This window comes from Drosophila busckii, unplaced genomic scaffold (assembly GCF_011750605.1).
Source record: "Drosophila busckii strain San Diego stock center, stock number 13000-0081.31 unplaced genomic scaffold, ASM1175060v1 hic_scaffold_40, whole genome shotgun sequence".
NCBI classification, from domain to species: Eukaryota; Metazoa; Arthropoda; class Insecta; order Diptera; family Drosophilidae; genus Drosophila; species Drosophila busckii.
Genome location: NW_022872750.1, coordinates 46984 through 104664, shown reverse-complemented (window position 1 = coordinate 104664; position 57681 = coordinate 46984). Strand labels below are relative to the sequence as shown.

Genomic DNA, 57681 nt, shown 5'->3' with positions numbered 1-57681 from the left:
GTGAGAAAAAGGTGAGATTTAAATTCAGGCTTACGCCTGAATTGTTAAATTTTGAATACATTCTATTGGTTTTACATGCGAAAAAAATTCAATTGCACCAGCACATTGCCACTGCTGATCACAAGAGAGCAAAAGCATTGAACAACAAAAACAACGAAGCAACTGCATATACTTAAAAAAAAAGCAAGCAATTCCAATAATGATTTTAAAATGGATTTATGTGAAGCTTTGGTTGCAAGAAACATACCCTGGAATTTCTTAAAAACATGCTTGTCAAACTTTAGCTTACTATCAAGGAGAACACCTAAGTCATTTACTTCTGCATAATCTATTGAGAGGTAATCTGATCAAGTGTGGTAGGTTGACTATGTGAGGCGAGTGTCTATGGAAGAACATACTTTTAGAAGAGTTAAGTTTTAATAAGTTGTCTTCACCCAAATTGAACAAAGTGGTCAAATATATATGAATGTTCAAACGATAGGATAGCATACATTAAGGTTGAAATTCACAATGACTGAGGCAGATCATTGATAATAGATTAAAAAGCATATGGTCCAAGGTAACTACCCTGAGGAACTCCAGACGTTACAGACACTGGCATGAAAACTATACAACTATGCTATACCGTTAGTTAGTTAGGTAATTAGATACCCACTTCAAACAATTCTTTGGAAATCAAATAATATTTAATTTATTTATTAAAAGACGATGATTACCAGAATCGAATGCTGTACTAAAATCAGTATAAATAACATCAGTCTGCATTTTGTTTTAAAAAGCTTTAGCCACCCTTGAAGAAAACTCAAGTAAGTTGGTGGTGGTAGACTTTGTTTAACAAAAACCGTGCTATAGGTGATATAATGAACTACAGAAAATGCATAAGTGGGATGATAATTTTTTCAAAGAGTTTAGGTGTAGCAGACAATATTGAAATACCTCTATAGTTGTTTACGTGACTTTTAGGGCCATTCTTATGCAACGGAATAATGAATGATTCCTTCCAGACTGAAGGCAATGAGCAAGATTTAAAATTAAGTATATGGAACCGGCGCAATATCTAAGTACGCAACCTGGTATGCCATCTGGTCCTGGAGTGAACACAGGTTTCAGTAAATTTAGTTCACGCAATATCGATTCTTCGGTAATCACAGGCTCTGGAATAAAATTAGCTTTTTGTACGTTATAAGGATAGGGCGTAATTGATGAGTCGCTATTAACAGAATAAGTTGTTTGAAAAAAGTCTGCAAATAGATCGGCTGATGCCTGATCGTTATTTGACGTCGTATTTTCATATGTAACTGAATTGGGTATTAAAAAAGATTTTCGTTTGGAATTTACAAAATTATAGAACAGTTTAGGATCGTAAGCAAACTGAAGCCGGCAACGACATAAGTAATCGTTTTAAAGTTGTAAGTTTAATAAATTAAAATTAGACTTGGCAGTAGAATAGCGTGAAAAATCAACACTGTTCCCTGTACGCTTCTATTTTTTAAAGTATCTCGATTTTATATTTTTTAAACGAGCTAACTCATGGGTAAACTATAGAAGCTTTTTAGATCTACTAGGCTGCCTTCGAGGGACGCATTGATCAAAAAAGTTATTAAAGGCGTCATAAAAAATAAATAAAGAAATTCTAAGATTATACTGGCAAAAAAGTGAGACCAGTCATGATTTATAATAAGTTTATTTAATTTATTAAAGTCGGCTTTTTTAAAACAAAGGGGCTTAAATGCTACTGTACTGTGTACAGTTTAGTCCCGAACCGGCAGTTCTATAAGCAGTTCCAAAGTTGGGTGATAGGCATCTTCGGGGGGACTACACAATCGGATCAATTCTGCTAACAGTGCTAGCTGAAGGATCTGATACAAATATTAAATCAAGAAAACGGATGTTACACTTACGAACTTTATTTATTTCATTAAGTGAAAGATCAAATATGCTATTTACAAACTCATGAGAGCTAGTAGGAACAACTAAATTATCCACTGTGGACCAATATACTTCTGGTAAATTAAAGTCTCCCAGTACACATAAATAATCCCTATCAGAGAGCATAGAGGATATTTATTGTATATTGGATAAATGTTCATTATAAATTAAAACCTCCGATAGAAGTGGAATATAAGAGCATGTTATATAGAAGGAAATTTGACAGTCACTCTAACTGCAGTAAACTCAATATTAGATAAGCAACAAATTAATTCCGATAAAAGATCGGCTTCAACGGCAATTATAACGCCACCACTATGTGACATACGGTCACATCTATAAGTGGTATATTATAATCAAAAGAAATACAATGAACTAGAAGCTTCAGGCTTTAACCAGGTTTCAGTGAAGGCAAGAACATTACGAGTATAATCAAAAGAAATACTATCCATATCAGAGAACGGCATGAATGTGGCTGTTGCTGTCCGACAATTCTTCATAAGCCTTTACAAGCCTTTTGCGTGGGTAAACCAAAAGGCTTGAAAATGAATGGGAGGAAACACAAAAAAGAGGTCATGCCATTTTTTGCTCGGCTAATGTGCGCGTCTCTTTCGCTACCTGCTGTTGCGTCGGCGCGGCTGCCAGTGTATTTGAGTAAAGGCTTATGCCTCTGTTTTGCTTGCGCGCGTATTTACCCACACCTATGATTTGTGAATGCCACCATGGTGTCAAAAAAGGCCACCCTGCCGTTCTCTGATCCATATATAGTTTAGCTAATTTAGACTTAATACTTATGATATGCTAAAACAAACGAAGTAATTAGTTTTTTGAATCATTAGTAGGTTTAATTAGTAGGAAAATTTAATTTTGGCAGCGATTCACTTGGTCTGGTTTTATTTTTAAACTAACTCTTTAATAAGCAAGTCCGAAAGAAGTATAACAAATAGAGTCGAATAATTCTGGTGGCACGTTTAATTTAAATGAAGATATTTGTCTGGAATATTAAATAAAATTTATTCATAGCAGTATAAAAGGGCTAGGAGTCTTTGTTTGAATGTAAGCAGTTACATCTTCAACCAAAGTAACCGGGTTACATCTTCAACCAAAGATGTTTCCTTATAGGAACAGCTAATAAGAGGGTTTAGAAGCTGGTCGGGGAGTATGGAAACTATCAGTGGGCGGCGACATAACAATCTTTCTAACAATTTTAGATGACGGACCAGCCTCGACATCATTTATAACTATGCTAGGGTAAGCTGGAGTAATAGGTGTTACTGGACAGCTTACCAATGTTAGATCATTAGTTTTTTTTAGGTGTTACAGCCGTCACCAACTGAGAGTCGTCCAAAGCTTTAAAGTGCGTCTCCATGGATATAATCTCATCATTGAGTTTATTAAAGCTCTTTCGCAGAGCATAGAAATTAAGTTTAGTCTGTCGCATAAACTTAGACATGTCGGCGTCGGCTTCACGGCAAGATTCGCAAGACCAATTTAAGCTGGTCTCATTGACAATCGAATCTTTAACCCTAATTGTGAAACCTGCGCACTTGACAGCCAGCAACTAATGCACTCAGCATTCGCATCGCTTTAGCATTTGCAATTATTAATGCAGCAAGCGAACATGATGACAAAAAGTATATGCTTTGCGTAAGGGTAAATAAGTAACACAAATTTTAACAGTTAATGCAACGAATAAACGCACGACTAAGAGAGTACGTTAGATGAGAGCGTTAGTTATTTTAATGCGTGAGCGCAATTACAAAAAATGCAAGAACAACACACACTATTACAAGCACCATTCTAAAATTAGAAAAAAATAAAAACAGAGAGAGTAAGCAAATGAGAGCGTATAAAAGAGACGCTCAAACCAACAATAACAACACAACAATAAACCGCGAAAACAATTGTTAGTATATTTATGCAATTGAAACAACTCAACAATAAAATATTTTTACCAATCTTAATGTGCACACTTTCACCGTGAATATCAATATTAATATGCTAGTTTGAACAAACTAAAACACACAGATCAATTAATTATATCAGAGATAACAAAAAACACGTCCGTTCACTGCAAAAGCTAAGACATTAACATTATTCTACAATCTTACACTAAAAGACTACATTTTATTAATCGTTAGCTGACCGTCGGATTATGTGCGGCGTCATGTTTATGATTAAATTAGTTAAGGGGAAAATTGACTCTTCATATTTTTCCGAGTTCTCTGTACTGGTGTCAAGAAACTTTATTCTATCACTAAGCAGGTCCATCAGATTTATTTATTAAGCGATGTATTTTTTCCAATCCTTGCAACGAATGTTGGGTCTGTGTAACACACCATCCATCTCAAATTTTCTAAGCATCTTAGTAGATTTTTAAAAACTTATAATATAACTGTACGTTACACAGAAGTCCGATTAAATGCGCAAACGAAAATTGACAAAAAATGCGTGTCAAGTGCGTGTTTCTCAGCAACTATAAAAGCTAGAGCAACCAAACTTGGTGCGTAAGTGCTATACCCGGGGCAAATCTCCTTTTTTTATTTTATTTCCTCCTACCCCGCAATAAACAAGTGGACAAATTAAAGTTGGGCGCCACCAACTTTTAGCTACACTTTGACAAGGGCATCGCAGCAAATACACGCATTCACTCATGAACACATACACACAAATCAGCGGACGCGTCGCTGTAGTTTGTATGGCGCGTCAGCACGTGCACCCCGCTGCCTATATTGAAATGTAAATAAGTCCTAAGTTGTTTATCCGATCGTTCTGAAATTTTCACAATCGGTCCAAAACATGACTAGACAATTTTGTGATTTATTTCAGATTTAAAGATTTTCGTACTGCCTTATATATCGATTCTTTTTTATTTGCGGGGGAGGGGGGAGGAAATAAAAAAATAAAATAAAACGTAGTGTCCTGATATAGAGCACCTGTATACCAAATTGTGCCTAGTTTATAGTTGCTGAGATACACCACTCATACAGACGCGGACATGCTATAATGACTCAGCTCCGTCTGAGCTGATAAAATTAATTACTTTATGGGTCTTGCACGCCTCCTTCTCCCTGTTACTTACATTTGAGAACTTCATTGGACCCTTTTTTTTTTTACAAAAATGTCAAAGTGTATAAAAAGAATGTTTACTCCCACAAAAACCTGGAAAAATCTAAAATAAATCACACATAAACTTTGTCATGTTTTTGACCGATATATAATTATTCGCTTATCAATTTTTAATAGAGATACCGGGGCACACTGGTTCCTGTTGTATGGGAAAAGGGGCCAAAAATACTTCTAGTTGAGGTAGAGACTTGAAACTTTTGTTTAAAAATCGGCGGATCGGAGCACTATTTCATATAGCTGCCATAGGAACGATCGGTTCAGTGGTTTCGCTTATATGGAAGTGCGGTTATAAATACTTCTAGTTGGCATATCGGGCTGAAATTTTTATTTTAAGTTCTTTTCACACTTAGAAGTATAATTAAAAAATATTGAAGTGTTTCAGTCGTCGACTAAACGTTGAATCGATCGGTTGTGTCTTCGCAGTTAATCGCAGTTTAAGCGCACAGCTCAAGCTTATCCACTTTTCAAGCGCTCATTCTCTTTCACCTCGGATTCTTCCAAAAAAAAAAAAAAAACAAAAACAAAAAAACAACAACAGTAAGTCTTAAGTCACTAACATGCCCACTGGGCACAATAGCCAAGGGGCAAATAGCTTTGAAATGCTTAGCAATAGCCCCACAACCAAAAGGAAAAAACCTTCACCTCTATCAGAGGCTTTTCCAGAATTCCCAACGCCCAACTTACCCAATCCAAAATACTTAGTTATGTCAGCCACTGACAAAGAAAAACCCCTCTCATCATACTCATGCTTCGCAGTTCAACGAGCAATTAAAATAATTAGCCCAAAAATACTGAAAATCAACCAAATGCGAGATGGAAATCTGCTTATATTTGTCGAAAACCCGACTATTGCAGAAAAGTTTATTGCTGCCAAGGAGCTCCATGGCATTTGCAAAATCAAAACACAATATTACAACAATCTTAATCACTGCAAAGGTACAGTCTATGCTCCGTACCTTAACGAAGTTCCAACTGAGGAAATAGCACAAGAACTAAAATCGCAAGGCGTTGCAGAAGTTTATAAATACACAAGGCAAATTGCCGGCAGGGCAGTTCCGACCGGTGTAGTACAGCTAACTTTTAACCTCTTGAACCTCCCACACAAAGATTCAAATATCTTGGAACCTCGCTCGGGTAAAGAATTACGTTCCAAACCCCATGCGATGCAAAAACTGTCAAATTCTTGGACACACAGCCAAACACTGCAAAGGAAATACAACTTGCGATCCATGCGGCCTTCCAGCCCACCTACCGACTCCGTGCACTCGCACATTCTGTATAAACTGCAAGGGAGAGCATGCTGCTAGCAGCAGAGACTGTCCAAAATATAAAGATGCTCAGGAAATATTAAAAATAAAAACTAAAGAAACATGTACGATGTACGAAGCCAAAACGAAATATTACAAACAACAACCACAAACACTACCAAACACAAAAAAAAAACATACTCCGAAACAGCCACTACAACAGAATTACCAAAAGTAACGGCGACAGAAAATTTACCTTCGACCTCAAATAATCAAAACAAATCAAACGACAAAACAAAAATCAAAAACACACTAGATAAACCATACAACTTCACAAGCACAGAACACAATAAAAAAAATAATAACAGGAAAAAACTCGACCAAAACAAAAACGCACTCAAACAAGATAACAGACAACTCAACATACGAAGACATGATTACAAATAGCGACTCAGACTTCGACGAACAAATGAAAGCCGAACTAAAATTAATCAAAGCAGCAAGCCAAAATAACTCAACGCTCTCTCATATAGATAGTAGCAGAGAAGATGTTGAGTTGTGATAATAATCAGCCTTTACCTATCTCTACTGGCCCTCCCCTCACTTCTTGCGATCGCCTACAATGTTCTCTGCATAAAAGCGCAGTATCGCGTGACTGAGTGGGGAGCTAGAAAGAGAAGGAGAGATCACTTAAACACAATACGAAATCTTATCAAAAACAAAAAAAAACCTTCTCACTTACCCAATGACACTCAATATAATCCAATGGAATATCAATGGATATAAAGACAAACACTATAATCTCTCCCTCCTAATACAAAAATACAAACCACAAATATTAGCACTTCAAGAAACTCATCTCACTAACCATGACACAACATCACACCAAACCAATTCTTACTTTATAAAAAAAACGATATAAATATACTAGCCCCCAAAGCTAGCAGAGGAGTAGCGCTTCTAATATCCAAATCAATTGAACATAAAATAGTAAACTGCCAGTCAAATATTTTAGCAATGGCTGCTGAAATTCAATCCAAAACCCCTTATGTCATAAACAGCATTTACATAACACCAACTGAGAAATTTGTTGAACAGGACTTGCACGACCTTATCAACAACTTCAATAAGCCTGTACTAGTGCTAGGTGACATCAATGCCTGGCACTCACTCTGGGGATCACCCTTAAACAATAAAAGAGGAAACATTACAATTACATTCATTCTAAACAGCAATCTAATAGTTTTAAACCAAAGGAGATGCCACACACCACTCCACGCATAACGCTTTCACACAAGTAGATGTATCCATCTGCTCTCCACCTCTTAATTTAAACGCATTCTGGTCAACCTGCGAAGACGTATATGGAAGCGACCACTATCCAATACACTTACAGCTATTCCCAAAAATACTCACCAACTCAGCCCACAGAACGCATAAATACAAATTACACTCAGCAAATTGGGAACTATTTCAAAATAATGTGTACGAACTATCACACAAAATACACATCACAAACAAATCAGCAGCACAATTCTTAAAAGTCATTAAGGCAAGTGCAAATAACGCAATACCAAAAACTAACCCAATAAAAACTAACCCTAATATAACCTATTGGTGGAGCTCAGAATTAGAAATCCTGAAAAGGAAAAAAATCAAACTTCTTAACAACCTTAGAACACATTTAAGCACAGAAAACTTGCTGAAATACAAAAAAGCAAACGCCAAATTTAAATACATTGCCAAAAGAGCTAAAAAAAAAACTAAATTTGCCGATTTCACCCAGAACATAAACCCTAACACATCAACAAAAACATTATGGGAAAAAGTTCATACCATTACAGGAGTCAGGAAAAAAATGCACATACACGAAATAGAAATAGAGACAGGCAATGACTGTGACCCAACAAACATAGCCAACGCATTCGCCAAACAATGGTCAGAATACTCAAAAGACTCAAATTTCCCACCGTACTTTCAACAAAACAAAGCCAATCATCATATCCACCCACCCATAACATACTCCCCAAGAAACAGAGCTAAAATTATTGAAACACCCATTACGCTACTTGAACTTTTATCAAGTCTCAATAGCCTAAAAGGCACCACTCCCGGACACGACAACATAAGCTATCAAATATTAAAAAAACTCCCTGCCATAGCAATCAATAAACTTTTAGACTTATACAATAAAATACTACAATGGAAAATAGCCACAATAATTCCGATTAGCAAGCCCAATAAACCAAAACACCTCTTAAATAGCTATCCAATGTCACTACTATCCTGTATATCCAAAACGCTAGAAAAAATAATATCTAAAAGATTAATGTGGATGCTAAATCAAGAAATATCTGCTCTCCCCCAATAAAGCACGCTTACAATACCAAACAGATGCACCATTAGAACCTTCTTTTAATATTAGATAACTATATGTATATGCAACAAATCTTTCTTACAAAAAACCATATCTCGATACTGTCAATAGACATGGAATAAATCCTTCGACAATGGTAGGTGCGCACTGCATCTTGCAACAACTACGTAACTGGTAAATTTTGGGCCAAAAATAATAGAATTTATACGCAGCTATCTAAAGTAATCGAAAAATTCCAAGTTAAAATAAAGCAACACTCTTTCAAATGTTAAAACAACTTTATAATGGCATCCCACAGGGTTCACCATTATCTGTTAACTTTGTTCCTTATAGCATTTAATAAATTAAGCATTATTATTAACGAACATAAATTTTTTACACATACAATGTACGCCGATGATCTCTGTCTTATTTTCATTCCAAAACCTGGTTATGTTACTAAAGTTAAAAATCTATTTGACAAAATAAATCAATGGTGCAATTTTACTGGAACAAAAATATCAAGCGACAAATCATCTCACTTACATATATGTAAAAAAACACAACTGTACAAACATAGAAATAACAATAAACAACACTAGTATACCTAATGTACAACATCTTAAAATATTAGGATTAGTTTTTGACTCAAAACACTCTTGGAACGAACATGTTAAACTTTAATTAAATCGTTAAGCTTTAAATTAAATATACTTAAATTTTTAAGCAGTAGCAATCTTATGTGTAACACCACATCACTCATAAATATTTCAAAATCAATAATACTATCAAAAATTGACTATGGCCTCTGCATATACGGTAAAACAAACAAATCCAATATAAAAAAACTCTCCACCCCCTATCACGCCTCGATTCGACTCTCCCTAGGTGCATTTAGAACCACCCCAATCTACAACATGCTTGCAGAAGCTGGAGTTGCTGATTTAACAACCAGATTCCAATGGAGCATTGGAAGACAAATAATAAGAATTATCAACACACCCGGCTCATCCTTAAAAAAACACTAGTAAGCCAACTCAGACGTAAAACGAGAACGCGAAAAACATCAAGTCTGCAACTCATCATCGATAAAGCAAGAGCACTTGACATACTCATTCTGCCAAAGAAAAAACACAAAGAAAAACTTCCACCATGGCTCTTCAAAAAAGAAACTGTCATGCTAGCGCTAACTGAGCACCACAAGGACACAACACCCAATGAAGTATATGAACATAGCTTCAACAAAATCAGAAGCGAATACTCCTCATGGCGGTTCGTCTTCACAGACGGCTCAAGAACAAAAAACGTCACCGCCTTAAGCGTAGTTAACGAACAAAATATTATATTGAAAATGTTCGTCACACCAACATACACCTTAATCTTCACGGCAGAAGCAGCGGCTGAGCTGGCAAGCGTAGCTAAGCGGGAAAAGCACATTATATGCACCGACTCCCTCTCCACCCTACTAGCAATACAAAACGTCAACAATCAAGAACCTACAATACAAAAAATACGTGAAACTATCACTATAAGCCACAAAAAGTTAAAACTGCTGTGGACACCAGGACACGCAGGTATAAGAGGAAATGAGCAAGCGGATACAGCAGCTAAATATGCTACCATTACTCCAACACAACACTAACAACAAAAAAGATATAAACAAGCTCGTCAACAGTAACACAAAAGAAATTTTAAACGCCGCCTGGAACAACTACAATCATTTATACAAAACGATAAACCCAAATAAACAGCCAATTAACATACCAACAATGACAAATAGGAAGGATGCAATAATATTCACTATCAGATTCAGATCGACACACACAAATCTAACACACGAACATCTCCTTAAACAACTACCTGAGCCAGTCTGCCCATACTGCAGCAAAACTACACTTTCAATACATCACTTCTTAAGCCGCTGCAACGCTATAAAAAATATTTGCACCACCCTTAACATTTCCACTCCAAACCAACTCCTCGCAGAGGCCAACCCAAACAATCAATAAATATTACAAATTTCACATAATATTCATATAAATAAACAATTTATAAACATAAATCAGCCTGAAGGCCTTTGTTGCTCTGGCAATATCAATTTTGTACCATAGAATTTAATTCTAGGCTACAATTAAAATAAATAAATAAATTGAAGTGTTTGCACACTTCCACGTCCACCCTAAATAGCCCCACCCCAAAAAAAGAACAAAAGGTTGTGATTACAAAAAAAATAAAGTGGTAGATTTTCGGTTTGAAACTTTTTCATTTTCAAAAACTTAAAAATTGATAATTACATATGAATATACATTTAAATTTTATTCGAATAAATTTCTGCCATCTAAAAGATCATATGCTGAAATTAATAATACTGACTTTTTTGAGCATGGGAGTTTTCTTTGGCCATTAAGGAATGGATCTGAGCTCAGAAGCAATCTATTTATTAAGTCCGTATTTGTAACAATGCGTGACATCTTCCGAGTGTGCTGCCTTCCGAACATTTTAATGTCCTTATTTTTTGATTCTGCAGCTTCTTCAGATAACTCCCCAATTGGCAAAATTGCATGACTTATTACATCTGGAGCATGTACCAAAACTTTGTGTAGTGAGGCTGGGAGATAGAACTAAGGATATAACTTGATAAGCTTTTTGGCAGTGTCTAATGCAAATTCGCCAAATTTATTTACGTTGGTCTTGTAACCAGATGCCATACATTGCAGCAATGTTGCACACCGGATTATAACATGTTCGCAGATTCCTGTAATTTCGGCTGCCATTTTCGGGTTATTAAAAATGCTCTGGCCGTATTGTCATCATTAGAAGTGCCACTTCCTCCACTTCTGGGTATGTCCACCAATAGACCCATCTTTTTGCAATCGGGCTTTTTTATACAGCATGGCATCTTTCCCTTCGGCACTACTAAATCGCCAACTTTTTAATTCTAGTCTGTATGAGACATGCAAAAAATATTCAAAACATCTACTGTATGAATAAACCTTCTTAGTCAAGCACTTTTCATCTTATTATTCATCTCTGTTGGCTTCGTTTCACATATAGAGCACTTGGAAGATGATATGTTGCTCAGGCCACTACAAATTTTGCCATCAACCATGGTTAACTGCAAACGATGTTCAATTTGAATTTGTTTTGCAGATATTGAACATTTTGTTGGCTGTAACAGCTGAATTTTGTTTTTGAAATATTTCTCTTCATTTAGAGCTGAGTAGTTTCTTTTTTAAATTGAAATCTCAGTGGTCGGCAGTAGAGATGGGCGCGTGTCGGTTTTTCCTAACACGACACAACACTTACACGAAATGCTAACAGCCAACACGCACTCACACGCACTGTCAAAATCTAGCAAAACACGGCACGTCCCGACACGCACGACATTAAATATAAATAAAAAAGAAACAAATTTTACTTCATATTTTTATTTAAAAATATAATTATGTCTAAGTTATCACTCAGCATTCAAGAGCAGCGCTCATTTAATATAAGCCTGAGGTTGAGAAAACTCGTTGGCTTGAAGCAGAACTTACAGGGATATTTAAAATTTCTTTAGCCAGCTTTTGCAATATTTTGAGGTCACTTGCATTTTTCAAAAACTCTAATATATTGTTTAAGCACTTAAATATTTTCAATAGAAAAGCTACGGTCAAATATTGATCAAATTTAAAGATCAAACACGAACACGCACTAAAAGCAATATTTCAACACTTACACGTCGTGTTGAGTCGTGGGTGTTAGTGACACGATCAAAAACACGACACGCGCGCACCTCTAGTCGGCAGTAACGTGTTGATGAAGGCCGCGGATCCTTCCAAATTATCTTGCGGTGCTTAGGATCATCTGCTGTTGTTAATAATGGCACGTATGATGTCAGAAAAGGCTGGAATCTTTCATCGTTATTGAGGACTTTTTGCTTATATTCTGAATATCCAGTGCTGCCGTCAAATCCCCATTTCCAATTAAAACTAGCTGGTGAACAAAATCATCTGCAAGACTGTCAAGACCATCACGCTGAAGTCGTACAATCCGCGACGCCGTGTGATTGAGCAAGCTCTGCAGCTCGACTTCAGCTTTTGATTCACCTACACTGATTTTGTTGGAGTAGCTAAGTGCCTTCGCTTTTAGCAAAAACTTGTAGCTTGGTAAGAAATCGTATGACGTTTTGAAATTGATAAAGCTTCGTATTAGCAGATATTGATATTTGCTCATGTTTGCTTCTATGAGCAGTGATATGACCTTATCGACGTCAGCTTTGGTATACATTTGATTAATTTAAGCTTTTGACAGCTCAGCAATTCTTCGTCGCTTTGTTCTTTTGGATGACTCACCAAAATGACCTTTCGGACGTTCACGCTTGGCACTTTTACCCGTTTGTTGAGATCTACTCTCGGTGCTTTCTATTGAAATAGTTTCTTTTGCATTTAACCACTCCGATTTATTTTGAAGAATGGTTGCTTTTACTTTTATATTGAATCCAAAATTATGAAATATTTTTTACATATGTATCCAATACATTTCGTAAGCTCGCTCATCTCGGGTACAAAGCCGATATTTTCAATATTGCTTTGCACATGATCCACAATCTTCAGATATTTTACTGCATTGATACCTATGCACCAACGATTGAAAAGGTATAATCGTGTAAAGACGTGATATGAGTCGGCTTTTTAAACCAAATTAAAAAAAGCATTAATAATTATAATTTTAACCCAATAAGAACATAAAACTCGAAAGACGAAGATAAAGACAAAGCACAAGGCAAAGCAACCGCTTTGCAAGGAAAATTTAACCTTAAAAAAAGACGCCGTTAGTATATTGTAGATTATGCACACATCTGCAAATTTCTGCAGCTAATTTTAACTCTCTTATTACCTTAAGACACACACAAACTCAGGGGAAAACAACTAAATTTTTAAGTAAACATAATAAAGACACACACAAAATGTACAAAAATAGGTTAAACTAAAACAATAATTTTAAAACAACTACAACACAAATTAGTTTTTTTCCATTTAAGAATATAAAATAAATACCTTCAACTGTGAAATCCATTCAAAATAACTCAAATTGATAAACTTTCTGAAGTGACTCTTCTTATTGCACTGCGTGCAGCTGCGCACTAAAAATGAACACGTGTTCACATCTTCAATGCTATATTTAGAAAGTCCAGTTAGATTTCCAGAAAAAACCGTTTTGCCATTACAAAGTTTGGACTTTTTAGGGACAGTTTGTTTACTTTTTGTAATTTTTTTTCATGAATTTTTTGAATTTTGGCCTATGGAGGGAACCACTGTGCGGGGTGCGCTAGCTGACCCGCCAACGAAAACGAGCTTTGACGTATGTATGTATGTGTTTGCTGCGATTCCTTAGTCAAAATGTTGGTTGCGCCTTCACTTGTTTTATTTACGAAATATCTGCAAGTGTGTATATGGTTGTGTTTCAGAGGTTTTACAATCATGTGCCAAAATCACTAGATTTCGGGAGGCACGTAGAACGTGCTCATGAACTTGTTTAGTGCTTGATCAGCCGTTCAAGGCTTGACGCCAAATTTCTATGTATTGCATAACCAAACAACAGGTGTGATTCAACTACAGATAATTCCTTCAACGCAATTTTAATATTTAGCTTAATGGAAGACCTAAAGTATTTTAAATTAATTTTCTTTATTTATACTGAAAATACAAATTATGTAGAAAATGTTCTTACAAATTGGCGACTTTGACCGGATACAAAAACCATGGTTTTTCATGCACGCTTTTTCATATTAAATGCATTGCACAGAAACATGATTTTGCGGTTTATTGACGATCAGTTGCTCGAAGCTTTTCTTCCACAGCTTCACGGGAAGCTTCTGACAAATCGGTAGCTTGTATATACTTTTGAACTCCTACCAATGATTTTTTAAGAGCATCAAAAGAGCTAGAATACAGCATCTTCTTCTTTACCTGCAAAATAAACAAAATTGTTTAAGTATAAAATATTTATTATTTATTTATATAATTTATTTATTAAGTATAGACCAGAGAACGGCAATTGTGGCACTTTTTAAGCACAATGGTAGCACACACAAAAATCAAGTGCGATACTACACGCCCAGTACTACGCAGAAAAAATTAAGCGACACAACAAAAAATTGCTTGTGCGGCGCACAATCAGCGCACAAAACACCTGGAGAGATCCGAGAAAAGGTCCGTTGTGTTTTTACCCACAACGAAGCAAGCGCAAAGGAAATGTGCGCGAGGTCGATCGGCTGGCATATAAATAAGCGAGAAACAATATCGCTTGCTGTCTCGCTCTGTCTGCATTGGCAGCGACGCCGACGCGACAGCAGGTAGCGAAACAGAAGCACGCAGAAATATTTTGACCCTTTTCTTGTGTTTTGCTTCGGGTAAGAATTGCCTGCGCACAAAATGCTCTGCTGAAATCATTTTTTATACGCACAAGTAATTGCATTGTGGTCTGATCCACAATTTCGCTTGTGTGTGGCAGTACTACCATGGTGTACGCGTTATGTTTTTAGTGGTGCGTGCACCCATGCCGTTCTCTGGTATGGACCATAAAAGAATTCACATAATTGTTAAACTTTGAATTTACTGATTTTAACAGAAGTTTTGATTATATCAATTCTAATAAAGCCACGGTGATAATAACATTAAAAAACTATTGCGTATTGCTAATTTTATTATACTGAATGAAACTAAAAAAAAAAAGCTGAATAAAATGCAAAAAAAAAAGGTTTCTTCTTATAAATATATATATATATATTTTTTTGAATAAATTAAATATATATTTTAAGAAAAACAAACTTCGAATAATGCCTTCCGGTTTCGAAAATACAACTGGAAAACCCAGGCAAATTAAAATGTTCTCTCAACAATGGAATGTCACGAATTCAATAGGTTTGCGAATATATATGAATGGCTTTTTGTCTTATTTTTTTCGATTCCATCTATTTCGAGCCTAGTAGTAAGGTACGAATTGACGAATGAATGTTGAAAAATTCATGCAACTGTAGTAGCATTTGTTGTTGAAATACATTTACAGAAATACTGTTTAGCTTAAAAAGTTTCCATACTTATAAAGTATATTAAACCACAAAATACGATGTATGTTATCCGGCTAAAGAATTTAACAGTGGCCTGAAGTGACTAAACACATAAGCATATTTTAAAAAAAGTACATATTTATACCTTAGCAGTGTCGGGACACCAAGACATAAGGAACAGTTTTTGCTTCTTAGAGCTCTCAGATGTGCCCTGGCATTGATGCATGTATTCAAAGTCAAACAAGCCATACCTAAAATATATAAAAGAATTTCAAGATTAAATTATAACAATTGCTTTGGTTAAAATTTACATCTAAATATGTATACAATGATAAGTTAATTACTCAAACTCTCTAACAAGCTTCGGGTTTTACCTGCACCTGCTTAAATGTTACTTTGTGTACATAACATATATATATTTAAGTGGGAGGAATTAAAAAAATAGAATTAGAGAGAATAACAGAGAGACCGATATGGCTATATCGACTCAGTTTGTCTTGCTGATCAAGAATTGATATTTTTAAAAAGGTCTGTTCATAATTCCAAGGGAATAAAAATTAAAAACAGAAAGCAATTATTTAATTACATTAAGCTGGTAGGATATAGAACATTTTATAAATGTTTTATAACAAAAAATATAATAATGTAAAAATTAAAGATATTATCTTTACTTTTTGCATTACATAATATACGAGTTGTATTGCATTTTCAGGGCCTGGCATTGTGCCACTCTTTTATTAATTATGCATAATAAGAATGCTATTACTGTGACCTCTCATATTGTAATATCTTTACTTTTTGCAGTATTATATTTTTTGTTATAAAACATTTATAAAATGTTCGATGTGTACTGGCACAGTACAGTACAGTATTTCCACACCTGGAAATAAGAGCTTGAAATATTGAACGATAAACGAAATTTTTTGCCATCGGATCTAATATTATTTCTTATAGTTTCATTGCTTCATAACTATAATTTTGAAGCTCAATAAATTTAATACTTATGTTCATATGTATTCTAAAAAAAAATTTTTTTTTTGTCCAACTGTTCTTTAAAGAGTATTTTATAGATTTGTAAACTATTATTTAATATCTCTAATAATCATAAAAAATATGCTTTCCACAACATTAAATAACATGCGTACGCAAATAAGTCGCATATAATATACTTAATGAAATAGCAATCTTGTTTTATTTAAGAGAAGTACTTTTCCTACCGGCACTCTCCCGGACCACACTTTTGAATATCTTCTAGAAACTGGTCGTATTCACTGTTGCGATCGCCAACGGTTTCAACATCAATTTGCTTTTCGTCGCGAATGTAAAAAATAACATAGCGGTGTTTTTTGTCCTTCTTTATTTCCTCATATGTTGTCTTGCATACATCCGAAACAGTAACTCCAGAAGCCTGAAAGTAAATACATTAAAAACAAAATATTTTAATTTTCAGTTTTAATTGATTTTAACAGTTTTTGATTTTTAAGCTTCTGTTTTTATACACTTTGACATTTTTGTAAAAAATGGAAAAAGGGTATTATGAAGTTGCTCAAATGTATGTAACAGGGAGAAGGAGGAGGGTAAATAAAGTATAAATTTTGCTAAGCAGCAATTTAAACTGAGTCGATTGAGACATTCTGTTTGTATGTCTGTGTGAGCAACAAGAATTTCAAGACTATAAGAACTAGAGACTCCAAATTGTAGTGTTTACAGCTATTCGTAGATCGAGCAAATCAAAATAAAAACTATTTAGAAGCCAGTAAAAAAAAATCTTTAAAAATCTGAAATAAATCACAAATTGCCTAGACATTGTTTCGATCCGATTGTTACAAGTTCAGAACGACTTGGATAAAGCAGCTAGGGAATATTTAACATTGGCAATTTTCAGATATAGACTAGCGGGGTGCTATCGTGCTGACAGGCGCCATACAAACGTCGCATGCCCGACCAGCGGCGGCGTCGCTGCTTGACGCGACAGCGAAAACGAGCTGAGACGCTTAGCGTTGTGTCTGGTGTTTGTGAGTGCAATGCGTGTGGTTTGTTGCGAAAAACCCTGTCAAAGTGATTTAAATGTGGTGCGCGCGCACAAACTTTAACCTGTCCACTTGTTTTTTTTTTATCTTTTATAGGGGTGCCACAGAAACCACACGTGAAATGCTGTTCCGTTATTGAATTTGGAATAGCAAAACTCAGGAAATCAACTTCAGTTGCCTAAAAAAGTCTTGTAATTCTAGCCATTTTTGACGTAGCTTAATTATACAATAGACTGCATTTGAACAGCGGAAAGAATCAGTATTTTTCGTATAATCACGATTGCATTCTTAGATGTACATAATAGCAGTTCTGCAAAACATAATGGAGGGAGAGGCCTTGTGGAATTGTATACAAAATATCAATGCAAATGAATTTGCATAGGCTTTATATTGTAAGAGCCCCGCATCAAAGTGCTTAGGGGCCCCAGTCACTGACACAATTTATTGATTTTGCTAACTCAAAATAATTAATTTTTATTGATAAGGCTGTAGAAATATAGATTTGTGAAATTTCTAAGTATTGACCAATTCCCGTCAGACATTATTTTTATGTTCTAGAATAAAATTAAAAAGAGAACGAAAAAATATGTGAATCACTTTTTGTCTGCCAAACAAAGGTGTACCATTTTTTTATTTTTATAGTTGCTCGATAGTTGCAAAATATCGCCAACTATACGTATATTTGACAACTCTAGACATGCCGGCATACATCCATGTTTGCAAACTTAAAATAGTTTTACGGCAAAAATATACATATACATATGTATGTATACAAAAAAAACCCATGCTCACCCACACATAGTTTTATATATATATATATATATATAAAATATTTAGAATTTCTCACAGTATACATAAATGTATATATATACATGCGCATGCATACATGTACGTTTATAGTTTGTACATATGTATGTTTGAATATGTCAGCTTCCCGACTGTTTTTTACATATACATGTACATACATATATGTTGGTGTGAGTATTGGCATACGTCAGCTGTAATATGTACATCCACACATACATACATATGTATATCCGAATACAAAGCACACTCATTTGAAATACATATGTATAATTTGGTGAATAATTATAACACATTTGTATATGTATGTATATGGGCAATATAATTAAGTATGTACATATAGTGTAGTGTATACATAAATATATTTAAATACATATGTATATTACATACATAAAATAATAACCAAAAAGCCTTTGGTATATACCATTGTGTGTATATACATATGTACATACATTCGTATTCGTATATGTGCATAAAATCTTATGAATGCATGCATAATTCATTTCTGTGGGATAGATTGTATTATGTATAACTCATATTAAGTTTTGTATCGAAATTTACATACAAAATTACAATAAATTATTGTTGCTATTGTAAGTACGTACAATTATTTAAACGTATATATGTATATATATATATACGTATGTACCCGAGTATGAATGTATTTTGAATTATAATCAAGTCTCAAGTATGAACACAATTATAAACATATGGATGTATATACATATGCATGTATATATATAAATTTTTTTTTTAGAAAGAACATTAATACATACACATTGGTAAGTGTGCATGTGTACATATACAAAATACACATAGTCGGTATGCTTACAGTTTGAATATGTACATAAGATTCTTTTATGAATCATCGTAAGTATACATAATTATGTTCAATGTGCATGAATATATATGTAAATATTTTTTACGCCTATATTTACATAATTTCTATTTTAAGGAATCTAATTAAAACTCACCATTTTTTAATAGTTATTTTCGAAAAATTTGGAACAACCAATAAAATTCTGATGTACGCTAAAATACAAATACTTTTCAGTCTTCAGACACCAAATGAACAACCAAACTCACTTTAGGTGTTAGTTCATCTGCATAGCTTAAGAGATGCCTCTTTTATCGAAATTTATCGGGTAAAATATTTCGATACCAATATTTCAAAAAGGTAAACGCTGAGAAAGGAACAAAAACATTTTTGGCTATTACAACCTTAAACTTTCAAAAACTGAAAGAAATGAATGCTCCAAAATGTATTGTAACATACAACAAATTTTACGCGCGAAACCAATTCTCATAAAAATATTATTTCAAAAAGTTTTTAAAGGAAATATTTTGATGGATCGATACATTATAAACTGAAAGGTACATTTTTTTTTCAATATTTTGCTACAATTTTTTTCAAACTGGCACCGTCAGAATAACATAGGTTGTGAACATTTTCTAAGGTCATGATGGGTCATGAAGTGCAGAGCAGAGAACGGCAAGGGTTGAACTTATTTAGTACAATGGTAGCACCAAAAAAGACAAGCGCGAGACCTTACGCACACACAGAAGACAAGGGAAAAGGTATATATGGGCACCCACAACACAAAATGTGTGCACACACACAACGCACAAGGCACATACGCGAACACACAAGAAAAGTACTAGTAAGCTGCAGCCACAATTTCGATTCTGTGTGAGAGGACCACAATATTGGTACACATTGTCATTTTAAGGATCATGCCGATTTCTGAAGCACAGTCAGTATACATTTATCCCCGTGCTTTAAGCCATTTGCAGCAGGGAATAAATTCTTCGGCACGGGCGCGAAGAGTTAGTCGTTCAAACACAGCCACCGCAAACATAAAATGTTTTTCTTCCTAGTTTTTCACAAAGCCACAACCAAAGCCAAATTGATGCGGATTGGAATTATGTAAATGTTTTATGTTACGAAAATACCATATTAGCTATATTCTGTATAATGATAACATGGTGTTTTCCTATCATAAACATATTTATATAATTCTGACAAGAAATATAAATTCTCTGAATTAGGAGTATAATTGATTAAGTTAAAAATTATTAAATTAACAAACAATTATTAAATAGGGCTCTGTAAATGCAATACAATGTCTTTCAAGGCATAACAGAGTAGAAATTGATAAGTTTAATTTTTTCTGTGCTAACAAAATTTGTTGAAATATACAGAAAACGGCGGCAGATAACGCGAGAATAGATACACAAATGCTGAGCGCAGTCATAAACAGCGTTAGCTACCTCACCGCTAAAATAGAGACTTGTGTGTATGTATTATATTATTATAGCAGACCGCTCTCAGATATACTATTGAGCATAATTGGTGAACTCTGATATGTACCAGGGGTGGCACAGAAATCTCGGAAGATTTTGCCTTAAGTAGATTTTAAATTTATATAAATTAGGGTCATGTGATTTCTTTTTTAGTGTATTTAGTCTGAGTAAACGCATATAAGAGTTGCTAACATACATACAAAAAAATTACCTCAAATGAATTGCATATTTTACTATTGTTTTCAAAGAAGATTCTTCAATATAAAAATAATATTGTATATTTCATAGAGCCGAAAATAATATAATCCGCTGATTCAACTTTTATTTTGGCTTGTGAATAGAATGTTTCAATTATTAGTATAAATAAGTTTAAAAAAAAAATACAAATTACTCCTGTTGGATCAGAAAGCAGCTGCCAAAAAATTACATGAAGTAAATTTGACAAATAATTTACAGCGCCTGACAACAAGCAGAATTCAAACATAATATATATTATATATAATATCATATAATTTAATTGAGAAATAGAAGCGTTCAAGCTTAAAGCGAGCGCATCAAAAGTTGGAACACACTAAAATATTAATTTGAATTAAGTACACAATAAGCAAAGCCTTCTCTGCAAGCTGAATCTTCTAATCTGTATTTATGGTATCATATAAGCTACGACTACTTTTATTAGGAAAGTAAAAAAATTAAATCAACTGATTGAAAATCATGAATTTAGAAATTTATTGACTTTTCTAAAATTATATATATAATACAGAAATCTCCGGCGCAAGTGATGAAGATTTTAAATTCATATCCAACAGGGCTCTGTATCACCTAAAATTATCTCGTATATGATTTTGGGTAGATATGAGGTTGGTTTTAAGTTCTGTGTCAACCCATTTTCTGTGGCATCCCTAAAAATTGCCAGCTTCCACCAAAATTAAACCAAAATCGATGATATTAGATAAATGCCAAAAATTATTAAAAAGTATTCAGATACAGCTCAGGCTGGTAGCCCTGGATAACACATATGAGACTAAAAATCATAATAGGTGAAAAGTATTCGATTTCAATAGAGTATCGATACGCAATATAGTAATCAAAGAATTGACAGTGGATATATAAAGATATTTTTATTGTGGCTTGGAAGCTTAATAACAAGTTGTAATTACTACGCGGGTTTCTATATTAAGTTTTGAAGTTAATTATTGAATGAATGATAAAAGTACGAATTGAAGCCTAAGCTATATTATTTAAATGTAAATATTTTTCGAGTGTATACATACGTACATATGTACGAAGTTTTCTGAACTTACTATTTAAAAGAAAAACCAAGATCTGATCTAAACGTTGCCGGCTGAAATTGAAAGTGTGCAATATAAATATGAATACGAATATACATGTATAAATATATGTATGCATGCATACAATAGTATTACTTTTTTAAATAAAATTTCATGAACATTCGAGTTCCTATAAATTATACAAATGCTTACATTTTTGTACAGCAGCAAGTATATATACATGTACATACACATGCATCCCTAATGTGTACATATAAATCGATATATGAAAAAATTTAACTGATTAATAGTGTACCACAATTATCATATAGTATATGATTAATAATACTCAATGCAGTAAATTAAATGTCGTCCAAGCAAACAATACTCATAAGAACACAAATCCATATACAATGTATACTATAAATGTATACATCCATCTAAAATTACATCAGTCTGTTAGTTACCAGCTTAACAATCACTTCATCCTTATGCTTGCTTATAACTTTCGTTAAAAAAATTACATCATGTTTTCTTGTCATACAATATTAAGATATTGGACAATTGTCGGCTTATAATACTTAGCTGATTAGAGAAAAGATATCCATGATATGATCATCCAATTTACATTTTATCAGTATCATTACGATCCGTAACATTTGTATGTATATTTATGTACATATACATATATGTACATACATTATGTGATTGAACAATCAGGAGTGTTATCGACTACTTCGGTGTTGCCAAAAATCGAGTTTTGTACAAAATGATTAGTGTAGGGGTACAATCCACAATCAATTAAAATAATACGCATAATTGATCTTCAGATTACACATTTGCTGAACATTTCTGATACACATTTTTAGTAATTAGAAGTAATTTTAATTTTGAATTAAACATTTAGAGTATTTCCATGATGTGATGTCTCGAACGTGGTGTAAAACACTTAAAGTAAAAAAATGTATAAATATGACATATTTTTTTGAATATATGATTAACATTATATTCGCATTAAACCTCATCAAATATTATTTTTTCTGCAGCCTGTAATTTTTCATTTGTAATTTGTCATTTATGCGTATCACCATGCTTTCCGAACTAGAATTCAATCAGCAAAACTGTATCGATATGTTTGAGAATAATTTGTTGAAAATAATTTGTTTTTCACTTAATAACTTAAATAGTGAAAATAATGTAAAATAAGAAAAAAAAATCAAAATCAAATTATTTCTGAATAATTTTAGTAAAAAATTATTATTACTTAAAATCAGAAATAATCTATTATTTTAAATTATTTTTTTACTGTTTAAGATATTAAGAGAAACCCCATTTATTTTCAACAAATTTTTTCAAAGATTCTTTTTGATTTTAAGTAATAGTAATCATTAACATATATCATTAGATACTTCACAATAGATTAGTAATATGTAGTACTGGTTACTTAATTTTCAATGTAGACAATGTGAGTTTGCTGACTCGATATGCAAACTACGCTAATTATGTTAAGCTCAGTCATTATAATATATGTATGTAGAGTTCCAATAAACAAAACAAACTTTAGTAGAAAGGTTTCAAATGTTAGATATGTCCACCGAATTCAGCAAGAAACTGGGTATAAGATCAAGTCTTGGCCACACGAGAATAGTAAAGAATTACATCAAATTGATGTATTTTATTACAGCAACCTCTTTCGCAGACGTGCAAATAAAGACTTTTACAATGTGAAAATAGAGTTTTAATCATTTTTGATATATGTATATGTATATAAAAACTGACGTGCTACGAACTCTAATCAGCCTTTAGTTTCTGACAAAGTTTGTAGTTTAAAGGTCTTTTGCACTTTATTTCAGGATTCCGAGCTTGGTTTTCTAAAGTAATCCTAAATGCGCAAGAAATTCTGTCAAAGGTTTCTATTGAGTTTATGTAGTGCAACAGGTTGTTGAGTAGAATAAATAATATATATTGTCATTATCCAGTCTTAAATTGGTATAGTCGGTACAATCGAAATATTATTAAAATCATACAACATTTTCAATTAATGAAGCTCGCAAATATTTTAAAATTATTTAATATCACGAATAAATTATTTACCAAATAAAGGAGCAAAAGTCTGCTGACTTTTGTTAGTCATCGAGAGTAAACAATTTTTATGACGAAATAGAATTCGAATGAGATCTGCATCTCAACAAATTCCTATTCAACTAGTAAACGATACTTGTATTAATTAAATAATGATACTCATTAATCCTTAATCTCGAATGGTATTTTCCATTAATTAGTCCTATGTTAGTAACTCTTTCTTTCTGTTAAAAAGCTAGTAATGCTAAATCATTCTTTAGATTGCCTGCTTTTCAATTTATCAAAAGCTATTTTAGACTTTTGGATAATTAAAATAAAATCTTCATCCAATCAATGTACCAATGTTTTTTAGTAAAACTGTCCCAAATTTCAAATCTATCACACATCAAAACAAACTTAATTGTGTCGTATCTTCTAGATTTCATTGGTCGTAAAGCTTGGAGCTTAAAATAAATGGCACGTACAATAAATGGCAATAATTCGGGCATACATACATTGGCATACTTTTGATGTTTGGATTTTATTTTTGTAATATAGAGGTGCCACAGAAATCACGAGTAAAATTGTATTTTGCACTTCAGTAGTGAATATTGTAGGGCTCAGAGAACTTCGACTGATTTCATTTTTTATCAGTTATTTTTTTTTTTTTAGCATTTTACTATTGCACAGTGACGCATAGAATCACATACCTGCTGTCGCGTCAGCGCGACTGCCAGTACAGGCAGTCCTTATTTTGCGTCTTTCACATACATTTTTCACATACATTTCATGCCGTTCTCTGATATGTACATATATTCCTACGCATTAACGTCCCAGCAAGTGACCATTTCTATCTTTATCACCCTTTAACGCTTTGCCTATCGTGAAATAAAGCAACAACAAAGCATTAATGAAGCAACAACAGAAAACACACTGTGCTTGAACGCAAATCGTTTTTGCTCACTTTCCGAGGCTCAGTTGAAGAGCGCCGAGCAAAAATATCCCTTTCAAACTGTTGTCGCAAGAGCGCTTCGTGTGTTCGCTCACCGATTAACATAAAACCGAAAACACGAGAGAAACAAGTTAGAAGTGTTCTGTTCAGAGAGTGAGCGAGTCTGTACAATATTTTCCTGTTATTTCAGTGAGCAGACAGCTGTGAAATTTTGGTTGAGCATATTTTGGGAGCATATTTCCGAGCTGTATTTCGAGGTAAGAGAGGATTGTTTTCTATTTGTAGTGGAATTTCCAGTGTTCGGATGATTTTGTCTAGTAGTTCTGGGTTAGCCAATTCAAATTGTGTGAACTAGTTCTCAAGGTTTGTAACAAAGTACGCAGTACTCGCTATTATGGCGAAGGACAAGAACAGTTTTCCAATCTTGTCTGTAGCTCTACACAGAAAGTATTCAGCATGATAGGAATAGTCCATGTTCTCAAACTTATGGAAAACTATGGACCCGGCGAACTTTGTCTCGCCTCAATTTAATGACTTCATATAACCGCATAGTAATAATAAAACTTTGTACTCGTTTGATCGTAACATCGACTTATTAAAACGAATGTAATTCATATGATTTGTTTCTACTTTGACGTATATGTCAGCATAATACTGCTGAAAAACCGGCAGTATCTCAACAGATTGTCAACATTTAGTCGAATCATCAAACGATACGCATAAAAATTCATCGCGCTGATCTTTTTCGTTTTTCTCCTGAAAGATGAACTTGAACTTATTTGTAGAATAAAAAAAATAATGACTTGTAAGCAAACCTTTCTTTGGGTTGACCACCTTTATATTATATCTTTTCCACGACAAATATCAACGGGTATTGAAGCGCATCATATGACCGATAAGTCCTAAATTCGCTTAAAGTAGCCATCATCCCGACGCTTAAGAACAATATCGCGTGATTCCACGTTCTCATCAACAATCACAACTGCGACTTCATTGAAATGTTTTTTCAAGCTCCCATCAGGTCTTTTGTCAGCTCTGATAATGATTTAGTGGTCGTCAGAATGCATTGCATGCAATGCGTTTTTAAACTATCTGGACAAATTGATTACGCCCATACAGAAGATTTTGCAATTGTTCTATAAATTCACGTTTTGTTGCAGTGAAAATTGCACAATACTGATTTAGTTTAACTGCCAAAAAACCAACGAAATAGATCTGAAGGAATTTATGATCTTTGTTTGGTAGTGGCAATAAAGATTCCGCTGGATGGTAAATTCGCTCGTGAATCTGAATTTTGGGAAGCAATGCGAGTAGATAATTTTGATAATAGAGAGACGAATTTACCTTATAATTAAAAAACCTCGGCGCCAAATGACGCAGTTAGAAAGCATCCCTAATATTTTTGAGCGTGAGAAATTTGAGAAACTGGTTTTGATTGGCTTGTATTTTCATAAAGAACCGAATACTGTGGCTCAGGTGGATGAGTCAAAACAGGCAATTTTACTTTGCAACCTGCGCAGCATTAGCATTCCAATGCAATGCAATGACATACGACATACAATGAACATTGCTTTCGCCACGTTCCTCTGGCATTGGATTTGCACATTCTGACTATATATTGCACTGATTACTTGTAATCTTCGGTCGTCTAATGACGCATTATTCCAACAAATTAACCTCTAATTATCAAATGTCACACTGATGTCTACAGCATTTCCATATGGAGGTTGGTACCAAAAATGTTTTGTACACTATGTGAAATTCTTGACAATTCATATATTGTACAGGGCCGTTGCGTTTATGCACTTCATTTTTCTTAAGAGAGTTGTTGTCTGATTCGAGTTCAACCTTAAGAAGCGCTTGAAGCTTCCTATCCTTGATTAAGATGTTGAAGACTGTTTTACCTTTAAATTTGTCTTGTAGGTCTTACATATGACTATATTTAGTACCATTTGTAAGCCCTTTCTGCTTTATAGTTGGTAGGTAAAAAATTTAATTTTAATGTCTTTTTAAGCATCATCTCTAGCTGTCTACCGACTTCATTTGAATTTTTGTTAAATGAATATTACCCCGTACAAGGGAAATTATGTGAAAGTTGTCCTTTCCAATAAGTTCTATAATTTTGTTCACATGGGCACCGTTTATATATCAGAGGTGGCTTTGGCTTACTTTTAACACCTTCGGCCGGCAGATCGTCAGAGTTGTCTACTAGAATTTCAAACTTATTGGTGATGTTAAACGTTTCACATGAAGATGCTGCGCTGGAATTGCTACGGGACATTTTTGCTTTCGGCATTAAAGGGCTTTGCTTTCATTTAATTGAATGTAACGATCCATTCCAGTCTGCACGATCGGGCCAGCACTTACGTTGTTTGCTTTTTGTTGTTCCGGCGACGCAGGGGTCGTAGAATTGGTTTGGTTACATTTGTTTTGATTCATAGAGGACTTTTGTTGCCGTCGATGACACATAGTGTGGAGCAAGTGTTGCTAACGATGTAGTTGCTCTTGCGGTAGTTAGAGAAACTATTTCAGGCCATTGCAAGTATGCTTATGCTTGTACAATGCTTGCTAAATGCACTCGGCGCTCTGAGACGGTGGAGCTGGAGATCAATGCGATGAAATTGCATACACTACATCTCTGACTGCACTCTAGACTTGTAAAATTTATATTTTTCCCGGAGTTCTATAAAACAACGGTATATTGACACATACACGCATAAAATGCCGGCGGTAACTTCGACTACTTGCCTTGTTTTGAACTTTTCGCTGTCGTGTACTGTTTGCGAAGTATGAGATCTTATTCTTCAAATACTCGAAATACTCAGCCAGATGGATAACGATTGAGTCGCTGATCATTAACGATCGGTTGGCTTGATTCTCGCTTACTTACTGTAGTGATATGTGCAATGTATCTATATAAATTATTATTTCAGTTCTGTTCTCGTTTATTCATAATCAGAGTGAAAGCTAAGTATAATGAATTCTGAAATGTAGACTAGCCCCAGTCCCTAAAACTGTTCACAGGGCAAACGGATCATGTTGCACATTGGATGTCGTTGCTACAATGTTGCGCAACGGCATGTGCACTATGGTCGTGAGAACGCTGACCATGCCCTTAAGCGGGCAATGGTCGCGGGAGCGCTGACCATGTGTTAACTTATAATATATATGTATACACACCTGATCACATTAATAGGTACACACATCAACTCAGACTTTAAAGCAGAAGCATTCAAGCCCTATACTCTGTATGCTCATTTGTTTTTGTAATTGCTCTTGAGTATAGGAAATGCGTGTGTAATATACATATACGTTTTTTTTTCTTGTCTCGACTGGCCTAGCATAGCCACAATAATTTCATGTGTTTTTTGTTGCCTTGTGTCGACTGCGCAAGGGTGGCAACAACACTTTCATGTGTTCAATAATTTTTAATAAATTTAAAAAAAGTTAAATAAAAGCGATATGTCCTGGGTTTAGGAGCACCTACATTCAAAATTTGGTTGGTCTAGCTCTTATAGTTGCTGAGAAATAGACACTCATAGACACTTGCTCATCAAGAATATATATATATATATATACCTTCTTTATATATATTTATATATATATATATATACCTTCTCCCTGTTACATACATTTGCAAAACTTCAACATACCCTTTTTCCATTTTTTACAAAAATTTCAAAGTATATAAAAAAAGAGATCATTTTGTGTCTCACAAGGAGACACCACGACGTTGGGGTCAACGATTTGGCTGAAATTTAAATATGTTATAACCCTGGGCCTATTTAGTGGGAGTGTAAGATATTATGACGCGACGGCCAGGGATTCGTCCTTAAAGTTTTACATTATTTTACTAATCACCACGTCGTACAAACTTCAACTGTGGAAGTGGCCCAGTGGGTAGAGTAACAGGATATTAAGCGAGAGATCCGGTGTTTGATTCCCGGCACGCAATTTTTTTTTTTTATTATTATTTATTTTTTTTACAATTTATTATTTTTCTATTTTTTATATATATTTTTTATTCTTATTCACAAAAGTCATATATGACATAAAACCAAATATTTTCTGTGCACCAGGCACATGTTATAAATGGAGCTTTTGTAGAGGAATTGTACTTTTTCGAGCCCAAAATTATTTTCTTTTTGTTTGTTAATTGAAAATAATAGACAAATATGCTCAAAAGAAGAATGCATGCTTCAATATGCATGGTTTGCTAGCAAACTTACGACCGAAAGAAATATTTTCCAAAATGGCAATGAAGCATGTTTCTCACCAGAAAAACTTAAAGTGCCTTTGCAAAAATTCTGAATTTATAACATGCCTGGTGCACAGAAAATCTGTGTTTTATTTGTTTTTATTACAAATATTATTTCTGTGAATAAGATTTCAAGAATATACATTTAAAAAAATTAAAAATTAAATTGTAAAAAAATTAAATAAAAAGTAATTTCCATGCACCGGGGGATCGAACACCGGATCTCCCGCTTAATATCCTGCTACTCTACTCACTACGCCATCTTGACAGTTGAATTTTGCACAACTTTATGATTATTTAACTCCTAGTGCAAAACTTTAAGGACGTTTTAAGGACGAATCCTTGGCCGTCGCGTCATAATATTGCACATGCATACTAAATTAACCTAGGGATATAACATATCCAAATTTCTGCCAAATCGGTGACCCCAACGTCGTGGTGTCTCCTTGTCAGACACGTTTTCAGTGGTAATAAATACACTTTGTGTTTTTTTATGAAAAAAAATTTTATTTTCTATCTCATGTTTTTTTTTTTGCATACTTAATAAGAGCCTGGCAGGTTTCTACTGGTGTGCATACCACAATTTTTGGACACTATCCCATAATGCTTACTTTGTCAATTTCTTTTTTAGGCCTTTCCACAAGTTTTCTATGGGGCTTAGGTCGGGGGATTGTGTTGACCACTTCAAAATGTTATTTATATTATTAAAAACAAATAGTTAAAGATAAATGAGTCCAAATTTTTAGTGTGAAATAATTAATTTTTTTACTTTAAGGTCTGAGTTGATGTGTGTACCTATTAATATGATATGGTATATATATATTTATAATAAGTAGGGCAATGCAATCAAATCAAGTGGACAAATGAAACCAAATTTTACATACACTTTGACTAGGGCATCGCAGCAAACGTGAACGTAAATCGTTTTTTTTTTGGATTTGCGGGAGAGGGAGGAGGAAATAAAAATAAAAAATAAAAGTGATTGTGTTTGGCCACTAAGCGTGTGTTCTTTGCTTAGTGGCTTGGGTATACGAACGCCTACATACAAAATTTGATTATAGTTGCTGAAAAACAGTTAGTTATGATGAATATTTTTTCGTATTTTTATTCATTGCAACACAAAACAGGGTTTTCAGAAAAAATTTATAGCTTCGGTATCCGAACGCATTCTAATGAGTTAAGCCGAATTATTAAAGGCTTCTAGCATATCGACAAATTATGCTTCAAATGCGACATAAAAGTAATACTAACATTATTTTCCTTATTTGTTTTCTTCTAGGTAAATAAGATTTTATTATGGAAAATGAAAATATCTCCTTGGTTAATAATTCACATATGATAAGAAATCAAAAGATGGCTAATTCAGACCCTTGCCTAAGTGCATTTAACTATGAGCCACCGGGACTATTATCGAATGATTCTAAGATGGTAATAAATAATCACGCTTTATATGCAGACGCAAATAATGCAGAAAACGCTATGTTATCTTCGGAAGTACACAAATTCCCTAATAATTCTAATGTCGAAAGCTCACCTAATATTCAAATGCCTAATATTGAACAGTCAATTGTTATACCCCATGGGCAAAAGCGAAAAAATACTGTAATGAAAGATGAAAATTCTTCTAAAAAAGGAATGTTGACAATCACAGAAGAAAAAAAAAATAATCATCTGAGAAAAAATATTCGCGATGTTATGAATGAGAATCATTTAGATACAACTACACTTGCGGCGCAAAGAGAAGAGTCCGAAAGATTAGCCAGAGTTGCAGATCAACAAAAATCAATGAGAGAAATAAGAAAAAATGTCGTCCACAAAAATTTTTTTCGCATTTTGAACTTGGAAGGCGCTGATGACTCTGAAGGTAGTGCACCTCAAACCTGTACCAATATGCCGATTTTATTGCCTGAAGATGATATTACATCAGTAACATGTGATGAATCAAACAGTAGCTTAAGTTGCAGTATTGATGATGTTTTAGATAAGGAAGCCAGTACTGAACCTTTTGACGAAGTTGTTACCATTGACGATAGTTCTGATGACGACTGCATATTGTTATCTGAAGAAGAAGATTGCAATGAAAGCGATGATGCTACAAATAGTGGAATGCATGTTAAAGATATTTATAATATTCACGATGAATTTGGAAGAGTTGTTGTAAATATTGCACATCCTGAAGGAGAAGAGACATTGTACTTAGCTCCTCAAATTGCCAAAGTAATAAAACCTCATCAAATTGGAGGTGTACGATTTTTATATGATAATATAATCGAATCCACACGGCGGTTCAATAAATCAAGTGGCTTTGGCTGTATACTTGCCCATTCAATGGGATTGGGCAAAACTTTACAAGTTGTCTCCTTCTGTGATATATTTTTAAGACACACCTCAGCAAAAACGGTCTTATGCGTTATGCCAATTAACACGTTACAAAATTGGTTAAGTGAATTTAATATGTGGATTCCTCGCCAGTCTGCTGACAGTAATATTCGTCCAAGAAGTTTCGAGATATTTGTGTTGAATGATCAACAAAAAAATTTAACAGCTAGAGCAAAAGTTATATTAAATTGGACTCGCAATGGTGGAGTATTGCTGATTGGATATGAACTTTTTCGTCTACTTGCATTAAAATTAGTTACAACTCGTAAAAAGAGAGGGAAAAAGGCGGAATTAAATGACACCATCGATCCAAGTCAAGATTTAATGAATTCGGTGTACGACGCTTTAGTGAAGCCTGGTCCAGATTTAGTTATTTGTGACGAAGGACACAGAATTAAAAATTCACATGCTGGCATATCACTTGCTTTGAAACAAATTCGAACCCGTCGTCGAATAGTTTTAACTGGATATCCCCTTCAAAATAATTTATTAGAATATTGGTGCATGGTAGATTTTGTACGTCCTAACTATTTAGGCACTCGAACTGAGTTTTGCAATATGTTTGAGAGACCAATACAAAATGGACAATGTGTAGATTCAACTCCCGATGATATAAAGCTAATGAGGTATAGGGCACATGTCCTTCATAGTTTGTTGTTAGGCTTTGTGCAACGGCGGTCTCACACTGTATTGCAAAGCACATTGCCGCAAAAATTGGAATATGTTATTCTTGTGCGAATGACACCTTTTCAACGAAAACTTTATGATACCTTTATGACAGATGTTGTAAGAACAAAAGCATTTCCGAATCCCCTAAAAGCATTCGCTGTATGTTGTAAAATTTGGAATCACCCAGATGTTCTATATAATTTTTTAAAAAAATGTGAGACTGATTTAGATTTAGACATTGACGAAGAATCTGCAAAAAATGCGAAAATCGCTGGCACAGATGAAAGTTTGAAAATTACGGAAAGCATCCCATCAATACCAATCCAGCAACAAATATTTGAGCAACAGCGAAAGGATGCAAAAGACGAGAAAAACAATATTTATACAACTGGTGAAAGCGCTGATTTAAATAAAGGCTATTTCAACAAAAGGTTGGTAACTTGTATAATCCCCTAATATATACGAATGTAAAATATATATCTTCACAGTACTTCTGGACAATATAACATGGAAAAAGATATCGAATCTAATTATGGCCCCTACACTGAAGCAAAGAACAACTACTGGCTCGATACAAATATACTTTCAAAGCCAAGTTACGTTGAAGTTTTAAAGCAGACTTGTTCTAATGTTGCGAAAGATTTTGAACCCATAACTGGTTCTTCCGAAATTGTAGACTTGGATACAAATGAAATAAAAACAGTAGAGAGAAATATCCCGATTATAACTGTTAATCCACAAAAAGATATTGAATACTTGGAGGTTAAAGCAATTGAAAATACTATTCCTAACATGACAAGCGTTAAAGCTAATGAAGGGAATAGAAAAGCATTAAGACCAAAGCGAAATGACGAGTTTTCATGTTCATGGGCTTTAGAAATAATGAAAGATTACGTGTCCGAGCAAATATCCAGTTCACCGAAAATGGAAATATTTTTTTGTATATTACAAGAGAGTTTACGCTTGGGTGATCGAATATTGTTGTTCAGTCAAAGTCTACTAACTTTAAATTTGATCGAAGGTTTTCTTAAAACAACCATGGTACCAGGCAGTGCAATCCCGTGGATGCGAAACAGTTCTTATTTTCGTGAGTATATAAATGTTGAGTTCTTAATTATATTTGTGAATCCATATATAACATGAATGAAGTATTCTTAGCAGTGTAGTTGATTAAGTAATATTCTAAACAATTTTTTTAAAGGCAAAGTTTCTCCTTGTTGAATTGAATTAAATTAAACTGCCAGATACTCTATTGCTCATAGGTCAACTTTGTCACGGATAACACAGAATTTCGAAACACATTCAAATCATCCGCAGTTCATTGTAGGTGACATAGAGTCATGAGTGATTTGTCAATATAAAACTTGTTAAACACTGTAAATACAATTTATGCAGTGGCGCTTGCTGACACACCATGCCAAAGGTCCCTGTCTTCCCTGCTGACGCTACAGCGAAAACGTGCTGTGAAGCTTTTAATGTTATGTGGATGTAAGTGAGTACGTATGCTTGCTGCCTCTGCCTGTGCCCAACTTCAATGCATCTTCTTTATAATCTGAATTAATTTAGGGTGTGAATTTTGTCATAAACATAACATTAGCATGATAGCATCACAGCACGTTAGCGCTGTAGCCACGATGTCTGCTGTGTATACAGATTTAACAAATGCTGCTGATAAAACTAAACTGACTATAATAGCTTGACGGACGTTAGGAGACTTTGAAATGTGCTTGGCCAACTCAGATTTCGAAATTTCCCTAAAAATTTTGGAAAACCGGACATGTGTATTTATACAAGTATAGATGTGATTGTATATACTTCGTGACATCCATAGAGTAAGAGATGGGAATAGTCTTTTGAAAGAGTTGCAATCATACCTGTGCAATAGTATTTTTATAAAAAATCGAAAAGGGTATTATGAAGTTGTGCAATTGTATGTAACAGAAGCAGAAGAAGGCGTTGCAGACACTACAAAATATATATATTCTTGATCTGCAAGTCGAATTGTCTGTATGAGTGCGTGTTTCTCAGCAGAGCTAGAGCAACCAAATTTGGTATGTAGGTGCTCCTATATCAGGACACTACGCTTTTTTTTATTTTTTATTTCCTCCCCCCTCCCCCGCAAATCGAAAAAAACGATATATAAATATATAGTACGAAAATCTTTAAAAGTCTGAAATAAATCACAATGCCTAGTCATGCTCTCGACCGATTGTGTAAATTTCAGAACGATCGCATACATAACTTAGGAATTATTTACATTTCAATTTTCAATATAGACAGCGAGGTGCACGTGCTGACGCGCATACAAACGTCGCTGCTGACGCTATAGCCACGTGCTGACGCGTCCGCTGTTTTGTGTGTATGTGTGAGTGCATTACTGACTGCGGTGCCCTAGTCAAAGTGTATCTAAAAGTTGGTGGCGCCCAACTTTAATTTGTTAACTTTGCAAAGTGTAGTAGATTTTATTAGAAATATTGTTTAATTCAAAAAATTTAAATTGAATAATGTTTAATATTGAAATACAGGCATATTAGAAATTGGATGACCTTTCTAAACATTAGTACTTTTTATACAAATTGACAACAAAAAGTCTGTGGGGTTGATTTCAGGTTCAGGTTGATTTGAAATTCTGAATCGCCCCGATAACCTAACATTTTAAAGATGCCTAAATATTTTGGTGTCTGTCTAAACATCATGGTCTGTGGGAAAATGAGCGATCGGTTTCCTAATTTGTCGCTTGCGTACATACTACTATATGCATGTTATTTAATGTGAATAAATTTTTGACAGTACATAGGGAAAACTCAAACAATCAAAAATTTTTGAGCAGCAGCAACATGCAGTCAAAATGACTAGTACGTAGAATGACTAGGTACTTACCCAGACCACTTACTATGTTGGTACACCCTTGTCGATCTGTGGTCGGTATACATATGTATATATTTTTGCAGAGCAAATTTATTTATTTAATACACTTGCCTTCATGATTAAAAAAAAAGAAAGACAGTAAATTTTTTAAAATATAAATCAATGATTGCAATAAAATTTAATATTAAAAAATATCATATTGTTTTTTTCTATATTTTATTACTATTTAGGGTTAGATGGTACTACTTCATCACAAGAACGAGAAAGACTCGTAAATGAATTTAACTCGAATAAGAATGTAAAGCTTTTTCTAATATCTACAAGAGCGGGCTCATTGGGTATTAACTTAACCGGAGCAAATAGAGTTATTATATTTGATGCCAGCTGGAATCCATGTCATGATACTCAAGCTGTATATAGAATTTATAGGTGAGTAATATGTAGAAATTATTTTAGGATTCATCTATACAGACCTTTGATGATACTCAAGCTGTATATAGAATTTATAGGTGAGTAATATGTAGAAATTATTTTAGGATTCATCTATACAGACCTTTGATGGTATTGTGTACAATATAAGTATGAAATAAAAGAAACAGTATAGAAATCCATTTGCCAATAATAGTCCCTTTTTTTGTAGTCAGACTTCTGTGAAACTGTCGTGAAATGACCCCCAAAAATCGTTTTTGTTCTACTTATCGGTATTTCGGGTCAGTGCTTACTCAAGACTGTTTACTTCGTAAAAATTCAGCAAGCAGTCTTGTGTTGGGCTTGTGTTCAATCCAAGTACACAAAGAAACCGAAATTGGGGTTTGCTGTTGCTCTATGAGAGCAATTTTGAGGTTTTGTTTTTAAGGTAAAACATTGAAATATCATTTTATTAAAATTTCATAAATAAAAGGGTAGTCAAAAGTATTTTCACAAAACTAAAGTTGAAGGTACTCGCCAATTGAACATTTGTTATTGACATATTAGTATCAATGGAAATGTCTTCAAAATCCCTTTTTATACACTTTGACATTTTTGTAAAAAATGGAAAAAGGGTATTATGAAGTTTGCTTGAAATGTATGTAACAGGGAGAAGGAGGTGTGGCCAGACCCCATAGGTTAGGTTAGGTTAAACCGGTAGGCCACCATACAGTGGCCTCACATAGACCAGTTTTGGTCCTTAGTGTCGCCGGAGTCTGTCACGGAGCGTTTAGGTGTTGCACAGTTCGTTTAATATGTTGACGCTTTTTGCAAACTTAAACAGCGAGCAGGGACTTGTCCTCGCTGCTGCTTCTAGGTTGGGGATCTCGTGTTTGTTTAGGTATTTTATACGCGTTCTTGCAAGTGCCGGACACTTGCACAACAGGTGCTCTAGGGTCTCCCTGATTCCTGGCTCGTTACATTTTCTGCAGCTGACCTCTTCTATCAGGCCCAGGTTCTTCGCGTGGGACGCTGATAAACAATGTCCCGTTAGTATTCCTATTAGAAGTCTACACTCTTTTCGTTGTAGTTGTATCAGGAATCTGGTGAGTTTATCATTCCCAGAGAAGCACATTATTCTTGCCGTCTTGCAGTTGGTTGTGCTGTTCCACCTTAGTTCTGCTTCGGTTGTTGCTTTGCTCTCCATATCGCTATATAGAGATCTTAGTGGAGGTCTGATTTGGTCCTCAATATTTCGTTGTCTTGTTCCGCTTTTGGCAAGAGCATCCACCGTCTCATTGCCTTCTATGCCTTGATGGCTTGGTACCCAGTAGATACACACTTTCTTTGATATGCTTAGTTTGTTAATCGCTTCCTTGCAGGTCATGACATTTCGGGATGATATTTGCGCTGCTTGGAGTGATTTAATAGCAGCTTGGCTGTCTACAAAGAAGTTAATTGAACCTCGTGTTGACCTTAGCTGCTTTTGAATCGCTTCTGCGGCTCTCCTTAAAGCGAATATTTCCGCCTGAAAAATGCCACAGTAGTCAGGTAGTTTGTGCGAGAGCCTTAATTCCGGTCTCGCGCAATAGACTCCTGCTCCGACACCTGAAGCCATCTTGGAGCCGTCTGTAAACACGTTGGTCGCATATTGGTTAAGACCATAACACCAGTCATTAGGTCCCTGCATAGTAGGGATACTTTTGAAGTTGTCCCTGGGAGTTATATAGTCAGTTAGTCTTTCCGACCCATTGCCGAATGAGCTGTGTCCGAAGGGTTGTGTTCTTATGTTACCCGTCGCACTTAGGCGTTGCACTGCCTTTTTCGATGTTAGGCGTGCTTGGATGTCGAGAGGGAGGACACCCATTATTGTTTCTAGCGCTTTCGTTGGAGTTGTTCTCAGCGCTCCCGTTATGCAGACTAGCGCTTGCCGCTGCACTTTCTCCATTGTTTTGAGATATGTTGATTTTTGTGTGGCTTCCCACCAGACTAGTATACCGTGGAGCAGAATCGGTGTCACTACAGAGATGTAGATCCAGTGCGTAAGACGGGGTGATAGACCCCATGTACTAGCTAACATCCTTTGTGATGTATATAGTCCACAGTAGCCTTTTTCACCCTGTCTTCCACATTAGACCTCCATATAATTTTTGAGTCCAGTATTACGCCTAGGTATTTTACCTGTTTACACGGTATTAGTTGTATGTCTTTTATTTTTGGCGGAATCCATCTGGGAACTTTATACTTCTTAGTGAAAGGAACCAGTTCAGATTTGTCTGCATTGATGTCAAGGCCAGCTCTTTTGGCCCACCTTAGCACCTCTTTTAGTGCTCCTTCCATGACCGAGCTGATGGTCGATGGACATTTTCCCGTGATAATTATACATATGTCATCCGCATAGGCAGTTATCTTGGGTGCTTTCCTGTCAAAGTTGTTTATTATTTCGTCCACTACCATGTTCCATAGTAGAAGCGACAGGACACCCCCTTGTGGTGTTCCCCTATGCGCCTTCCTGGTCATGGTTGCTGGACCCCACTCCGCTTGAACTCTTCTGCAGCTCAACAGGTTTTTGATCGACGAGTTCACCGCTGGGTTTACCGAGTTGGCCTCTAGGCCTCTCATTATTGCTTCTGTGGTACAGTGCTTTCTCAATGGTACTGACCACTGAGTGCAGCGCCGTTTCCACTGATTTCCCTTTGGTGTACGCGTGCTGATTTGTGTAGAGTTTGAATCCCTCCGAATTCTTGATGTGAATCTCAAGGAATTTCTCGACTGTTTTCAGCATGAACGAGGTGAGGCTTATTGGCCTGAAGTCCTTCGGTTTCCCCTGGTTACATTTGCCTGCTTTTGGCAGGAATATAACTCGAGCTGTCCTCCAGCTTACAGGCACATGACCAAACCGCAGACATACTTCAAATATGGCTTTCAGCCATGGCGTTACATCTTCCTTGACAGTCTTTAGCATGGCTGGGATTATTCCATCCATACCTGGGGACTTATAGCTCGAAAATGAATCGATTGCCCATCGTATTTTGGTGGGATCAGTTAGTTCTCCAGGAACCGTTTCGCTCACCATTGTGTCGGGTGTTTCATTCTCTTCTGGTACTTCTGTACAGCCCGGAAAGTGAGCTGCAAGTAGGGCATTTAGCGCCCCCTCACTGCCCTCCGTCCATCTTCCGTCACTTGTTTTGAGTTGGCATTGGATTGCCGGTTGTTTCGATAAGAGCTTTCTAAGCCTTGCTGTTTCAGAGACCTTTTCTATGCTTGCGCAGAAGGATTCTCCAGCAGCTTCTTTTTGCTTTCCTTACTTCTTTTTTGAATTGTCGTACTCTGATTTTGTATTCGTTCCAGACTGTTTCTTCGTCTGCCTGTTTGGCGAGATTGAAGAGTTCCTGGACCTCTTTACGCTCTTTCTTTAGTTGTGGTGTCCACCATGGTGGTCTCCCATTTCGTTTATGCCTAGATGGTCTGCATGCAGCCTTATATGCGTCAAGTATTTTGCCCCCTAGAGACCCCACCGTTCTCTGCAGGCAGTTTACAGATGCAATTTTTGGGCACTCTGCTAGACTAGTTTTAATTTTTATTCTGTATTTTTCCCAGTCGGTATTCCGAGGGTTTCTGTATAGAGCTTTGGGCTTGTTGCCATTATATTTGAAAGCGAACTGTATGTATTTATGGTCAGAGAATGAGGGTCTTTGGAGTACTCTCCATTCCGTGACTTTTACTTTCCTACCTGAGCTTACTGTTAAGTCTAGTACGTTAGAGGAGGTTGGGCCCACATACGTAGGTTCCTCCCCTACGTTCTCTATACCTACATTAGTCTCCAGTAAAAATTCTAATAGTGACTCACCCCTCACGTTGGTGTCACTGCTTCCCCAGATGCCATGGTGTGCATTCGCATCCATGCCCACGATGAGCATCCGGTCTCTTTCTTTCGTCTCGTGTACCAGCCGCCACAGTTCATCCGTAGATGCTGGTTTGTCGTGTGCTAGATAGCCCGAGGCCAGCATCAAATGCTCGTCTTTGGTCGCCCTCTAGCGCCACGACCGTTAGATCGTCAGTGCTGTAATTAGGACATAAGGTAAGGCGTAGATACCCTTCCTAACAAGGATGGCTGTTCTCGTTCTGCTTACCGTTGTCGGGTAGTACGTATTAAAGTTAGTGAAGTTTAGCCCGGAGACCTTATTGCCCGACGCTATCCAGGTCTCCTGGACTAAGGCTGCATCTGCGGACTCCTCCTCCAAGGTGAGTAGGAGCTCCGCCGATGCCAGCTTGCTCTTATGTAGATTCAGCTGGATAAGTACATTCGTACTTAGCTTTCGCTGTGAACGGACGTATTTTTTGTTACTCTCATTTAATTGATTGATCTGTGCGTTTTAGTGTATTTAAACTAGCATATTAGTAGTGATATTCACGGTGAAAGAGTGCATATTAAGATTGGTAAAAGTATTCTATTGCTTAGTTGTTTCAGTGGCATAAATAAACTAACAATTGTTTTCGCGGTTTTATTGCTGTGTTGTTTTTGTTGGTTTGAGCATCTCTTTTATACGCTCTCTCCAGCTTACTCTCTGTTTCTTGTGCTTTCTATTTTTTAGAACGGTGCTTGCAATAGTGTGTGTTTTGTTGTTGCATTTTTCGTAATTGCGCTCACACAAAACTAACTAACGCTCTCATTTAACGTACTCTCTTAGTTGTGCGCTCTTAGTCGTTGCATATAGCTGTTAATATTTTTGTTACTCACATACCCTTCTCGTAGAGCATATACATTTAGTTAAAATGTTCGCTTGCTGCATTAAAAATTGCAAATGCCAAAGCGATGCTAAATTGTTAATGCCAAAGCGATGCAACTGCTGAGTGCATCGGATGCTGGCTGTGCGATTAATTTATACATGTGAAGTGTGCAGGCTTCACGATTAAAGTTAAAGATTCCATTATGAACAAGACCGGCTTAAAATGGTCATGTGAATCTTGTCGTGAAGCTGAGGCCGACATGTCTAGGTTTATGCGACATACTAAGCTTAATTTTTATGCTCAGCGAAAGAGTTTTAATAAACTCAATGATGAGTTTAAAAGTATGGAGACTCAGTTTAAAGCTCATAAAGTTTTAGACGAATCCCAGTTGGCACCAGCAGTAACACCTAAAAAAACAAATGAAGTAACATTGGTAAACTGTCCAGTACACCTGTTACTGCAGTTTGCCCTAGTATTGTTATAAATGATGATGAGGCTGGTCCGTCATCTAAAATTGTTAAAAAGAGTGTTAGATCGCTGAGGCCGACATGTCTAGGTTTATGCGACATACATATTAGCTGTACCTTTACGGAAACAAGTTTTTGTTTCTAGGCTTCACCCGGATACTTTGACTGAAGATGTAATTACTTACATTCAATCAAAGATTCCTAACACTGTAGAAAAATTTAAATTTAAATATTCTAGACAAATATCTTCATTTAAATTGAATGTGCCACCAGAATTATTCCACACTATTTGTTGTAGTTCTTTCTGGCCACAAGACTTGCTTGTTAAAGAATTTACATTTAAAACTAAAAGCAGACCAAAATTAAATTTTTCTACAGTGAAACCTACTAAGCCTACTAATGATGCAAAAAACTAACTTCTTCATTTTTTTAGCGTATCAAAATGTTAGAGGTATTAAGTCTAAATTAGCTAAACTATATATATGTATTTATTTTGATTATAATGTTCTTGCCTCACTGAAACCTGGTTAAAGCCTGAAATTTCTAGTTCAACAATTTTCAGAAATAAATATACCACTTATAGATGTGACCGTCTGTCACGGGGTGGTGGTGGCGTCCGACCTTTTATCGGAATTAATTTGTTCTTTATCTAATATTGAATTTGTTGCAGTTAAAGTGACTGTTTGTCAAATTTCCTTCTATATAACCTGCTCCTATATTCCACCTCAATCGGATGTTACAATTTATAATGAACACCTATCTAATATACGATTAATATCCTCTAAGCTATCTGAAATGGATTATTTATGTGTATTAGGAGACTTTAATTTACCAGAAATATCTTGGTCCACTATGGATGACTTTGTAGTTCCTACGAGTTCATAAATAATTTACTGAATCTTTCACTTTGAAATAAATAATGTTCCTAATTGTAACAACCGATTTCTTGATCTTATATTTGTATCGGATCATTCAGCTAACGCAGTTAGCAGAATAGATCCGATTGTGCTTCCCGAAGATGTATTTCACCCAACTTTAGAATTACTTATAGAGTTACCGGCTCTTGAGCAAACCGTGCAGCCTACAGCAGCGCCTAAGCCTCTTTCTTTAAAAAAAAACGACTTTAATAAATTAAATAACCCTTATTATAAATCATGACTGGTCTAACTTTTTTCCCAGCAATAACTTAGAAATTGCTTTGTCTCTTTTTTATAACGCCTTTAAATACCTTTTTTGAACAATCCGTTCCTCGTAGGCAACCTAGTAGGTCTAAAAAGCCTTTATGGTTTACTAGAGAGTTAGCGGGTTTAAAAAATATAAAATCGCGTTATTTTAAAAGATACAAACGTACAGGGAATAGTATTGATTTTTTGCGCTATTCTACTGCTAAATCCAATTTTAACTTGTTAAATTCTCAACTTTACAACAATTATTTATGTCGCTGTCGGCTTCAGTTTGCTCAGGATCCTAAACAGTTTTATAATTTTGTAAATTCTAAACGTAAATCGTCTTCAATACCTAACTATGTTTCTTATGAAAATACTACTGCAAATGATGATCAGGCATCAGCCGATCTATTTGCAGACTTTTTTCAAACAACCTATTCAGTCACTAACAACTTTTCCCATACACACTACCCTTATAACATCAACAAATCTAATTTTGTTGCGGAGCCTGTGATTAACGAAGACTCAGTATTGCGTGAACTAAATGTAATGAAACCTACGTTCTCTCCAGTACCAGATGGTGTACCAGGTTGCGTACTTAAATATTTACTTTTACATAGATTATTTGCCTTGTGCGTTAAATGTTCCTATTTGCCTCCAATCTGGAAGGAATCCATAAAAATGGCCCTAGAAGTTATGTAAATAACTATAGGGTATATCAAAATTGTCTGCTACGCCTAAACTTCTTTGAAAAAATTATTACATCCTCAACTTAATGCATTTCTGTAGTTCAATTATATCACCTTACCAACATGGTTTGTGAAACATAAGTCTACTACCACCAATCTACTTGAGTTTTCGTCAATGGTAATCAAAGGTTTTCACAACAAAATGATTCTATGTATTTTAATACTGATTTAGTAAAATGTGTTTCCTATTTGATTTAATTGTTCGCTTATTTTCATTTCTTCAATTCGGTAATTTTTACAATACAAAAGAAATAAAACTTTTTCCTAATGAGAGAATATTATTGCGTATTTACATATTTCTTGTTTTTCCCAAGCCAGTATTCGTAACGTCTGGTGTCCCTCAAGGTAGTCATCTTGGTCCTTTGCTCTTTAACCTATTTATTAACGATCTTCCCTCAGTCATTATGCATTCCAATATTTTGATGTATGCTGATGATTTGAAGCTGTGTCTATCATTTAGAGACATGTCATGCAGTATTTTATTGCAGACCGATCTTGATTGCTTTTTTAATTGGTGCAAAAATAATTTATTAAAACTTAATTGCTCTAAATGAAAAGTTATGTCATTCCATAGACACTCGCCTCACATCGTCAACTACTACATGGATCAATTGCCTCTCAACAGATTATCGGAGGTTAATGACTTGGGTATTCTCCTTGATAGTAAGCTGAAGTTTGACAAACATGTTCCCTTAACTGTCAGTAAGGCGATTTCAAGTTCTCGGCTTTATCAAACGATGGCTAAAGAATTTGATGACCCTTACACAACTAAACTACTTTATATATCTCTTGTTCGACCGATTCTGGAATATGGATCTTGTATTTGGTCTCAACAATACTCGAACCACCAGATTAGTATTGAATCTGTTCAAAAAAAATTTGTATTATTTGCTTTACGTGGCTTTAACTGGGTTCCAGGTGTTGATCTACCATCTTACTCTAGTAGACTACTTTTAATTAATCTTCCATCTTTAACTAATCGACGAATCATGCTTGGTGTCATGTTCATGATTAAATTAATTAAAGGGGAAATTGATTCTTCTTAATTTCTAACTTAATTTCTCGGTTCCTGTTAGGTATACTCGAAATTTTGTTTCCCTTAACTCTTAACTTTTGCACAACTAACTATTTACTGCATAAGCCTCTTCGAGTTCTCTGTGCTGATTATAATAAACTTTATTCTGTTATCAACACAGAGACCTCAGAGTTTATTACTAAGCGGTGTATCTTAACTTACTTAAATATTAACAATTAACTTTAATCCAGATCTGATTGGGTTTTCTGGGTTTTCCCCAATCCTAAAGACAATGTTGGGTCTGTTTAACACTCCAAATATTTAAGGTTTTAAAAATAAAGAATAATTATAAATTACCTTTAAATTTAATTTACCTATTTTGTATATAAATACTAATATATTTTTTCTTTTGCTGTCGACTGCTCTTAGTTGACATTAAATAAATAAATAAATAAAATAAAATATCCAGCTCGGATGTGACCTCCACCACGGTCTGGTCAGCATCCTCATTGTCATCCTCGTCTTGCTCCGACTCTGCACTGGATGATGCATTGTCGTGCATGTCCAGGTTGTTGATCGCCTCGATCGTCAGACCGAGGTCTCGCTCAACCTCCTCTTTCTCTAGCGTGTTTTTGTTGTTGTCTTTCGGATGACGCTTCTTAAGGCGAAGGTACACGCTACCAACGCCCCACGCCATCTTACCAAACCTCGGATATAGAATGTCATCCGCCGCCTTGTTGATCTGGATGATCATCTGCTGTCCCTCGCTCGTTGGCTTAGGCACATGCAGGACCTTCCAATCAGCCGTAGGCACATCAGGATTCTGCCATCTGAGTAATTTAAGTGTTTGTTCCGTCGGCATCACCCTCGGGAACAATACTTTTGCCTTCGGCACGGATGGAATATCATTCCTATCCACGACCTCCAGCTTGGCACCCTCCCATGGGGCTGCCATCTTAGATACCGCCTCGGTGACCCACTTCAAGGTGTGGTCATCCTTACAGCTTAATATCTTGACTCCATGGTACCAGCGAGCCCCATCAAAGGATGTGGGCGTGGCTGTACTTTGCTCCATTGTCGCCAGCAGCGCGTCCAAAAGGCCTGACTCGACCTTCTGCCATTGCTCTGCTGACATCTTGCCTTCTGGCTCACTCCTGTCAATGAGTGCCACGATCAGATGTCGTTTGGCCACCTCACTGGCGGTTGGCTTCCTTGGCTTTCTCTTCTTCATCGGTAGTTTCTGGCGTTTGTCCGAGGGCGCACCAGCCTTCTCCGACTCAGTGGAGCGTTGCCGTTTTCCGGCCATCTCGACCACCTTCTGTAAGTTTCCGCCTTCTGCGAGTCATATGGCTGCACTGTACTTCTGGCTCTCGGCAATTATGGACTCAGCCCAGGTCAGTTGGCTCTTCTCTGCTGGGGAGATGATACCACTGTTCCTGAGCCGGTCCCTAATCTTGAGAGCTGCTCGGTACTTGGCTTTGGCCCTAAGGCCGTCTTTTGTCTTTACGAACCTGTCCTTGCAAGAGGAAACAGAGCCCGTTGAACAGCCTGCGTCTGTATCGACGGCAGCGCTGCGTTGTAGTTGTTGTTGTTTGGCAGTAGCTGTACAACTACCATGGCTTGCTCCAACTATGGTAGAGGTGTGGCCGCTGGCGACACGCAGAGAGGATTGCTCTTCCCCGTGCCTGCCGGTGGTAGCAGCCACTGCTTCCACCGACATTTGAACTGACATCCTAGTTCGTGTTTCTTCCTTCTGAACGTCCATGTTGATTATTTGTTTGTCAGGGACTCACCCATAGCGTTTTAGGCCTACCGCCAGGCTCCTCCAACCATGGTGTTAGTCCCAGCACCCCCTGATGTACCCGAAGGCCATCAGGGGACTCTGTTACTAAACCTCAGCTAGACACCGCAGTGTCCGGGTGCATCGCGCAGGTTGCTAAGTTGCTCTTTGCTCCAGGGCACTACGGTGCCCATTGCCCAGCCGGCACCCTCGTGGAGGGTTCAGTTGGAGGGTTTTTGCCAGCCTTAGTAAGTGTTAATTATTATTAGTTAAAAAAGTTAAAATAGATATTTTAGTAATACAATCAGAGGCCTCTTTCTCAGCAACTATAAGAGCTAGATCAACCAAATTTGGTATGTAGGTGTTCCTATATCCAGGACAAATCGAAAAAAACGATATATAAGACAGTACAAAAATCTTTAAAAATCTGAAATAAATCGACTGATTGTGAAAATTTCAGAACGATCGGAAGAATAGCTTAGGAATTATTTACATTTCAATTTTCAATATAGACAGCCGGGTGCACGTGCTGACGCGCCATACGAACGACGCTGCTGACGCTACAGCGAAAACGAGCTGTGACGCGTTAGTTATTTTGTGTGTATGTGTTTGTGAGTGCATACAAGTGCTTGCTGCGATGCCGCAAAATGTATTTAAAAGTTGGTGGCGCCCAACTTTAATTTGTCCACTTGTTTGGTTAGCACTTGTCTGAATCGATATGACTTTTAACCTTGACAGCGAATGGCAAAGTCTAGTAGATTTCTTTATGAGATTTTATTTAATTAAAAAATATGAATTAAAACATTTAAAATTATGATTATTTATACAGGCATGTTCGAAATAAATTTAATACGCTATCCAAGAAAATCCTACATATTTAAATAATATTGAACAGGGTTATTTAGAATCATCTCATATATTATTAGGAATAGATTTGAGGCCGGGTTGAAAATCAGTGTCACCTCCAATAGACTCCTAGTTCTTGTTACTCATACATACGAACGGTAGGACATGGCTCAATCGTGGGATGCGTGCTTAATGTTCTCTGTATTTGCACTATCTAAAAAACGATTTTTTATTCATTATAAAAAAATATATATTTTTTTACAACAAATCACATTAAGTACTTAACCTCAGTGCCAATGATTACTAAACAATAACAAATTTTTATTCGTTTTAGATATGGACAAACGAAGCCCTGTTATATTTATAGAATGGTTATGGACAGGTGCTTAGAAAAAAAAATATATGATCGACAAATTAAAAAACAAGGAATGTCCGATCGGATAGTTGATGAATGTAACCCAGAGGCTCATTTATCTATGAAAGATGTCACTAATTTATGTCACGATTACAACTCTGATGATGAAAAAATTGATAGTGGAAGTAACCACGAATACAATTTAAATACTTTGCCTGTCAAACGCAGAGAGGATAATGTTATTTCAACAGAAGCTTATATGGATCCAATTATTAATAAAATTGTTGAATTACATGCAAATTACATAACAAAAAATCCATTTCTTCATGAAAGTCTATTAGTTGATCAAAAAGATAGAAAGTTATCGCAAGCTGAAAAAAGACAAGCTCATAGAAGCTATGAACTTGAAAAGAAGGCTTCGGTTAATCAGAAATTGGCGTATGCTCCTGGAAAAGTGCAATATAAAATTGTTAACAACGATGGAATCGTTATAACCCGACCCGTAGCATCTGTAAGTATTTTACAATCTTACACATATGATATATTTTTGATTGGAAATTGCATCAGTACATTAAAATTAAAGAATTGTACGCTACTATAAATTGTTTAATTTGAGAATTAAGAATTGATAGAAAAATTAGGTTTTAGCGCTCACTCTATCGTCTGTGCGGCAATAGAATAAAAATTAAAGAAATGATTAGTCATGATCGAAATAATTACAAAAAACGCCGAAAACGTGATTACGTAATATATGGACAGCCCCTTATTTAATATTTATTTACACTGCATTTGCTACATACAATGGCTGCACAGCGTGTTGCTATCGGCTCAGTAAAATTCTTACATCGTTTTTCTCCTCGAATTAATGCTGATAAATTGAATTAAAAATGATAAATTGCTCTTTTCTTCAACAATAGTAGTGGTAGTGCAATATTTTTCGACATCTTTTCGCAATCCGGATAAAACCGATTTGAAAATCAAAGTTAAATGATTTACACCCATTGAACATCAAGCGGTAAAATATATTGGACATAAACTTCATTATGTTCTTGACCGATGCCGAATATTTCAGAACGATCGGATAATTAACTTGGGTGTTATTCACATTTTAATTTTCAATATAGACAGCGGAGTGCGCTTGCTGACGCGTTAGCTGTTTTGTGTGTATGTGCTTGTGAGTGCGTTCGTGTGTTTGCTGCACCCATCTTTGATGCGCCCAATTTTTTTTAACATTTTCAAAATTCCAAACTAAAGCCTGGAGATAACAACCAATACATTTTTTTTAACTAGAATGCCGATAATTATTGCTTGGGAAATCATACTCCCGAAGGCTATGAGAAATCAAATCTGAACATTTGTGAAAAAGTCAGATTTTTATCTCTTAAGCAAGTCATTCTTATTGAAAAGGAAAAAGTCAATGATCAGAATACATTGTCATGCATACAAAGCCCCCATAAGATAATATTACTACACTATAACTTTGTCATTATTCAAATTCTTTATAGATTTTAACGTGACTTTTCAAATTTCACTTTACGAATCCATCCAGCATATATTACAATATGTTCATAAGTGTGTTGTTATTTGTGTACAATGAAGTTGGTTGATAAAAAGAAAAAATTAATACATACAATATATTTACTATTATGGCTCAAAAATAAGCGCTTGAGCCTATTAAGAAAGAGGTAGGATATAAAAATAATTAAAATAAGAACGTTTTGGCTCAGGTATAGTGGTATACTTGATGAAAATCGGATGCAATTTATACATTTGGTACTGTTTTCATAAATATTAAGTATGAGTACACCTATATACTTATTTCAATAATTCCTGAATATAAACCGACTACCCACCCAATAAGTATTTGTTCATAGAATGTACATTTCATACACCACACGTATTAATTTTCCAACAAATATATCCCTTATTGCATCTATAAGAAAACTTTTTTTTTTTTTTTTTTTTAATATAGATGTCTTATATACATATTTTTTTTTTTTTTTTTTTTTGACTTTATTTACAATCTGTCTATCGTAGACAATAAGCAAATTTTGTAATGTCTTATATATGCAGCTAAGAAAACTTTAAGTAATAAATAATATTTTTTATTTGATCACTGTTACAGATAAAACCTCTGCCGATGAAATCTAATAGTAACTTAAGTGGAGGTCGTTCTACACGTTGGATTCCTGCCGAAGTATGGCAAAGACAAGGAATGACAGCTCAGGAAATGACACTGCCACTTGGTAGGTATTATTTTAACAAAGTTACCATTGTCCGATATATACCGTTTTGTTCGTAATTGCTGCGATTTTGATGGTAATATGTATATGCATCTCTTGAAGAAGTCGTAAATTACTTAAAAGCTTTTTGACTTGGTTCTTAATAAATTAGATTTACATATTTAATTATTGATTTTGTAACAAGTGGACAAATTAAAGTTGGGCGCCACGAACATTTTTTAAATACACTTTGACTAGGGCACTCACAAACAAACATGACCACATACACACAAAACAGCGGACGCCGTCACAGCTCGTTTTCGCTGGCGTCAGCAAGCGCACCCCGCTGTCGGTCAACAACGACGCCGTCGCTTGTATGGCGCGTCATATTGAAAATTTAAATGTAAATAATTCCTAATTTATTCATCCGATCGTTCTGAAATTTTCACAATCGGTCTATTGTCGATCGGTCGAAAACATGACAATGCAATTGTGTGATTTATTTCAGATTTTTAAAGATTTTCGTACTGCCTTATATATCGTTTTTTTCGATTTACATCTGGCATTATATAAAGAATATTAAATAATATGAAATAATTAAAAATTACGAAAACTTAACGTTTTTAATGACATGCTATTTCAAATTTTAGTTTTCACCAATTTCACCTGACTGAACTGTCGCTTCATCTCAGCATTGCTCCACGCTAGAGACAGAAATTATAGATAATGCAACAAATTTAATCTAATAGTTGCTTCCGGAATCTTTATATACAATATCGTCCCGTTTGCTCGGCCGCAGCACATTGTCTACGGAAAATCACAACTTTTGCAAAAAACAGAGTCATCGTCTCACTTATTATGTCAAACTTAAGTGAACAAAAGTACTAACGCCTTCAAACAAATACCGATTTGATAAATGGCTGGAATAAGCCAGATGTAAATTAAAATTTTCTAGATTTTCGGCTAAAAGCATTATTGAAAAATTATAGGCTAGGCCGTTTCAAAATATGCTAGATCTAGATGAAAGTAGGCTAAAGTGGGAGCCTTTATTGTATGTGTATAAATAATTAGCACAATTAATTTTTAACGTGTCTAGCATTAAGTTACTTGAAAATTTTAAAAATGTGGCATCACCTCATTCGAAAATCGTGATCAAAATATGGGGGAGCATCAGACACCAGCTAATTTAGATCTTAGTAAACTTATTAAGCCGATTGAAGTGAAATTAATTTCTTGCTGAAGGAATTTTCAAATCTTTAACTCTTTTTTTTATAGGTATTTGTTTCTTATGTTCGTGTGAAGATTCATCTCTTATGTCTATTGCCGGGTCAAACACAATCTTAAGTAGATTTTGGCGCAATTAGATTTTTAAATTTGTAGAGATTTCACTCTTTGGTGTATTTAGTCAAGGTAAACACACAAAACGAGTTTGGCAGAAAAGAGTAGCTATCATTCAAACAAAAAAAATGTAATTTTTTTTATTTTTATTTTTGTTTCAACTGTTTCCACTTTTGTTTTTGACTTGTGAATAAGAAATTCCAATTTTTATAAAAATTAAAAATGGAAATTATTCATATCGGTAGACAGGGATAGCTCTGGCTTTCCTGAATATTAAATGTGCGGGTCAAGGACATTTTTAGAGCATAATTTTAAAGACTTTCCGAGCATGCTGACAAAAACAGACTTTAAAACAACATTAAACAAACTTTTTCTTGAAGCTGTGATTAAGTTAATAATTTATCTTTTTCATAAAACATCAGGAAAAACTATTTTTGTTGTATTGCGTATTCGTCGAAACCGATTTTTTTAATTTAAAAAAACAAAATAATCACAGGGAGCGAAATTTGAGAAATGCGGTGTCTGACTGATAACTCTTGTTTCATGCTAGAGTTATTATAATAAATCTATGAAAAATCTATTTATCTGACTTTCTAGCAAATGTTTTCAATAAAAAGAAATGAAATTGTTGTCTTAAAGTATCCTAAAACTAAATTTAAATTTATGAAAATTATATTTCTTTCAGATGTTGTCATACCGACAAATTCATCAGATAAATCAAATATAATATTAAAAGCTGGGCAACGAGTGATGGTATTGAAGTCTGTAAAAGGAATCTACATGCAATTGGAGAGTGGAAAAATTATTGCCATCAGAACTACGTCAAAACGACCAGATGCTGAAAAATGCAACAAAGACGATATAATTGATATTACATCTGATGGCGATACTGAAATATCGAAATCCAAAGAACTAGGTATGTTTATCTTATGATAACATTTTTTATTTTATAATCAGATCAGATCGATTCGATTTGTCATTAATTTTATTGGTCCATCTCATGTGTGTTTCGCGATTTTAACTATGGATTCAAATATCGAACAAAGAATTTTTCTAAAATGTTGCCTTCATGTCAAAAGTGTAAGCCATTGTCTCAACACAAGTTTTTAATTGGTATGCGTAAAAGTTCATTTTAGTGTCGCTTAGATGCTTCGATAATATTCTATAGTTGTTTTCCGGCTTCGTTTGAACTTTTGTTTCATGTATATTACCCCGTACAAGGGAAATTATGTGGAAACTGTCCTATACAATGAGCTCTATAATTTTGTTCACAAGGGCTCTGGAGCTTTTCACCCGTATATATATCGGAGGTGGCTTTGGCTTCCTTTTAACGCCTTCTTCGTGTGGCAGTTCATCAGAGTTGTCTGCTGGAATTTGAAATCTATTCGTGTTGTTAAATTTTCCGCTTGAAGCTGCGCTCGAATTGCATGTCTATCGGCCCATTGCATGCTAGCTTTTGCTTGCAGAATGCACTCAGTACTCTAAGACGGTAGAGGTGGAGAGCAAGAACGAGCTCGCTCAGTTGTTAAGTGTTCGATTTTTAGGTCTGGGGTAATTGAAAGTTCTACTTATTTTTAGGTTTGATTTTCGGGTTTGGGATAATTGACCGCTCCTAAGGTACAGCATAAGCAGTATTTTCAGTTTGTTCGGCTACGAAAGCGAAGTACGCGTTGTTTCGCTGCAAAGAGAGTCGGCGTTCGTCTTGCTCACGATGTCTTTGCTTACGAATGAGACTTTGGTTTATTATAACTTTTGATTTATTTTATGTATGTGTAAATACTAATTAATCAATTATTTAATAATCAATGCGATTTCATCGCATGTCATTTGTATCCGTCCGTCTGTATGTCTGAGCGACTGTTTCTCAGCAACTATTAGAGCTCGAGCAACCAAATTTTGTTCGTGAGTGCTCCCATACCCAAACCCAAACGCATTATGTTATTTTTTTATTTCCACCCGGATTTTACCCATAATATTAAGCAATTAATAAATACAAAAAAATCTGAAATAAATCACAAATACGCCTTGCCATGTATTTGACCGATGCCGAAAATTTCAGAGTGATCATGTAAATAACTTAGGAATTATTTACATTTCAATTTTCAATATAGACAGCGGGGTGCGCTTGCTGACGCGACATGCAAATTTCGCTGTAGACGCAGGGGTGGCGTTGATACTGACGCTACAGCGAAATCGACGTGTGGCGCGTTGTGTGTATGAGCTTGTGAGTGCGACCGAGTGCTTGCTGCGACACTCTAATAAAGTGTATATAAAAGTTGGTTGTGCCCAACTTTAATTTGTCCACTTGCCAGTTGATTTTATTGGTTATAAGAAATTGTTGTTGCTCCATCAGCTGCGGTTGCTTCGCACAGGTTCAAAAGGATTTGACAGTTATCCTATGATAAATCGACCAGGGACTCCATTTTACCAGACTTTTGGGACTTCTTTCTTAGAGATGTTGGCCAGCATGTAGATCTACCGAAAGACAAAATATTTACGCTATTTTTTAGTGTTGTGGTATTATATAACCCCAAATAGGTGTGCTTTGCATTGTATTCTCCGGCCGCGATAAACCGGTTTCTTAGATAACTGTAAAATATCATGAATTCTGTCTTTGGAATTGAGAAGCGTGAAGACTTATACTTGCTTGCAGATAACAGATAGTTGGTTGTAGACGGAAGCGAATGAAGTTTAATGTGTTTCTTTACAATCATACCGATGCCACTGTTGGCTTTCCCGTCTGGTTGATAGGCGACCACGTACCCTGCGGTATTAAAATTGTCATTAGATTACATTCTGCTTTTCATTACATTACATTTGCATTTTTCTGGAAGATGTCAGCAAGTTTTTGCTGTATTAAAGTTTGTTTTCGCATTAAGTCTTCGTTTGCATGAAGTCTATGAAATCGGTTTTTGTTTTTTAGGGTCATGCAGGTATGGTCGTGGACGTTTTTTACACCCCATCCACACTGCACTTAGTGTTAAAATATATCCGTGTGTGTGGCTATATGCGCTTGTGTGGCTTTTCATCAATAATTCTTCGATGCAGAAAGAGAGTACAATATTTTTACCTACAATGCGTCGAGCTCTACTCTCAACGGCTGAGGTATTTTCTCCTTATTGGTGAGATAAACAACGTTTTTTTTTATTTTGAAACCTATGTTGATTAAAGCCGAAGATACTTTCTTTGCGACACGCTGGATTCTATTCCTTTGATTACTACTTTCGAACTGGTAGCAGTTGATGTTTGCTCCCTCTAAGGTATTTATCGACATAGCGATATATCTCTTGAGAATTTACCTGGAGTGCTTCATTTGAAGTATATTCCCCTTATTAACTTGGAAAGTGACCTTTTAAGTTATGCTCTTTAGTATAACTCTGAGCGAAAGTACCTTGGCAGTAAATGTTGGCCTGAAAGTAATAGAATATTTTTAAGTTTAACTCTTCACAAATTTATTAGCATATTCAAAATTAAATCATGCATTTGTGATTATTCCAGAAAAATCTTCTGGAGTTAACGTATGTCTCGATTCAAACAAGGAATCAGTGCAAATTGAACCAACGGAGCCACCAATAATTTTACAAGAGGATTATCAAAACGCTGAAATTCAAAATCCACAAAATAAAAGCCATGATCAGGAGTTAGCAAGTAGCCAAGCTAGCATAAATCAAATACCAGTAAATGCGGAAGTTTCCCAACAACTTTATAAGCACACACAATTTCCCGCCAATGACGCTTATAATAGTTCAATTAATGTTCAATCAAATACTCAAATTCCACAGACTGTAATACCGAATAATGAATTAACAGAAATTCCATACTTTTCAAGTAAAAGTAGTCAACATTCGTTTCCTCCTCAATATTATAATTACTATGACAATAAGAGCACACATACAGCATCACCTTATCATATTAACCACTACTCTCCTTATGGTCATTTTAATTTTGCACCATATCATTCCAACATTCATTCATCGGCTATGTACAGCGGCAATTCATCATATATAAATTCAAGTATGTTTCCGAGACAGCCCTGGAATACAGCTCCAAACCCTCAGCCGAGCAATGAGGCAGTGCGTCAACCTCAATACTTGGGAAGTACATACACAGTAAATGAATGGTCCTCACAGTAGAAATTACCCACATTATTTAATATCTTTTTATTGATTAGATTAGAAAATTCTCTTATGAACTAGCACTATATAATACATAAGAACGTGGATTGTCATTCCAAACAGACAAACTTTATTTATTTACAAATAAAATATAAATTGTAGCAACAAAAATGTGGTTGTTTTATTCAATTATATTTATATTAATATTGAATTCTCATAAATTTTTTATTAAAGCAATACATAAAATTATTGTACAATCTTAACAAGAAGGCGCATTACACTTTTATATACACCTTGACATTGCCACGCACGCACACACAATAACACGTCTCTTCTCGTTTTCGCTGAAGCGTCATCAGTGACTCTGTTGACTTATGGCGCGTCAGCCTGCGCACCCCGCTGTGAAATTTGAATAACGCCTAAGTTATTTATTCTAAAATTTTTTTTTTTTTTGCCTTAATATTGTGGGCGTAAATCGTCTTTTGGCCAAACCTAGAGAAGCACCTACATACAAAATTTAGTGGCTCTAGCTGAGAATCTATTGGTCATACATATATCCAGACAGATGGAAGGATATATGTCGGCTTAGCTTGTCTTACTGATCAAGAATATATATATACTTTATGGGGTCTGCAACGCTTCCTTCTCTGTTATACATTTACACAGCTTCATAATACCCTTTGACGTCATATAAATTAAATCGTATTTAAGCGCTATCTGCTACTGTTTAGAAGTTATGGTCAAAATAGGATTTTCAAAGATTTTGTATGAAAAATTAAAAAAAATGGGTCATATAAATTAAATTAAATGTTGCCTGACTTTCGCAAATGACAAGAGATAAACATCTGAAATTTTTACAAAAAATTCTTATGAAAGATATTTAATGTGCTTGACATGATCAGTATAAGAAAATGCCCTGGGAAAACCGGGCAAAACTATAAAAAAAATAATTAATTAGAGGGATTGGGTGATAAAAGAGGGGAGCTCGACATGTTGCAACGTAGGCACATCAGAGGTTCATCAACGACTTGGCGAATCATGTATGCATACAACCAGAGAGTATACAATACATAGAGGATTAAATACTCTCTAAAACCATAGTGTTGGAGAAATTTAAGCTGGCGATGTAAGGTTACCGAACTTTAGTGGAAAGTTCACAGACTCGCAGCATTCAAGGAGGCACAGCATTCCAAGCACATGTCCACATCGGTACGCAAATAACTAACTTACATCGATTTTATAATTTAAAGCTGCTCGGGATATACAGCATTTATCTCATACCATCGAATTACCAAGTAGCATGGAACATGCTGGAGAACTTATAGAACTTTCAACACTACATTGATGTGTTTGACCATCAATTACCAGTTCAGAGTCCTTCCTTGAAAGGTTTTATTACAACTTGCAGGGCATATATGTATACAGGTTTACCAACGTTCGAAGAACTTTGTAGAGTTGGTGATGTTCCATACCAAACCATATATACTTATTTTTGGGTTGTTGTGATGCGTCATCAACGATTGGGCGTGCTGAAGTAAGCAAAAATGAATCAAAACAGTATTTATTACGGGGGAGAATCAGGTAGTGCTTTCCTTATGCTGACGCACTACCTCCACCCGTTGAGCGACAAACTGAAGCACGCGACGGAAGTCCTAACTTTTCAAACTAGGCGTAGGGCTTGAAAGTCGCGCCGGGTCTCTCACTTCCTGCAAATGATCGAGAAAATTGCATAATCCGAATTACTGCGAAATTTTTCACAACAGCCTGATTCGCGCGCACACCTCAACCGAACAAAGAGACGATGTCAACAAGGATGCTTTCTATGCGAAGCTCTATACGGCCGCTGTCCTTCCCGTGCATTAAAACTCTCCTTGGGGACTTTCATGCCAAAGTTGGGCGAGAAGACATATTTGGTGCCAACGTCGGGCGATTTAGTCTTTATAAGAACCACCTCTGCTGCAGAGCAAAATATGGTAGCTCGTAGTACTGTATCCCGGTCATTTGGATTTACATTACGCATCTTGGCTCTCTCCTAATCGACTTACCAGAAATCAGATCGATCATATTTTGATCGATGCAGTGCATGCATCCAACGTACTCGACGTGCGATCTTATCGGGGTCCCCACATCTACTCCAACCATTATCTTGTTGCAGCTAGGATTCGCCCACGGCTATGTGTTACGAAGGTTACAGGATGAGGACTACTAAGAAGGCTAGACATAGAGAGCCTGCAATCATAACAAGCAAGGCATGCAGTCTCGGGCTTACTGAGCCGAGCAACTCGAACACCTAAAGACATCAGCGATGTGTGGGCGCTCATATTTTTATACCTGGGCAGAAATAGTCATTGGATTCAGCGCCCCCAACAAGCTTAGTAGTGTGTGCTTCTGATCCAGAATATATATACTTTATGGGTTCTACGATCGATTTCACTAAGAATAATATAAAAAAAAAATTAATAATCAATAGGGGGGATGGTGTTCAATCTACGCGAGGCAGTTCATCACGAAGTTGTTCAAATGAACGTGAATCCGCAGCAGATCATACAAAAGAGAGACCAGCAGTTGCAACGAGAGAGCAAAGCGCTGTTATGCACTCTCCTCCTATCATCTTTTGTTCTTACATTCTTTTTTAACTTTTTAATCTAATATTTAATGAGTTTGGGATGATTAGATTTGGGAAATACTACCTGGAAAACTGGGAAAACTCAATTTTTTCCTCAATAAAATCTGTAATTTTCACTATAATAAATTATAAATATTTAATGTGCATGGCATGTTCAGAATTTGAAAGTGCTACCGGGCAAACTAAATTTGCTTGTCAATAAAATGATTTTCCTGAATGGAACGAGAAAAAATTTAAAATTATTAAGCAGGTCAATCAAATGTAATCGATAATTCCAAAAGTTATTGAAAAGCTCAAAAAGTATCGAGATTTCCCAAAATTATCGAGAGAATACTATAAGTATATATTTTCGACATATGTTAAAAAAAAACGTAACTCTTTTTGAAAAATGATAAAACTAAAAGTCAAATATTGAACAAAAAGGTGTTCGAAAAGTCCAAAAGTTATTGATAAATGTAAAATGATCGAATAACCTAAAATAGAGGTTGCATGCTATAAACGTGCAAGATCAGCAGAGATAACTCTGACAATGAGTTTAATAACCTAATGCAATAA

The 57681-nt window shown here is 35.4% G+C and overlaps 2 protein-coding genes across 2 annotated transcripts; one reads left to right on the top strand and one right to left on the bottom strand.

Annotated features, from left to right (window-relative positions):
- Positions 1 to 14313: 14313 nt before the first annotated feature.
- Positions 14314 to 19626, bottom strand: LOC117135020 (cofilin/actin-depolymerizing factor homolog). The gene is made up of 4 exons (XM_033294819.1): positions 19521 to 19626; positions 16930 to 17120; positions 15858 to 15963; positions 14314 to 14612 (listed from the first exon to the last, which is right to left on the bottom strand). The coding sequence occupies exons 1-4, from the start codon at positions 19521 to 19523 to the stop codon at positions 14466 to 14468; spliced, it is 447 nt and encodes a 148-aa protein (XP_033150710.1). The 5' UTR covers positions 19524 to 19626; the 3' UTR covers positions 14314 to 14465.
- An 11045-nt stretch (positions 19627 to 30671) lies between these two features.
- LOC117135019 (helicase ARIP4) lies at positions 30672 to 54657 on the top strand. The gene is made up of 7 exons (XM_033294818.1): positions 30672 to 32871; positions 32929 to 33527; positions 35539 to 35737; positions 46805 to 47336; positions 48951 to 49071; positions 51071 to 51301; positions 53884 to 54657. The coding sequence occupies exons 1-7, from the start codon at positions 30689 to 30691 to the stop codon at positions 54516 to 54518; spliced, it is 4500 nt and encodes a 1499-aa protein (XP_033150709.1). The 5' UTR covers positions 30672 to 30688; the 3' UTR covers positions 54519 to 54657.
- The last annotated feature ends 3024 nt before the right edge of the window (positions 54658 to 57681 follow it).

Coding starts and splice junctions, on each gene's coding strand:
- LOC117135020 (XM_033294819.1), bottom strand. Junction 15,964..16,929: donor TGTGGTCCGGGAGAGTGCCG/GTAGGAAAAGTA, acceptor TATATATTTTAG/GTATGGCTTGTTTGACTTTG. Junction 14,613..15,857: donor GGTGTCCCGACACTGCTAAG/GTATAAATATGT, acceptor TTTATTTTGCAG/GTAAAGAAGAAGATGCTGTA.
- LOC117135019 (XM_033294818.1), top strand. CDS start 30,689: ATGGAAAATGAAAATATCTCCTTGGTTAATAATTCACATATGATAAGA. Junction 32,872..32,928: donor AAAGGCTATTTCAACAAAAG/GTTGGTAACTTG, acceptor ATATCTTCACAG/TACTTCTGGACAATATAACA. Junction 51,302..53,883: donor ATCGAAATCCAAAGAACTAG/GTATGTTTATCT, acceptor TGATTATTCCAG/AAAAATCTTCTGGAGTTAAC.